The 70,112-nt window shown below is 40.7% G+C and overlaps 4 protein-coding genes across 11 annotated transcripts; 2 read left to right on the top strand and 2 right to left on the bottom strand.

The window, feature by feature from the left end:
- Positions 1-12,315: 12,315 nt before the first annotated feature.
- Positions 12,316-20,372, bottom strand: taf1a (TATA box binding protein (TBP)-associated factor, RNA polymerase I, A). 4 transcript variants are annotated; one of them, XM_030721599.1, is made up of 11 exons: positions 20,290-20,372; positions 17,939-18,113; positions 17,555-17,718; positions 17,183-17,296; positions 16,896-17,094; positions 16,547-16,668; positions 15,149-15,307; positions 14,802-14,868; positions 14,381-14,504; positions 14,143-14,297; positions 12,316-13,173 (listed from the first exon to the last, which is right to left on the bottom strand). In XM_030721599.1, the coding sequence occupies exons 2-11, from the start codon at positions 18,066-18,068 to the stop codon at positions 13,049-13,051; spliced, it is 1,359 nt and encodes a 452-aa protein (XP_030577459.1). In that variant the 5' UTR covers positions 18,069-18,113; positions 20,290-20,372; the 3' UTR covers positions 12,316-13,048. The 4 variants fall into 4 exon arrangements, with proteins under 4 accessions (XP_030577459.1, XP_030577462.1, XP_030577460.1 ...); XM_030721602.1 differs by having other exon boundaries at positions 17,615-17,718; XM_030721600.1 differs by having other exon boundaries at positions 20,179-20,315.
- A 2,169-nt stretch (positions 20,373-22,541) lies between these two features.
- mia3 (MIA SH3 domain ER export factor 3) lies at positions 22,542-44,622 on the top strand. 2 transcript variants are annotated; one of them, XM_030721180.1, is made up of 28 exons: positions 22,542-22,696; positions 24,566-24,699; positions 24,783-24,869; positions 24,967-28,183; positions 30,530-30,850; positions 31,325-31,455; positions 36,961-37,092; positions 37,337-37,358; positions 37,448-37,536; positions 37,624-37,701; positions 37,807-37,917; positions 38,009-38,080; positions 38,192-38,296; positions 38,422-38,544; positions 38,680-38,767; positions 38,932-38,996; positions 39,108-39,198; positions 39,276-39,414; positions 39,583-39,745; positions 39,844-39,879; positions 39,987-40,054; positions 40,365-40,450; positions 40,738-40,851; positions 41,421-41,480; positions 41,568-41,614; positions 41,726-41,794; positions 42,192-42,579; positions 43,884-44,622. In XM_030721180.1, exons 1-28 carry the CDS (start codon positions 22,576-22,578, stop codon positions 44,111-44,113), a joined length of 6,387 nt encoding a protein of 2,128 aa, XP_030577040.1. In that variant the 5' UTR covers positions 22,542-22,575; the 3' UTR covers positions 44,114-44,622. The 2 variants fall into 2 exon arrangements, with proteins under 2 accessions (XP_030577040.1, XP_030577041.1); XM_030721181.1 differs by lacking the exon at positions 41,726-41,794.
- Positions 44,623-49,113: 4,491 nt separating this feature from the next.
- On the bottom strand, positions 49,114-58,010 carry aida (axin interactor, dorsalization associated). Of its 2 annotated transcripts, XM_030721807.1 has the most exons (11): positions 57,695-58,010; positions 56,918-56,984; positions 56,774-56,827; positions 55,275-55,329; positions 54,831-54,894; positions 54,378-54,481; positions 54,222-54,230; positions 53,064-53,186; positions 52,788-52,910; positions 50,384-50,501; positions 49,114-50,274 (listed from the first exon to the last, which is right to left on the bottom strand). In XM_030721807.1, the coding sequence occupies exons 1-11, from the start codon at positions 57,799-57,801 to the stop codon at positions 50,175-50,177; spliced, it is 924 nt and encodes a 307-aa protein (XP_030577667.1). In that variant the 5' UTR covers positions 57,802-58,010; the 3' UTR covers positions 49,114-50,174. The 2 variants fall into 2 exon arrangements, with proteins under 2 accessions (XP_030577667.1, XP_030577669.1); XM_030721809.1 differs by lacking the exon at positions 54,222-54,230.
- An 802-nt stretch (positions 58,011-58,812) lies between these two features.
- Positions 58,813-68,437, top strand: rnf8 (ring finger protein 8, E3 ubiquitin protein ligase). 3 transcript variants are annotated; one of them, XM_030721804.1, is made up of 11 exons: positions 58,814-58,924; positions 59,269-59,479; positions 59,674-59,802; positions 63,148-63,596; positions 64,125-64,332; positions 65,172-65,234; positions 65,381-65,470; positions 65,548-65,655; positions 65,870-66,074; positions 66,188-66,223; positions 68,041-68,437. In XM_030721804.1, exons 2-11 carry the CDS (start codon positions 59,354-59,356, stop codon positions 68,241-68,243), a joined length of 1,617 nt encoding a protein of 538 aa, XP_030577664.1. In that variant the 5' UTR covers positions 58,814-58,924; positions 59,269-59,353; the 3' UTR covers positions 68,244-68,437. The 3 variants fall into 3 exon arrangements, with proteins under 3 accessions (XP_030577665.1, XP_030577664.1, XP_030577666.1); XM_030721806.1 differs by having other exon boundaries at positions 65,870-66,081; positions 68,041-68,145; XM_030721805.1 differs by lacking the exon at positions 66,188-66,223 and having other exon boundaries at positions 58,813-58,924.
- Positions 68,438-70,112: the final 1,675 nt, after the last annotated feature.

The raw sequence follows: 70,112 nt of genomic DNA, 5'->3' as shown, positions 1-70,112 counted from the left end.
GGGGAAGCATGCCTCAGCTGCAAGCTCAGTCTTGATAAGCCGCGTGTTGGCTGTGTCGTGCGGTGGATGACATCACCAACAGGACATCACTTGCTGAAGTATATAATTATCCATATGTTTTCTTCATACTTGGGGGGGGGGGGGGGGGGGGGGGGGGGGGGGGGGGGGGGGGGGGGGGGGGGGGGGGGGGGGGGGGGGGGGGGGGGGGGGGGGGGGGGGGGGGGGGGGGGGGGGGGGGTGGGGGGGGGGGGGGGGGGGGGGGGGTGGAGGGGGGGGGGGGGGGGGGGGTGGGGGGGGGGGGGGGGGGGGGGGGGGGGGGGGGGGGGGGGGGGGGGGGGGGGTGGGGGGGGGGGGGGGGGGGGGGGGGGGGGGGGGGGGGGGGGGGGGGGGGGGGGGGGGGGGGGGGGGGGGGGGGGGGGGGGGGGGGTGGGGGGGGGGGGGGGGGGGGGGGGGGGGGGGGGGTGGGGGGGGGGGGGGGGTAAAATCTAAGATTACATGTTTACTGAATCCAGTCATTATCCTTCTCAGTTAAGCCACAACATCACAGAATGACAAAAAGGGGCATAAATTAAAAGATTATGTCATGCGAAGACTCACAAAGATGCGTAAGGGGAATCATTTTGTTTGGTCCTTCAGACATTACTCACATTTTTCGATTCTGCCATCTGAGTCCTTTCAATAAAAATATTTGAAGGCAAACTTTGAAACAACAGTTAAAGGATCAAACATGTGTTACAAGTAGATGGAAGGGACCTCCAAGCAGGATGAATTAAGTCACGCTAGTAGAAAACCTAGTTTGAGTATGTTTGACTTTTCTAAAATTAAATGGTTTAAAATGAATTCAGTTATGATAACAATGCCATAGAAATCAATAAAGGAAAACATGAAATAAAAACTGGCATTAATAATGTTAAAGCATGAACAATACTGGGACCTTGAAAACTGTGGCTGCTAAATGAATATTATCCTTTTAATATATGTACTTCTCCCACTGTGATGGGTCCACATGCTGCTGTCAGAATGCTGTGTTATAAGGTAACGTTTTGTCTCCACATTATGAGTAGTACTACTTGGAGTATTCAGAGAAAACACAGTTCCATGAAGTCATCTGTGGCTCTGGAGAGACCTTGTAGTTCGTCACAGTGTATATGTCAGACTTTACATTTTTAGGCACAACAGCAGCCAGGCCTATGGTGCTTTTTTTATTTACCACAAATCCTGCCATGCTGCCACTTTTAAATAAAATGCAAAACATTGGTATGTTAACATTGTGTTTGTGGTCAGTGCATTAGCATTTACGTCAGAGCATGGCTGTACCACACAGAGTTGATAGCATAGCAGAAATTCACAACCGGGTTTGATCACAAACCCATCAGATAGAGCAGTAATATCTCTTAACATGTACACATGAGACATTAAACATAAGCTATCAAACATGCGGCTTGCTGACAGAACAGGCCCTATGATCCTATTCAAGTCTGGCAATTCTTGTTCAAACTCCATCCGTCCATCCGTCCTCTACCACTTATCCAGGTCCAGGTCATTGAGGGAGCAGTCTAAACAGAGACACCCATCAGACTTCCCTCTCCCCTGCCACCTCCTCCAGCTCTTCTGGAGGCATCCAAGGCATTCCCAGGACACCTGAGAGACGTCATCTTTCTAGCAGGTATGCCCCGGGGCCTCCTCCCAGTAAGACATGTCTGGAACACCTTATCTAGGAAGCACCCAGAAGGCAACTTAGTCAAATGCCTGAACTACATAAACTGGCTCCTTAGTGTCCCTCCTGAATGACCGAGCTCCTCACCTTATCACTAAGAGCGAGCCCAGACACCCTACAGAGAAAGCTCATTTCTTCCGCTTATATATGTGATCTCATCTGTGGGAATGTAGATTGACCAGTAAAACTGATAATTTAATCTAAACCAGGTGGTCTCAATTATTATCAGCATTAAAGCCTTCTTTCTTACATGCCATAGCAAATCAAAGAAAGATGGTTAAACCAAGGACCCACGCTGACGCATTTCATTGAGTTACGATGGTAGATTGATTACATTTGTAAAAACTGAGGCATTTTTCTGAAAACATCTTAAGCTGATTGTCATCTGTTTTGTAGATGGAAGGTGCATTAAATTTGAAGGGTTTCAGAATGTACCTTTATTCTTTTAAAAGAAAGGGCATCTTCATTGAAGGTCTTTTTTTTAAATCGGTCATCATGTAATAGTTTTTCTGGTTCAGCCCACTTGAGATCAAATTGGGTTTTATATGGCTCATAAACTAAAACTGGTTTGACACCCTAGTTTAGATTTATGGTATTTATGGTAGATTCATAGCGGTGCGTTATAATATTCCCTTCCTTCTAGATGCAATAAAGATATATTGTCACAGCTGTCTTCCATGTCTTAATAATTGATGCCCGCCTGGAATTCAGTTGTGCTCTCTTCTTCACATTTCTGATCACTCAGGAACTCCCCCCCCCCTCTTTGTGCTCCAGTTGGCCAGCCTCCACAGAGCTTGAAGGAAAGTCACAACATTTGGACTTCCACTTATCACATTGAGGCACACAAGAAATTAAACCTTCATAGCCTCAGGTGAATGCTCTGCTGGTCAAGGCACTTTGCATTTTGGAGTCATTACGTTGCTGTTCTGCTCAGATGGGAAAACAGCAGTTGTCCACACAACTCTGTGCTCACAAAATTTCAGGAAAAAGCTCTGACGATTTATCCCGTTTTAGTAATTGTTCAGTGAGATCACATGTTAATATATGTATAGGAATAAGCTGTTTATTCCAAGGCCAAGATTTTATTCCCTGCTGGATAAGTAGAGCAATCTTAGAAGTCAAGAGGATCAGTTTGTGTTCACCAGCCTGATCTTTTCTCACAGTCGGTGCACAGCAGAGAAAGCTCTTGGTCTTGGCACATACATAGAGCTGAGCGCCTTCTCCCCAGAAATCAGCTCACAGTCTTTATTCTCCTAATACATTATTGAAAGCTATTTTTGCAGCTGCACTCCGAGAACAAAGGTATTGCAGTTGTCACTTTCAACTTCACAGACAGAACAGGGAGGATATTTTAGGAATCTTTTTTTTTTTTCTTGCCTTTTTCCCTCTCCCTGAAGTTCCATAAGACTTGCCTCCCCTCAAGCAGTTTTTGTCTAAGCATCTGAATGTATGGCGAGCATGTCAAAAGCCTTTTGATATCATGCCGTTCAAACAGGCCATCGCAGGTCTGGAATACACCCATTGGAGGCTGGCTATTCTGCTCCAAAGCCATTAATTATGATAAGATTTAAAGTCAGTGCAGCACTGACTCTGTAGCAGTGTAGCTAGGGCATATACTGCAAGGGTACAGAGGCTCTCAACAGCTCCATCTACAGATATAAACATATATAAATATATATATATATAAGGATGGATGCAGCATCTTTTGAAGCCTCAGTTTTAGCATTACAGCAGGAAATTACCAACGCTAACGAGCTTTGTTAGGCCCCTGTCACACGAGCCTAGAGATCGCTCAGCAACCATCTAGCAACTGCCAGTCACTAGGAAAAAAATGTGTATTCCCCAACTAGTTGGCAAGTGGTTGCTGCCAGCCACTGTGAGTTTGTTTGCTAAAGCCCCATTCACTCAAACCTAGAGGCAGACTTTGGAAAGTATCTCTCATATGGCTCTTTGGAACTTCAAGGTCATCTTTCATCAGCTTGTGAGGCTAGCTTTAAAGCATGAACTCACTCAAAAATTGCAAAACAAATGTAAATATCTTGGGAATATTCTGCACTCACAGTCCATGATCCCACTGCACTTGAGTAAATGTCTCTCATCTTTTGTATTCTGTGCAGTCTAAGACAGATATTTCTGCACTTTCACAACAGGTTCTTGATGTGGTTTAATCAGAATCAGAATCAGAATCAGAAGGTTTTTATTGCCATATGGGTGAACAGGTTCACAGCATTAGGAAATTGCTGCGGTACTTCGTGCTTACAGAAAAAAAAACAAATAAGTATAAAAACTATAAGACAATATACAAGTATACAAATTGCAAATATACAGAGATATTAGAGCTATAACTATAGCACAATATTACAAAATTACAAAATATACAGTGTAGAGACTAATTAAAAGATAAAAGAATGTAAACTATATTCCACTAATATGTACATCAGTGCAATCAGACAGGTGCATAGACATAGGGTCATCAGCGTTTGTGGAGGGTGGTGGTAACAGTCTTAGGGTAATTGTTCATGAGTCCAACAGCAGAGGGGAAGAAACTGTTCTTATGGCGGGAGGTTCTGGTCCGTATGGACCGTAGCCTCCTGCCTGAGGGGAGAGGGTCAAAAAGTCTGTGCCCAGGGTGAGAGTGGTCGGCTGTGATCCGACCTGCACGCCCCAGTGTCCTGGAGGTGTACAGGTCCTGGAGAGATGGGAGGTTACAGCCAATCACCTTCTCAGCAGAGTGCACAACGCGCTGTAGTCTCTGTTTGTCCCTAGTGGTGGCTCCAGCGTACCACACAGTGATGGAGGAGGTGAGGATGGACTCATGATGGCAGTATAGAACTGCACCATGGTCCTTGCTGGCAAGTTGAATTTCTTCAACTGCCGCAGGAAGTACATCCTCTGCTGGGCCTTTTTGACGACAGAGGTGATGGTGGGCTCCCACTTGAGGTCCTGGGTGATGGTAGTTCCCAGGAAGCGAAAAGAGTCCACTGTGGTGATGGGGGTGTCAGTCAGGATGATGGAGGGTAGAGGGGCTGTGTGCTTCCTAAAGTCCACTATAATCTCCACTGTCTTCTGGGCGTTCAGTACCAGGTTATTGTGGCTGCACCAGGACGCCAGACGTTTGACCTCCATCCTGTAGGCCGACTCGTCCCCGTCTGAGATGAGTCCGATGAGAGTCATGTCGTCTGCAAACTTAATAAGCTTGACAGACTGGTGGTCAGAGGTGCAGCAGTTGGTATACAGGGAGAAGAGCAGAGGAGAGAGGACACAGCCCTGAGGAGTGCCAGTGCTGATGGTCCGGGAGTCCGAGACATTCTTCCCCAGCCTCACGTGCTGCTTCCTGTTCATCAGGAAGTCAATGATCCACCTGCAGATGGGATCTGGCACGTTCATCTGGGACAGCTTGTCTTGGAGGAGATCAGGGATGATGGTGTTGAAGGCAGAGCTGAAGTCCACAAACAGGATCCTGGCGTAGGTTCCCTGGGAGTCCAGATGCTGTAGGATGAAGTGCAGAGTCAGGTTGATGGCGTCGTCCACAGACCTGTTGGCTCTGTAGGCAAACTGCAGGGGGTCCAGAAGGGGGGCTGTGAGGGACTTGAGGTGGGACAGCACCAGACGCTCAAATGACTTCATGACCACAGAAGTCAGTGCCACAGGTCTGTAGTCATTTAGTCCAGTGATCCTTGGCTTCTTGGGGACAGGAACAATGGTAGCGGTTTTAAAGCAGACAGGCACGTGGCAAGCCTCCAGTGAGGAGTTGAAGATGTTCGTGAACAATGGGGCAAGCTCGTTAGCACAGTGTCTCAGTGTGGCAGGTGAGACACCATCTGGACCTGGAGCTTTGCGAGCTTTGACACTCCTGAACTGCTTTAGCACCTGGTCCTCCTGAATACAAAAGACTGTGGGGGTGGGGGAGGAGGGGGACTCTGGGGTGGGAGTCCTTGATGATGTGGGCTTCTCTGAGGTGTGGGGAGTGGGGGAGGTTGGGGGGTGAATATTTGTGTTGGTTGTATTGTAGTTGGGACTGGTGGAGGTGTGAAGGCTGCTGAACTGACCATCAAAACGACAATAGAACTCGTTCAGTCTATTTGCAGTTTGTAGGTCGTCTGTGGAGTGGGGGGTTTTAGGCTTGTAGTTGGTAATCTGCCTAAAACTTTCCCATACAGAGGCCGCGTCGTTCTCTGAGATCTGCTGCTGTATATTCTCAGAGTGATGTGATCTAGCAGTGGCCACTTCCTTGCTAAACCTGTACTTGGCCTCTTTGTAGCAGTCTTTGTCCCCACTTTAAAAGCCTCCCTCTTCTCTATCCACAGCTGCTTCAGTTTGGGAGTAAACCAGGGTTTGTCACTGTTATAACTCACCCTGGTGCGTGATGGCACAATGCTGTCCTCGCAGAAGTGGATATACGAGGTTACAGTGTCCGTGTAGTCATCCAGACTGTCACAGGCAGCCCTCATTGAGTCCCAGTCTGTAGTTTAGGCAAGTAGGCTGTTCATGCTTGAATTGGCTGTGTAGCCTATAAAGGTGGCACAGTACACCTTTATAGGCTACAGATCTTGCATACTGTAGGTTGCTTTGCATCTTGCAGGACTGTTTTAAATGTACATTTAACAGGTTATTTTACTGTGGATCTGAGTTTGCATCCTCTGTTTTGTTGCCTAACCAGTACAAATGCTCTGATGCCAAACCCATGTACAAGATTAAAAACATTTCTAGTGCCAAGTTGAGTATTTTACCATGTTCTTTATGGGCTATTTGAGGCTTCACAGTCCCAGAGGTTCCTGCTTGGGGCTACATGTCATTCTTTTACTTTCTTTTTTCTCTTCCCTCACTGTCATCATCCAATAAAGGCATAGAAAGCACAAACAATCTTTAAATCTTCATATTCATGACCTGATTTGTATTCCCCTTTAATTTCTTAGTTTGATATTCTGTTGTATTTTGAACCGCTGCATTTACTTCATTTTATCTCCTTCCTGCTTGTAGCATGCAGCACTGGTGAACACATCAGTATGTTAAGTCCAAATTGCATGGCCGAATTATCGAGCTTTCTCCCTCCATCTCCCTCTTTTCCTCCACTTCCAAGCCCTTTCCATACTTGAAATGTTTTGAAGAGTTAGTGAGATGTTATACTGTCACTGTGCAAGCCTGGCTTTTAGGTTACAAATCCTCAGAGCCCTGAAGACCAACCAAGCGAGACCCTGAGTCACCGGCTGCAGACTGTCTGTCTGTGTGTGTGTGTGTGTGTGTGTGTGTGTGTGTGTGTGTGTGTGTGTGTGTGTGTTGTGTGTGTGTGTGTGTGTGGCTATGTGGCTTTTGTATGTGACGAGAGAAGGGAATGAGTCTCTATGAAATGGGACAACTCGGTGTCAACTACACACAACAACACAACATCCAAGACCTTTAGATGTCAAGCACAAAATTAAAACATCGCTCCCTGCACTGTTTGTGTGTATTTGTCTAAGAAGCAAATAGATTCAGCCTGCAACCTGCGTGGATAATTAATTACACAAACAGTTATTATGCCTGTCAGTTCACAGTGGGGTTAGGCCAAAGACGTCAGTAAATTTCTCTCAGGGCTAGATGAGGTTTTAACAGGTCTGTTAGAGTCATCAGAAGAACCTATGGAAGCGGGATTTTTTTTTTTTTAACCTGATAGATGTTACAGTACAGTATATCTCAGCAGCCTTGAGGTGCACTCCCAGATGAATATACATCATTGCTTCATGTAGGCTGAGAACTGATCAGGCTGGTAGAACCAATGAAGTTGCTCAGTGGCCAGCAGCGGTGGATGTACTCCCTCCACCTGCTATTATTCTCCCAGACTGTAGCAGTAAATGTGATCTCATTTACTTGAGCTACCAGTAAGCCAGTGTGTACTGAATGATTGTGTTTGCATTAAGCTAAATTCTCTTAATTAAAGCTGAAGTCTACACTGACTCCAATACCTGAAGAGTTAAAGGATCTACCAGAACAAGCAGAGTCGCCAGTGAGATCTTGAAGAAGTGATGCAGGAGAATGTTCTGTTATCCCGATGTTGGACTTCACTTCTGCCTTTGATACTGTTGACCATCACATTATGCTTGATAGGCGGAGATACCAACATGTCCTCCAATCCAAATGGCAATATCAGTACCCAACATCAATATCCATGAGCGTTTCCAAAATGAGTGCTCCTACACGTGAATTCACGAGTCACGGCAGGGTGTAATGTGGCTGTAGCTCAGGTTGAGCAGGTTGCCTACTGGTGGTTCAATCCCTGGCTGCTCCAGTCTGCATGCCAAAGTATCCTTGAGCAAGATACTGAAGTACTTGTATGAACGGGTGTGAATGAGGCATGTTGTATAAGGCGCTTTGAGTGCTTGAGTAGAAAAATGCTACATAAGAAACAGTCTATTAATTTAATGTTTTAAGGTTTTCCTGTGGCATATAATGCCATTTAGTCCCCATAAACTTTTCATAAATCTGAAAAAAAAATCCATATTTACATATTTCTTTGGAATTTGCTGGAGAAAAACAAAAATGTTATTCACAGGCTCGTCCGTGTTCGAGTACTAGAGGTTGCTTAATTTTAAAACATGGGTATTGGTCATAAAACGTGCCTGCACAAACAATCTATGAGGTTGACTTTAAAGGAGGATAGACTCTGAGATTCTGGGTGGGTGTATCAGGGTTTACCTTACAGTTGTTCTTGTCATATCTGTTTCAACAATCTTTTTCTGTGGCTCCTAACTCCAGGTCCTCTTCAACTTCTCTTGCCTACAGTGTGCCACAAGGTTCTTTTTTGGGGCCTTTTCTGTTATATTTGCTCCCTCTTTGGCACGTTTTGGACACTTTTAAGGACTGTCCAAAATTTGCTTAGCCTCTTTAAAGTTGGACAAAAGCTGACAATTTTCTACAACTTAAGAGAAAACAGAAGTCCTTGTTTGTGTCTAAAGTAACGGGAGCTCTAGGTCCCATTTTCTATCAGGAACCTAGGGGTAACTTTTGACTCAGCTTTCACTTTCGATGCTCGTGTTAAACCTCTGATTCGCGCTTGCTTTTATCACTTAAGAAATATTGAGTTCTATTGTGTCCCACTCTGATTTTGAAATTGTTATTCATGCTTTTCTTTCATCACATTTGGATTACTGTAATTCATTTTTTTTCTTAACAAAGCTTCTTTGGAGCATCTGCAGGTTGTTCAGAACGCCGCTGTGAGGTTTATGACTAAGTACCCACGTCACACTGTTCGGTTGCATTGAGTCCCTATTAATGTCAGTGTCCACTTCTGGTTTTGACTTTTAGAGCTTTTTGTTGTAATGTTTTAGCATTTTTGTTATGAAGCACTTTGTGATATTTACCTTGAATGGCACTATTTACATAAAATTTTACTTTACAAACTCCTCAGATGACCAACAGATTCAAATCCAGACCCGTCTCATTGTAAAGTGGCATTCCTTACCACTGCACCATCGTGCAACCATATCGTGTGGGAGCAATACAAAGCTCACTATGCAATGCTCATAAGACATAACCTCCAAGAAACATAATTTACATAGAAGCTGCATTGTTTGAAGCAACAGCTAAGAGCGTCTGTACCATTTAGACATCTGTTAGGCCTCCAACAGAAAATGCTCAGTGGCTAAAGGTCAACTAGTGATTGCTTGAAATTACATTAAATTCAAGTCTTTGTAAAAACCAGAAAACATTATTTTTCAACCAAATTCCAAAATAAAGGGACGTGTTTTTGAAGCTACAACTGGCCAAACAGATTTATCCTAGAAATTCTCCAAACGTCTGGTGCTCGAGGGAGATATTTCTGGGATGTTTCACCCTAATATTTTTCACATGAATGTAGCTACTGTTGCTTGATGGATCACTCTAACTTTGTTGAAAAGATTGGGGAAATAAAGAGTTGCCAAAAAACCATAAACCCACCCCCCTCCAGCATTTCAAAAAATAAGAATGTGTTTGTTTTCAGGCCTGATTAAAAGAAAAGACTGAAATCAGCCACCTATTACAACCATTTGAATGTTTTAGAAATCTCAGTCTAGAGCTACTTGCTGCCTTGACCTCATCACCCTGCAAATTCATCACTGTACAATCAGGACTGCATTCTTGGAAATATGTGTGATTTTTGCAAGTACTAGAGATGCACAGATATTCAATTCAATTTTATTTATATAGCGCTAAATCACAACAGTCACCTCAAGGCGCTTTATATTGTAAGGTAAAAACCCTACAATAATTACAGAGAAACCCCAACACTCATAACAACCCCCTATGAGCAAGCACTTGGTGACAGTGGGAAGGAAAAACTCCCTTTTAGCTGCCATTTAATTGCCATATCTCAGTCAATTCTTGGAATTTTTTAATAATTCAAAAAGTTTAATGCTTCTGAATCTCAAGGGCTTCCATAAAAGCAAAAGATTTGATGAACAGAGGACTTTGCTTTTTTTGGTGGGTACCTAGCAGTGTGCTGCTCAACTTAAGTCAAAACATTAGGTGTAGGTATTGCTTGGGAGAAGCTAGCAGAAATAGGCCAACCACTGAATACGCAGTATTCCTTATCACAACCATGTGTAAACAAAAAACAACTCAGGAAAATCAAGTAACATCAGCCTCCATGTGGATATATGCAGCAAGCATGCTGATTGGCTGTTTCTGACTTAATGTGTATACTGCAACCAATTAAATAATCTAACCCAGATTGGCACTGGACGATCATCGGTCCCCTTGTACATGTTATAGTATGTATTCACAGATATGAAAGGCTGTAGATGACATTTTGCTGTGATTTTGTGCCTGAATGGGACCACCGTTAGATTTTTGTTCAAATAATAAACATTTTTTCTGAATAATGAAATATTCTGGCAGAAGCAATTTAGATATGCAGGCAATGAGCTAATACTTTAATTCCCATGGCCTTAGCTTGGATGTTTGACAGACATTGAGTTCAGATGCCGGCAGCGTGTTCTCTCCGTTTACCCCGGTACTGGCAGTAAGAGGACTGTTAGCTCACCTCTGAACCACAGTAATGTCACTCAGCGATATCAGTATATTACACTTTAGATGACACAAAACCGGAGTCATCCTCAGTATCTTCATGCTGACTTCATGCTAAAATTATACCAAGCTGGTCTCATGCAGCACATTAGGCTTTTTTCCTAATGTATAATTGATCTATTTTACATAAATATTTAAAATGAATAAACACCAAAATAAGTCATTAAGGTTTTTTCTCCCGTAGCTTCTCATTAATATGATTTTAAATCCATGCCAGATACATTCACGATACTCAACAAACAAAGAAGCTCTGCTTTTATTATGTTTTACTGTTTGCTGTCTCAGCTCCTTGTATATTTCTCGAAATATCAGTCTACACACTTGTGAATATTTTTTCTGTAACTTCTGTAATATGTGTAAAACAATTTCAGAATACAACATCATTTTTTCCCCCCCCCTACACATTCTCATATCTCGCAACACTTGCCTTCATACTTATTTGCTGATACTGGCACATCTCCAAATATGCCGTTTACTGAAGGTGGTGGCCAGTGTTTATCTGTTACATAAATTCAAAAAATAGCTTAAATTCTGTTTTATAATAAAGACTCATTTGTTTCCATGCAACAAAAGGAGGAGGGAGATAAATAAGAACAAAAAATAGAAAAATTCTGCATTGCATCAGCCAAATTATTATTTTGTACATCACTGTTGGCCCAGTGCATCCTTATTAAGGATCAGGTGTGGGATTTAAGTAGTTGATTTAGCCTTAAACAGGAATCCCCCCCCCCCCCTGGTTATTTCATTCATAAAACTCTCACCCACACTATTTATATCACGGTGTAATAAATCACAATAAAACGGCATATATTGTGATGATGGTTTTATCCATACTGAGCTCTCCTGTTTGAAAGTCTTGGCAAAGCACAGAGACAGTGAAGGGAGCAAACCTGCAGATTTCATTAACGGTGTTTTGAACAGTCAGGATGCCCTGCCCCAGACTCCTGCAACTGTTACAGAACGGGGTCATAAGGACCCTTTCTGTTTGTTCGTTTGTCACTCTAGATGACCCCTAAGTTGGGGCCGCTCCAGCTGCTAAGATTTAAGGAGAAATTAAAATGTATGAGAACAGATGAGAAAATTGATTTGTTGAAGAACAAGTCAATCCCTGGACAACACACACACAAAAAAAAACCCTGCCCTTTTAACCTTCAACCAAAGTCCCAGCAGAGCTTCTCCACAGCAGAGCAATGACTGTTTCAACTGTGAACATCTGTCTAGGTGATTAAAAAATTCAAAAGCCCCGAGAAAAAAGAAAAAGCTTTAAAAAGGTCACAAACAGGACAGAGACCAAAGCAGCGACCTGTTCCTGACTTGATCCTCCTCGCTGCTACCCGAGTTTTGAATTTTCAAACGACATGTCTTCCGTATTCCCAGATCCGTTCTGCAGCTGCTGCTGTGGTTGGGCAAGTGCTTTGGGCTCTGGTTTATGTAATGACTGCAAAGCAACACACATATACAGTACGGCTGACTGAGCTGCTGCTGCATGGCCAACACTGTGGCAAGCCGAAACAGAATCATTACAAACACTTTCACTTATTAAATTGGCATGCAGCTGAATGCAAGAGTTTATTTCATGGTTCACTGCAAAAGAGTCGGGAGAGCAAGGCCAGCATTTGAAGGCCACAATGCCCTGCTATTACATTCAAAGGAATACATATTTTTATAGACAAAGAAGAAAACAAAATGGAGCCATATTAGTGGAGTGGAGTCTTATGATATAAAAGAACATGGATGAATCCGTTGTACAGGTGTCAATATAAAGACAAGTCAGTTATGACCTAACTGAATTCATTAAAGAGAAAATGACTGAAAAGCTGAATCTGCTAACAGCAAGCAGCTGCCAATGAGTCTGTCCCACTTAAACATCCTCACAAAATGCTGTTCGAAGGTCTGTGATGATGGGTCTCCCGACATGTCAACAGGGCTGTCAGCGAGAAACTCCTTCAGGCTTTGTGTGGCATACACTGACTACTGATGCTTAAGAATTTAACATTCTATACAGCAGTCAGTATAAGAAAAGGTTAACAGAAACCATGAATCAGACACAAACACTAACAGTCAGAGGTACAATTTTCAAAATTAGGTGATCCAGATACTCGCTGCAAAAATGCAGAACAAGAGCGCCACACAGTGGAGAAACTAGATCAAGGCACATTTTGCTTCAGAGTTTGGGAACACCACTCTCTGCAGGTGGACCTTGAATTAACATTTTTATAAAATAAGGAATAATCTCACGAAAAAAAAAAACAAACAAACAACATGTAAAAACGGGCATATTAAGAGTCTTTATCGTGATTTCTTGCCTGGAGTCTTCACTTGCTTCCCGACTGCATATCGTCTTCTTTTTCTTTTCTCTTTCTCAGCTTGACGTTTCACCGGTGAGCCAGTCACACTGTACTTAAGTGGTCTGTCTGTGAAAAGAAAAGTACACAAATTACAAGAAGACAGAGTAAATGCGAAGCCTTTTCTTGGAGCTTTTCCATATTTTAGCAAACTCCTACATTCTTCATTTGCCTTTAACAAAACAAAATAGTACAAGAATATCAAAGTAAGTAAAGAAAAAATAAACAAACCCTTACGCTGCTGGAAATATCACGCTGCCAAGTAAGTCCTGATACACCAGGACAAAGGGTTTATTTTGCAGCAAAACACAAAATTGTTTTGTTCAACAAAATAAACATTTAATTGAGCAAAATATAATGTCCCCATGAGGACACTGACTCAGGAGGTCAAGCTATTTATTGCCTTCACTGCCAGTCAACCATAAGTTATACACAACACCCTCCACCAATGGAGCTCATCATCCATCAGTAGTTTCACAGACTAAGCTGTTAAGGTGACCCATGGTGGCTCAATAAGTTATTGAGACACTTTATGTGGCTTTTTCCTTTTATTTGTCCATTCTCAAACAACTAAATTCTTAAGTAAACTAGAAGGGCACTCAGCAGAGCACGTACCTTGCTGTCATACTCCATAATAAATTACTGAATTGACCTTAAAAAAATGAAATTATGTTCTTGGGCCCCTGAGGAATAGTTCCACAAAGTTTCATCAATGTTGGTTCAAAACTTTTCAAGTTATATTGCTAACAGACAAACAAACAGGAGCGAAAACATAACCTCTCTGCACCTATCGGTGGGCGAGGTAATAAACATGTTAAAACCCATTTACAAGACAGTGTTTATCAGTGTGCAATATTGTTAAAAAGAATATTATACGAAGTTATTCTACGAAGACACAACTATTACAACTAAAGCATTATAGACGGTTATAAATGTAACGCGTATAAACTCAAAGTATAAGTTGAAGTATGAGTTTTTTGCGGGATCATTTCTGTGTCATATTCGGAAATTGTTCTACAAAAATGAACACAAACGTACCTGGGCAAAGGATTTTTGTCAGCGAAGCTTTCACTTCCAAAAGCTCCGGGTTCTCCTCCGAATCTTTCTTGGCGTGGAAGCTCGTGAAGTGCAGCGCAGGCCACCAGTCTTTTCTTTCCGCCATCTTTTCACAGACGATGTTCTCCCAGTCTACCCTGTCAAAAATAATAACATTAAGTACAAGAAGAAAATTATGGTCCATTTCAGGGTGAATTAAAAAAAAAAAAAAAATACATACTGTTTCTGCAGTTTTTGTATCACTGCCTTTAAACACATCCACACATCCAGGTTGCTCCTCCAGCAGGCGAAGTCCAGCATTTCCAGAACAACAGCTAAAGCTTTCTGGGTGTTGCTTTGTTTCTCTTAAAGGAACATTCATAAGAAACATTACAGCAGAGAAAACATGATTTGGAGACATGGCTGTAACCTTGAAGAAATCAAATAAATAATTTTTCAAAAACCTATAGGGAAAAAAAAATTTTTTACATAAAAACCACAGGCCTTAATGTTGCCTCTTTAGTATTGTCAAAACAGACAAAACAATGGCTGTAAATAACTTTTCCATACATTTATTTTGATGGATTTTAATTCTGCACATCAAGACTGAATTTTATTTGGCAAATGGTAGGCATTTAAATCCATATTTAATCCTCTTTTACCTGAGTGAAGCAGGAGGGAGCTGTACTCCAACATCAACTCATGGCTGGGGACCAATGTATGGAGGATCTACGGCATAAAGAAGTGAAGATTTAAGCTTTTTAAGAGTGCACTCGATACAGCGAATTTTTCTTTTGTGTGTGCTTAGCTTTAGTCAATTTAAAACTATATTCAGTGTGAAGTTTAACAGGGATCATTCCAGTTTTCTCTTTTCCAACCTCCAAATACACAAACTTAAAATAATACATAAATAAAAACATTAATATCATTTAAACACCTAAATTCTACTTAGTGTCGCAGCACTGAGTCAAGACTGAATTCCTACAGTGCTTCTAACATGCTGCTTTACCGTCAACACTTTAATCAGTCTCTTTTCCGAAGCATCGTGTCGCTTTAAGTACTGGTACAGGTACACATGTGCATTAGGATTTGGTGGGAAATTGTTGTTATATGCGTAGTCATTCAGGACTTGCAGAGCTTCCTTGTGATTCTCATAGAACTCCAGCATCTGCCAAAAATAAAACAACAGTTATCTAATCAGTATTGATGTTTTCCCTACACCAAACAATGCCAAGTCTATAAACAGGGCTACATCTGACAACTAGAAAAACAAAGAGGTTTTTTCTTCCTGCAGCTGCATGAACCAAATACTGGTAATATCTAAATATACCAGGGGTGGGCAATTTATTTTCCCAGGGGGCCCACATGAGAAACTCAGTGCTGTTCAATATTAATTTTATCTCTTTGTAAACTGCTACTGGTAAGAGTAGACCTTACACTTGAAAGTGTGAAATAAGCACAGTAAAAATACCAGAATTTTAATCACCATTTAATCTAAGATTCACAAAAAAAAAAACTGTGAGCAAATGTGCACAGTTTTGCTAAATTTCAGACTTTAAACTTTATACAAAGCGCTGTTGCTATTTTGCTTGTGGCTAAATTATTTCATCTGCAGTTTTTCTTTTTATCCTTTCTCATTGAGAAAAATCTAGTCCGTTTTGGGGCTTAAACAAGTGCATTAAAGTCAGGTTCAGTGTTTGAGGTGGAAATGCAATGGGAAGTCACATCAACCTCAAATGCAAGATCTGCCATCCAGCTCTCATTGCATCTGAAAGCTGTGGAATGTCCTTGCCTTTCTTCTCACAAACTCTTGAATTTCTGTTCTCAGCTCTCACACTCTTTAACATTTTGCAGAGGCCGAGCCACCTGGCAGTTGTGTGGTAAATCATGTCACCATGTTTAGTCTCATGCGTTTCCAAAAAGTGCACAAAACTCTGATTCAGTGCTCTGATGAAGGTAACTATTTTAGCTATTCTTTTAACTTCACCTCTCAGTCAACTAGCAGATTAATAAGATGTTGCCATTTTAATCTGTTCTGTACAGTGCTGTAGTGGTTAACACTGTTGCCTCACAGCAAGAGGGTCCTGGGTTCAAATCCAGCGCCCAGCTGTGTGGAGTTTCCATGTTCTTCGTGCCTGTTTGGGTTCCATCCGGCTACTCCGGCTTCCTCCCACATGCATGTTAGGTTTATTGGTGTTTCTAAATTACCTATAGGTGTGAATGTGAGTGTGAATTATTGCCTGTCTCTATGTCAGTCTGTGATATACTCCATGGCTTTAACCTCTTGCCCTAAGACAGCTGGGATGGGCTACAGCACCCCTGCAATCCTGAACTGGATAAGTGGAAAAACTAAATAAGTAAATAAATAGATGGATGGATGGAATGAATGAATGAATGGAGTGTTTACCTCAACATAACTCAATATGAAGGGATCCCAGACACCAGGATCTTTCAAAATCACCTCAAGATTCACTGAGGCTTGTCTGAAGTAGTTCTGCATGGTTTGATTGGAATCAGAATCAAAATAATCTGAAAAGAGACAGTCAAACATCAGACACGATCCCACATAAAGAAGTTTTCACACGCAAACACATTTTTCCCCAACATGATGAACTTGAGTTGCTCTGTCACACGCGCAGTTCACAAGTCTGACCTGTAGGTGGCAGTGTGATGTCACGCGAGCCCCCAACGTGCCTGCATTACTAAGATACCTAAATAATGGATGTTCTGGGCTGTTATGCTGTGTGTCGCCTTACTGCTGCTGGAGTATGTCGACTTTTTTTCACACCAGATGATATAATCCAGCAGGCTCCTGTAGCCCTGAATCAGTTTAATCCTCTGAAACTGAGCTGCTGTCTCCTTCCCGTGCCTCCAGCTCTCGGCTACAGCAAGGTGCCGCTTTGCATCTTCAATCTGACCGTGGAGCAGGAGGTGGAAGGAATGTTCCAGAGAAATCTAGAAACACACAAACACAACTTCTTATTAAAATAAATAAGTAAATGAATAGATTCTACACTGCAGCCACTTTTATTAGCTTAAGTACCATCAGGTAATGTCTAAACCCTGAATGCTTCATTCGTTCATAGATGATGTTGTAGTCTTCCATTGTTGAGTTGGGATGATGGTGAAGGATTTCAATGGCAACTCTCCAAATAACCTGTAATTACACAAGAGAATGGGGATTAAAGAAAGTACTCCAATTAAGTGTTTGCACAAGTCATTAATTCTAGATCTTGTACTTCTGCATTTTGACTAAACAACTGTAAACCAATTAGATTCTCAGCTTTTATGGCAGCAATTCCTCTTTTACAGCCTGCAAGGGAAACCAAATATTTTATTCATGCTGTGGTGTATAACTGCGTACAGTCATGCACGCCATGTGAGTGGATATGACCAAAGGAATTATAAAATTTACCTCCTTAAACTGCTGTGTGTTGGCTTGACTTATGGCTTCTAAAATTTGGGGGTAACACACCATATATTCTGCTGCCTCCTCCCATCTGTGGTGCAGCATGGCTTCTCTGATGTGCTCCAAACAGATGTTGGTACTCTTGTGAAACCCAGACTGCTGAGGATTCACTGAAGACAAAAGATATTATTTGATGACAATAATGATTTTTTTTTTTTTTTAAAGTATAATGAGTTCCAAAGCTCAGAAAGCATTTTGGCAAACTTGTCATTTGTAGATTTGTTTTACTAACAGCTGTATTTCATGTTAAAGTGAAGTACATATTGACCTCTAATATGTCATCTACTATATAACAGAACAATGTATGTATGTAAATGGGGTACAACTCACCTGCACACATGGGTTTAACCAGAGGGAGCTTTAATTTCTTCTCTCCTTTTGAAGAGTTGTCCTCTGAGAAGTCAGACTCTAAATCCTCTAAGTCACCAAGAGGCTGCAGCTCTATTTCCAAGTCATCCATAATCAGCACAGCAGTTAAACTCAGTCAGGATTCTTTAGCACGTGTCTGCAGGAAGAAAAATGTTTGTGCTGAGAATGGAAAAGTATTTCTTCAATCATGCCTCTACTATGCTGGAAACTAAATGGCAATCTCAACTGTAATTTGGTGTACAGGCAGCATGACTGCCTCACAGCAAGAAGGTCCTAGGTTTGATTCCACCTTGGCCGGAATCTTTTTGTGTGGAGTTTGCATGTTCTCCCTGTGTTTGCGTGGGTTTTCTCCGGGTACTCCGGTTTCCTTCCACAGTCCAAAGACATGCAGTTACTGGGGTTAGGTTAATTGGTGAGTCTAAATTGCCCATAGGTGTGAATGGTTATCTGGCCCCAGCTAGCTGGTGGATTTGAACCAGGATCCTCTTGCTGTGAGGCAACAATGCTAACCACTGCTCCACTGTGCCATCATGAGAGCAGCTGCCCCCACAACCATAAACCAAACCACAGCATTCAAAATTTTTAGATCCTTTAGGTTCTCATCCACATACAGGGAGGCATCCCATTGGTCCCAGTTCATTCTGTAGTATGACAGTGACTTCAAACATACAGTGCTTAACAAATTTATTAGACCACCTGTCATAAAAACAAGAAAATAAATATTTTAGAAATCTGTCAAAATGGGTTTAAAACTAAAGATATTATTGTTATTTATTAAGTATACTATACAACAATCTGAATTCACATTTTTATACCTGAATTTGAGCCAGCACACTGGACTTCTCTGAGAAGTCAGACATTAATCAATCATAACATTCAAAGCTAATTTTTCTGTTCAGGAGTTTAAGTAAATAATGTATTTTGGCATTTTAATAAAAAAAACAGTAATGTGCTTTAATATTTTTTTTTGTAAAACAGAAACATTGAAAATTATATTTTTGCATTAAAAACATTATTTAAATTAAAGAGCTTGCCCATACTGGTGGATTAACCATTACAGAAACATAAAAAAATTATTTTGGTAATTACCAATACTGTTAATTTAGGACAGCTGAGAAAGAAACCTTACATTGGGTGGTGGTCCAATTAATTTGTTAAGCACTGTATGGCCAAAAATTAAAAAAAATAAATAAAAAAATACCAGTCAGTCTGAGATTACACAGACACAAGAATAAGTAAGGCAGCTCAAATCCACTGAAGAAATATTTGGAACAACCAACCAAGTAACTTAAAAACTTTGGGTAAGGGAACCTAGAAGCATTTCTGCTGTTTTAAGAACAAAAAACAAACATTCGGCTGTGTCTGTGTACTGCACTTCATGAGAAGTTAACTGATAGAAGAACACTATTCAAATGTTTGTAGAAACTTAAGTATTTGCATGGTACTGCGTTTATACAGGTGTGCACGCCAACAGTGCAAGATGCATATTGGTGCAAAAGTGCTGGAAAAGCTTACATAATACAATAAGCTACTTTACACCATAGCTGATAATGTACAATATATATAATTTGAACATCTACACATGGGATGTACCAGTTATTACAGTTTTGTATTTTTCACTATTTCTTTTTTTTTTTTAACTATTACTAAATCACATAACCATATTACCATATTAAGTTAGCCTCAGTGTACCCTGCTTCTGTGATAATTGTTGTAACAAAGCAGCTTTACTTTCTACCACCACTTCAAAATATTAATGTAGGAAACACTGAAATTTGTACTCCAAGACATGTATCCTTAAACTTTAATTACTTATGATTTTTCATATTTTAAAATATAAATCGACTCAAAATCTCCAGCTGCAGTGATAGAGGCCACACAATAATAAATAAACTATAATCAGATAACGGATACGATTCTGCACAATAAGTAATTTACTTATTGTAATTTTATTCCATGGCATCTAAGCTCGCTTTACATTTTAAAATCTGACAGAAAATCTTGCCAGCGTGAAAAGAGGGACAATTCAACTCAGGTTATTTTTTGCAGCTGTATTTTTGATGCTAACTCGCTAGCTAATTAGCTTTTTTCACACAGCTTTTTATAAAGCCCAAAAACAAAGAACAGCATTACTATTAAGTATATCAAGGGGCAACATTTTTACTTAAAAGAGGCAGTCTGTCTTCTTCTGACTCACCTACCAGTTTTAAGTTTGCCCAGACGTTTCTGGAGGAATTAGTTTATCCTCCGTACTGATGCTAGCAGCTAGCCCGCACTAGAGAGCTTGTGTTGGATGCAACGAGCAGCCTCACCTTTGAGTTCCTAATAATGCACCGGGTTGTTGTGCTTTCGACTATCGTTACGTCCACGCGTTTTGACTGCCATACTTTTGGTGCCGCAGCTAAGGAAGTAGAGGAGGAAGCTACACTGCCATTGGCTGCTGTCCCCGGAAAAGGCGGAGCAAAGAGTTTTCTCCTTCCTCCTCTACAGTGAAGCGAAAATTCTCCTGAAATTCTCTGTTTACAGATATTTCCGCTGTTGTGTTGTGTTTAACGTGTTGCGTTCAGTTAAAAGAGGAGAAAACGAAACAATCCAAAGACGTAGCAGAATTGTTCAGTTCATCATCTGCTTCAATATGGGCTGTGTATAAAATACATCATTATATAAATTTATTTATAGTTTATAGTATTCACGTGATGTTTATACAGACATCGTACACATACAGATTTTATTGGAAAATATTTTTTTTTATCTCGTTTGCAATTTCATGTCCAGCCTGTGTGCTTGTGCTGTTTGTTTTATTTCTTTATGTGTGACACTTTACACACCTGGTGCTGCTGTGCTATTATACTGTTAATCTTACAGTGCCCCGTACCACTGAATGGAAGCAAAGCCAGGAGCAGCAGCAGAACCAGCACTACATTTACTCAAGTACTTTAACCAAGTATAGTTTTAATGTGCTGGAACTTTATTTACGTATTTCTATATGCTACTTTCTACCACCACTCCAAAACATTTAGGTAGGAAATATTGAACTTACTATTTACTTTAAAGCTTTAGACAGAAGGATATCAACAAGAGTTCTAGGGAAGGTCCACAACATGGTAGTGAGACCTGCTATGATGTATGGTTTGGAAACTGTGGCACTGACAAAAAGACAGGGGGCTGAGCTAGAGCTGTAGATGCTCAGATTTTCATTGGGAGTGACCAGAAAGGAGATTAGAAATGAGTGCATCAGAGAGGCAGCTCAGGTTGAGCGGTTTGGAGACAAAGTAAGAGAGCCACGGCTGAGATGGTTTGGACATGTGCAGAGAAGGGATAGTGGATATAATTGGACGAAGGAGGAGGACATGAAGCACCTGGGTTGGTGTGACAGAAGAGAATCCTAGCAATAGAGTGAGATGGAGGCAGGTGATCTGCTGTGGTGACCCCTATGGGAGCAGTTACTTAAGAAGGATTATAACGTTTACTCAAGTAAGGGGTCTAAATTCACCACTTTGCAAAATAGTGCAAAACAATTATCAGGCTTTTGAGTAGTGCCACTTTTAATCAGCACAGTGACTCGGTTGTTGGTGCTGTTGCCTGGGTTGAAAACCTGGCAGGGATCTTCTGTGTGGAGTTTATCTTTTCCCTGTGTTGCACAGGTTTTCTGCGGTAGCTCTGGTTTATCCTGCCAATAAGAAACATGCTAGATTAATGCTCCCTCAACCCAGAACATGCTTGCAAAAGAGACCTCAGTAGTTTCCCTTCCTGGATAAATAAACGCTATTGATAAAAGTATAATACAATCAGTATGACGGAATACAGAGGGGATGCACAGGACCCTGATAATCATGCCCAGTGTTTTCTACACCAATTTTCTCACTGTATTTATTTCTGTTCAAATATTTGATTTCCTTTAGATATATTTATATATATAAAAAAACAACTACATTCCCAATTAGCAGCAGGATACAGAACAGCGGTGTACATGATTTCCAAAGCTGGTAATAAAATGTAGAGCACACTGGTAGACAGTATCTAAACGCTTTAGGTGCTGCATGTGCATTAATTTGTCAGTGATTCTCTTTGCAAGCCAGCATCAGCCTCATCAGTTACATCACAATTACTGCTGCTAAACACACATATGCAAAAGTAACTGATGCACAGAGTAGGCAGTTTATCTTGAAAGTCCTGGTATAATGGACATTCACTGCTAAGAGAGAAGTTACAAGCATTTGGTTATTGCTTATTCTTTTGTTTTGTTTTGGGGTTTTTTTTGGGGGGGGGGGGGGTGTCTTTCCACGGTATCAGTTTGCAGAGGGCTCCGTGGGCATGCACAGCACAACTATGCAAATAGTCAAATATGCATGATAAGAAAACCCTGGTTTTCAATCCGGGGTAGAATCTGTACATGATAAGTCTCTTTTATGGCTGCTTCAGATTTTTACCCGACAGTCACCTGAAGCAGCCACATCCAACCCTGCATCCTGTGAAAAGCAATCCGGAGCCTACACCCAGCCGGATCTGATGTGCTGACGTGTCGGCTCCTGCTGCCTAGTGCTCATGCTCCAGCAGCAGCAGCAGCGGAGTCAGCCCAGTCAACAGAAACTGCCAGCATGGCAGCAAAGCACCTTTACCGACGGGGCTTTTTATTACTTTTATTTAACTTTATGTCAGCCGCAGCCCTGGAGAGAAGGTTCTCCGACTTCAAGAGATGTGCCGATAATGAGTGCAGCAGTAAGTCCACCGGCTTTGCAACTGTTATCTCAGGGGGGGGCTTCGGGGATGCGTCTTCGCCCCATCCCGATACTACCTCCATAACCTGCCTTTATCTCTTGACCTGTTGCCGGTCGATATTTGCGACCTTGATCTCCTCTTGCAGTTCTGATGCTGTTTACCTGTGCGATGCTCAGTGAAAACAGGGGCGAGCTAACATTAACATTAATCAATAGCTGGGTCGGTTTACTGGTTCAGACGCAGCCCGTGTTGGCCGGCTGCCCGTCAGTTTCGGCCTCGCTTCTGGATAGTGGAAGCTAATGTTAGCAGCTAATTAGCCACCGGCCGGCTTGCTCTGCAAATGTTCCGACAAAAGGTGATAGGTGACGTTAAAGCCACGGTGTCTGTAGTGTTGAGCCACATTAGCTTTATTGTTCACGGTCATTTTAACTTATGGGCAACGGTTGCATTGCCGCAAATTTAACGTGCTACTTTAATGCTTCTAGCTAGCAAAGTTTACAGTTTTGCCCTTTCCCCTTACTGTTAACCTTAATTTTCAGTGCAAGAGTTAAAGGAAACTCAGGAGTTTCACTTACGATACAGCGTATTCATCAAAAATACGTTAAAAAAAGTGTTAACCATAACCCAAAAGTCTTCTATAGGTGATAAGAAGGCATTTTATTGTTGACTTATCATCAGGGGCAGCTAATTTTGACTCATAAAACAGTAAAGATCACACACTGTAACCCATAAAACAAAAGCCAGAGCTGAAACTCAGCCAGTTAGACAGGCAAAATTGTTTAATTAGAAAGGAATTTAAATAAAAAAAATCTAAGACAGTGGCGCATACCTCATACTTCAATCACACTTAAATCATAGTTAAAGCTTCACCTTTTCTCCTTTATCTTCATCACTTTTGAGCTTATTTTCTGCTGCATGTGTTGTTAAAGTGGCAGTATACCTGTATACCTATCAGTTATTTAGCTTTACAATCAGTTAAGTATGTTGTAATAAATATATATTTTTCCAATGAGATGTGTGGAATAAAATGCCTAACAACATAACAGCAAAAATAGCTGACAGATAAGTAAAATAATTACTGACGCCTCAGTATATCTGCTTTATGTTATCATCACCCTTGTTGACTTGGTTAACACGTTCAGCAGTGATTATCAGTTATTGTTTATGATAAAGATGTCATTATTTCTCTAACACAAAAGGGGTAGTAAATGACAACAAAACCAAAGTTATTAGTTTCACCTCAGGGTCAAACTCTTAGTACAAACATCAGCTTTGGCCCAGTATTTAACCCATCCATCCAGTTTTTACTGCTTATCCAATTCAGGGTTGTATTTGGGGTGGAGTGTAATGCAGCTGTCAGCTGGGTGAGACTAGGGATATCGTCTATTAGAGGGCTAAAGCAGAGAGACAGACAACCATTCATGCTTACAGCCAATTTAGAATGACCAAGTGGTTTACACGTTTGCTTGCCAAGCAGAAGGTCGCTGGTTCAGTTCTAGCTAGAGACACAAATCATCTTTGGGGTTGCCTCAGGAAGGGCATCCAGCGTAAAGATCTACCAGATCAAACATGCCGAGCTACCCGCTGTGGCAACCCCTTGTGACACGGGAAGAGCCAAAAGTAGCTTTTAATTAACCTGGATGTTAAAAACATCCATGTCTCCACACAGCAGTCCTAGCCGGCTGGTCAAACCCAGGACCTTCTTGCTGTCAGGTGACTGCAATCCAGCATGCTTCTGAGAGCAAACTAAACAAATCGTTGGACACGTTGTCTATAAATGAATGTATTAGGAAAAAATGCTCGAATTAAGCCAAAAAGAACAAAACTTTTAATAAAATCATTCTTATGCTTTATGTTGTGCTTTTTCAGTGCTTCTGTGTCGGGGAAAAGCTGTGAACGATTTCTCGGGACCTGATTGTCGGTTCCTGTCTTTCAAGAAATCTGAAACTATCTATGTATACTACAAACTGTCAGGAAGGAGGCTTGACTTATGGGCGGGAAGTGTAAGTATACTGTAGTGCATATTTATTCAGTTCTAGATTTTATTTGTGTAGTTAAAATCCTGAACATGTTCTTTTGTCAACAGGTTGGAAGCCAGTTTGGCTATTTCCCAAAGGACCTTCTTGCAGTAAACCACATTTATACTGATAAAGAACATGAAGTTCCAGCAGAGGTATGGAAACATATATGAAAGTAATGCAAACTTGACTACCAAAGATGTTTTAGTAATTCTTTTTTTTTTTTTTTTTTTTTTTTTAATCTCTTCTCAGGAAACAGATTTTGTCTGTTTTGACACTGGATTTGACAAGTTTAACACTTATGATGTAGATTTGCTCCTTGGCTTGTCAACAGAGATTGATAGCGAAAATAACACATCTGTCCAAATCCAAGCAGCAGAGGGAATACAGGAAGAATCGGGAAAAGAAGTAGCTGAGATTGAAAAACAAACTGATCATCATGAGAACTCAGAGGAGCTTCATAAAGTCCCCGATGATCAAAGTGCCTCTTCACCTGAACTTGAACAGTCAGCTGAACCACCTTTAACAAATGTAATGGAGTCACCTGATGCTACAGAAAGAGCAACCGAAGCTGAAGAGGTTAAACAAAAACATGCACCGGAGTCTGTCCCTGAAAACTTGTCAGAAAGGAGTGAAACCCAAGATACACCCTCAAAATCTGACGTGGACTCTGTGCCCAAAGATGATTTTGTTTCAGAAAGCGAACCGGTCTCGTCTTCTGAAGGAGTTCAGATCCCCGAGTTGAAAACTACCATCGGTTCCACCTTTGATGCCGTCATCACCGATGAAGAAATCACCAAGAAAGTTACTCCGTATGCAGACGAGGAGGGCGGTGTAGATGTGGAAAACCATCCAGAACATGCCACAGATGTTAAAGAGGAAACCCCACTGCTGTCGTTTTCAAAAGAATCCATGAGCACTCTGGCGTCTGACTCTCTTAAACAGCCTGAAAGTCCACCAGTGACACCCAAGGATAAACAAAAGACACCAGAAGAAAAGGACATGGGGACATCACTTGGAGATACTATATTTTCAGCTGTCACCGAAGTAGACATGGCAGGACAAGAAGTGGCTACAGAGGAAGAGGAGGATGAGCGAGTGCAAATTCCTAAATTAGAAACTACCTTCGGGACAACTTTCGATGCTGTCGTCACTGATGAAGAAATCACCAAGAAAGTTAGTCCATATGTAGACGAGGAGGGTGGTGTAGATGTGGAAAACCATCCAGAACATGCCACTGATCTTAAAGAGGAAACCCCACTGCTGTCGTTTTCAAAAGAATCCATGAGCACTCTGGCGTCTGACTCTCTTAAACAGCCTGAAAGTCCACCAGTGACACCCAAGGATAAACAAAAGACACCAGAAGAAAAGGACATGGGGACATCACTTGGAGATACTATATTTTCAGCTGTCACCGAAGTAGACATGGCAGGACAAGAAGTGGCTACAGAGGAAGAGGAGGATGAGCGAGTGCAAATTCCTAAATTAGAAACTACCTTCGGGACAACTTTCGATGCTGTCGTCACTGATGAAGAAATCACCAAGAAAGTTAGTCCATATGTAGACGAGGAGGGTGGTGTAGATGTGGAAAACCATCCAGAACATGCCACTGATCTTAAAGAGGAAACGCCACTGCTGTCGTTTCCAAAAGAATCCGTGAGCACTCCGGTGTCTGACTCTCTTAAACAGCCTGAAAGTCCACCAGTGACACCCGAGGATCAACAAAAGACACCAGAAGAGAAGGACATGGGGACATCACTTGGAGATACTATATTTTCAGCTGTCACTGGAGTAAACATGACAGAACAAGAAGTGACTTCAGAGGAAGAGGAAGATGATGATGAGTTAGTGCAAATCCCTAAGTTAAAAACTACCCTCGGGGCAACTTTTGATGCTGTCGTCACTGATGATGAAATCACCAAGAAAGTTAGTCCATATTCAGAGGAGGACAGTGAAGATGTGGAAGATCATCCCAAAGAGAATACTAATATTAAAGAGGAAACTCCACTACTACCTTTTTCAGAAGAATTTGTCACCACTACAGTGTCTGACTCTCTTAAACAGCCTGAAAGTCCACCAGCAGTACCTGAGGCTAAACCAGTGACAGCAGAGGAGAAGAACATGTGGACATCAATTGGGGATGCTGTGTTTTCAGCTGTCACTGGAGTAGACATGGCAGCACAAGAAGTGAATTCAGAAGAAGATGAGGAGGAGGAGGAAGAGGAAGAGGAGGATGAGGATCAAGAAGAGGAGGATCAACAAGAAGAGGCTGCAGAAACCCATGATGAATCACCCTCAGTAGAATCCCCAAAGGACCTAAAGAACATAGAGCCAGTTCTTCAAGATCCTCCTAATTTGACTTCTGATCATGTGAAAGAAAACACCAGTGACTCAGAGAAACTTTTGTTTGATAATAATGAGAATGATGGAGTAGTGATTGGGCATAATGAAGCTCAGGATGAAACCAAAAACACAGCAGATGATCCAATACAGCATCAAACGGAGGAGACTGTAATGTCCACGGATCCAGTGTCCCAAGATAATAATTTAGACAACCGTGATGCTGAACTAACACATATAAAACACACATATGAAGCCACTGAGGACAAAGATGAGCAGGAGCTTCCCAAGGATTCAGAGGTCACTGAGGATACGGCAGCTGTACCAGACAGTATTGTTGCAGTAGAGCAGGATTTAGATGATGCATTGGATGAAAAGGAACATGTGACAGAAAGTGAAAAACACCTCAACCTTTCCACTGAAGAGAAGAAATCCAATGATTCAGACCTCAAAGATGATGAAAATGTAGTAAACGACAGCCCGCCTGGTCAGATATCTGACCATTTAATCACAGATTTAGGAAATAATAACAGTCAAGCAGAATTACCTGCTGAGGAGACAGAGACTCATGAGGAACCAGATACAGGGGAGGAAGAGAGCAATGAAGAAGAGTTGCTCGAAGATGAAAATGCGTTTTTGTTCTCGCAGTCAGACAAACCCTTCCCTGAAACAAGTCCACCCACCGTTTCACCTCCAGAGCCAGAATACAGCGACAGCATAATGAGACTGACTCTGCTGAGGGATCACTTCACAGAGGAGAAGATGGTGCAGGCCCAGAAGCTTCTGGGTCTAAATAATCTTTTCAAGCTGGAGACCATGTTCACTGATCTGGATACAGAGTTTCAGGCTACCCGTCAGTCACATATAGGCAGTACACAGGAAATTGAAAATGCACTCGAGGGCATCCTGGAAACCTCTGAGAACACTATCTTGGATGAGATTGAGAAGATGCTTGAGAGCCATAACACTAATCAAGACTACAATCAGCATATGGGCACGAGTAATTTGGACGAGGAAACTGAAATACTGGATGACTTTCAGGAGCTGGCTTTCAGCCTACGACAAAAATATTCAACAGCCAGTGACAGCACGCTTTTAACACCAAAAATACCATCAGACACTGACAAAGGTGGGTTTGATTTCTATTATTTGAAGTATCTTGAGCACGTAAAGGCTCATACATGATTGGCCTCTCTGTGGTTGCTTATTTTGCTTTCAACATTGACAGTAGAGCCTTTAAACATATGTTCATTGCATCGGTTTGCATTCAAAGTGAATGCATAATTTGATACTGTAGCGCAGCAGATATCCAGCGTCTTGTTTCCAGATGAATCCAGATAGTGTCTTCATCAAGTTAAAAGGAAGTTTGGTTCACACCCAGCAGTAATGGACTCATGGTGATAGAATTTCCTGCCTTTCCTACCTTCCTGCCAACAATTAATTGTGGTCACAAAGGTCTTTTAAAATGAACTGCTCATTGGTTTCCATTTTAGAAATTGCAGTGTTTTTAACACTTTAACTGCATACAACATCTGTCAGAAAAAAAATAAACCTTTCATTGTATTTACATGGCATATTAAAATAATATTTTTTAAAGAAAACATTTTTTTAAATGCAGAAATATTCACAAGTGCAGTAATGTCAAATGCAATAAAGTATACAGACAACCTAAAGTAATGCATAAATGTCAAATAGTCTTTACAATTTTTTTCTTATATTAGTAGGAAGCAAAATAAGAGTACTGACAGTGTTGTATCTCCTGTGTGAGATAAATTTGTTTATGCTTATGTGTGTGTGTCTGTACTAGTGAATGAGTCAGTATGTGCATCTTTAAGCTTTTAAAGGAGCATTAAGAAAAGCAAGATTATCAACATTCTCAGAACTGGGGTTTTCCCTGTGCTTTGATGCAACGTTTCCTGCTGCAGAAAACTGGTATTCTGATGGTGTACATTTTTAAAAATGAATGTTAATCATCCATCCATCCTCTTCTGCTTATCCGGGGCTGGATCGCGGGGGTAGCAGCCTTAGCAGAGAAACCCAGACCTCCCCCTCCCCAGCCACCTCCTCCAGCTTATCTGCGGGGGTACTTAAGCATTCCAGGCCAGCCAAGAGATATAATCTCTCCAGCATGTCATGGATCTGCCCCAGAGCCTCCTCTCAGTAGGGCGTGCCCAGAACACCTCATCCAGGAGGCACACAGGGTTAATTAATGTTAATAATAATTCAGTGTCCAACCTAACAGCCCTCAGTGGCTCTGAGGTTTAGTGGGGCATTGGATATTTTTACTAGCCTTTTTATTTTTTTAAAATATTAATATTTATATTTTTCTGAATCTAAACCTACAAAATAATGTTTCTAAAGCCTTGAAATAAATATGGTCTAGTACATTCCATGCCCCCCTTTAGACTCACCCCCGCTTGCTGCAGGTATTACTGTGACAGTAAGCAGCTGCCAACAGTCTTCAGCAAGCTGCCTGATTTAAGCATTGTATCAGACTAAGTTAACAGTTTATCTGTATATTTTATTTTAACTTCTGTAGCTTTACTGTAGATTTTTCACTGTGTAAATCAAACAGCGGTGGATGGGAGCAGCTAAAAGGTGTGCTTTTCTTCACATTAGCACTTGTTGAACAGGTGGTTTGATGAAGGACTCCTCCAGCTTTTTCCCAGTAAAGGTTTGAATGGTGATTACAGGAACAAGCACAGCTGTTTTGGATGCTAGAAAAACGACTCCGGCTCCATGTTAAACTGTGACAGCACCATCTTCACTATCCTCTACTTTGTAAAAGGCCAGAAAATAACAATAAGGCTGGACTTTTCCCCCCCTTCAGTCACCAAACTGACCAGTGGTTTCACTGACTATACCAATTTCTTTATAGTTTCAGCATTAAGCAGAGGGTGACTGTAGTGGATTTTCTGGGCTATTTTAGTGATGTCCTTCTATTTAGAGAAGTCTGATAACAGATTAGTCAAAGTTAAGCTTTCAGCAGACTGGTAACCTGACTGTCCAGTGATAGTGCTATGTGTTTTGGCTCTTCAATGGGCCACAAGGACAGCCTAGCTGCTGACTGATATTGAAGAGACATACCGTGTTTCGTTATCTGGAGAGTTGACATAGGAGAGGGCTTTTGAAACGCCATAAGAGATTAGAACATCCGAATAGCTCTAACGTGTTCACCCTTTCTCATAATGTTAAAAAAGATGCATTTCATACTATTCATGTATTATTTATAATTATTTCTCCACAAAGCCAAAACTGGTTTCTTCATAACCAACTTGATCCCACATTAGCTGATATCACACCAGCACTGCAGCTGGATAATGCAATATATTAAAGAGGAAAGTCCACTACTCTTTCTCAGAAGAACCCATGAACACTCCAGTATCTGACTCTGCCAAAAAACAGTTCCAGATTTAAAGTTGTTAATCTTAAAAGTTAAGCATGTGTTTTTTTTCTTCCTATGTCTGCATCGTAGATGAACATGAATTAAATGTTAAAGAAGATGCACCACACACTGTTGAATTTGACAAAATCCCCGAGGCCGAGAGCAATGACAACCCGACAGTAACGGATCCTGAAGAAAAGCCAGCTGAGGTTGAAGAGGAGCAGCTGGTTTTGGATGAGGCGCCGAGTAGACCGGATGTTAGCGTGGAGGAAGATGGTGGACACTTTAATAAAAACAAAGACAGTCCGCAGAGCTTCAGCACAGCTGATGAGATGCAGAAGGTGCCTCAAGCCACACACGAAAATGGCTTTGATGTGGGCCTTGGTGTTGAGGTTGAGAATTCACCCTCAGGTTGGTAATCTAAAGAACACAATTGATTTTTTTTTTTTTTTTAATTCATTGATAATTTGTCCCTGTTTAATTAAATGTTCTCAGCATGCATCAAGAGCTGCTCAGCTGGTCATTCTTTAGAGCAGTGGTTCGGACATGGTGAGGCTGTCTTGTGTAAATAGGTGTCTCTTGAAATTTTGTGGTCACAAAAAGTTTAAAAAACACTGCTTTAGAGCAACATAAATGCTTGATTCCTGATTAAAAAAAACTCATTTTTGTGCCATAATCAGAAACGTAAATGTATTCTGAGAATTTTGGACTTTGGCTACAGTAGAATGGATTCAAGTATTAATTCTTTGGATCAGCATATCAGTCGTAATAATGGGCTATTTAGTTCTGCCTGTATATATTGATATTTTAACTATATACTGTAATAGAAGAGCTTTACATAATCCAAAATACAGGCTGACTAACTGGTAAATTTTGTTTGATAAGGGTCTATGGACTCAGTGGAACCCGTGTCTGAAATGCAAGAAGAAGAAATGGGATTATTCTCAACAGGATTTGTTTACACGGGCTGCATCCTTGCAATGATGACGAGTAAAACTGCAGAGTGGACCACTGTGGTAAGTGCACTTTGCCGTATACCCACAGCCTGCATACACTAGATTCACCAATCTAATTGTTTTTGTTACCAGCATTTTGCATGTTACTTGTATTTATGAAATATTTCAGTTTATAAAAATCAATAAAAGCAACATCCAAATGAATCTGAATTAGCAATCAGGCTTGATGACTTGGCAAAAAAAAAAAAGGTGGAAAATAATGTCAGGTTTTCATCTCTTTGTCATGTGATTGGCTGATGTGATTGCTGATTGGCCGGGAGAAATTCATGTGGTTCTACAACCTTTTGATGTCCATTTAAGTTAGCAAATGTGGTTTCTCACTCAATAAAGGCTTAAGACTGTAAATACAGAAACATGTTATTTATCATGCAATATATGATGACAGATGTCCAAAATTTTCTGTTTTGTTTGAACGTATAGTGGGTTAGAAATACTACTTGTAACTTAACTGCACACAGTCCAGAGAAGTACGAGACTAGCCTCTGATATCCCAGATCCCAGCAAACTAAATGTGGGGAAAGGGGTTTGTTTGTGAGGGACTCTGTGGGATGCATACACGGGATGAATACATGCATACTCTACAAGTTACAGGTTTGACATCAGTCATGTCAAGGAAAAATATACTTTAATTTATTGTAATTTAAATGCAATGTATATATAATAGGCATACATTGAATATTGGTTAACAAAGTCAAAAGATCATTGGTTCAAGACTGGGAGGAGACGCAAATCCAGCCTCAGGGGTCACAAGCCAGTGGGAAGGGCATCCGGTGTAAAATCTGTGACAAATCAGCATGCGGTTCTCTTCACTGTGGCGACCCTTTGGGAGACAAGGGAGCAGCTGAAAGTACCCTTAGCAGGGAAACATTCATGGTTCAGCCCATCAGTTTTTAAACCACAACGTTTCCTTGTGAGACTAGTGTCACTATTTTGTGGGAGACTGCACAGCATTTTGTCCCTCAATCCCATATTTTGAGACAGTGTCCCGCATTTTGATTGGCTCTAGTTTACAAAAGTGGACACGTGTCAGAACAAAACAGTTCAAACAGATCTTGGATGTATCCCTACTATAACCCAGAAATGATTAGCAGACCAAACAGCAACTGAAATGACAGCGGTTGCAACCATTATTGCTTTTGAAGAGTGTACAGAAAACTATGCCATAGGACTTCGTACAGTTTTCTGTACACTCTTTTAGAAGTGTTTCCATTTATACTTATCAGAAACATGAAGACGGGAAGCCGAGCTGGAGGTGGAGGAGTTGAAGATGCTCAGATTTTCATTAGGAGTGACCAGGATGGACAGGAGTAGAAAGGAGTATATAAGAGAGACAGCTCAGGTTGAGAACTTTAGAGACAAAGTTAGAGAGCCAAGGTAGCGCTACCACACATTGTCCCATACAAGCAACATCTTTGCCTCACATAGACTTTATTGGGATGTGGACACTGGATGTGAAACCCACATGTGAGTACTTCTGTAGAGCCAATCAAAATGTGGGCCATTGTCGCAATAGGTGAGACAGAGGATTAAAATTGAGTTGATGGGGGGCATCTGGTCACAGAGGATTGTCTTGTTGCTCCGAAAAGCACAGTTGACTCGCTGTGTGAGAACTCAAATTTCCAGTTTCCCCTGAACGTCCCCCGGCCCTCCCCCTGCTTTGTTGACTGTCGCGGTCAGGCTGAAGTTCAACACAGCCGGTGCTGAGCTGGCTGCTGGAGCAAACGGCCTTATTTTGGCATGTACAGGCAGATTAGATGAACACCGCACTATAGACTCTATGCTGTTAAGTTAGTGTAGCCTTTTTTTTTTTTTTTTTTTGTCGCTACAGTCGTTATCCATAATTTGAATCCCCTGCTAAGCTGACGTGACAACGGCTGTGAATGGATTCGACGGGTCATCTGTAATTACCGTTAGCAAGCTGTTGTTACCAACGCCTGTCTCGACTATTTTTACGTTTCCGTTTGTTTAACGGAGTTTTTTTTTTTTACTTTCGTGCGCGGGAGACTGTAACGCTCCCGGATAGCGAGCGTTAGCCTAACGGAACAGTTACGTTGTGGATAGCTAACGTGCTAGGCAGCTAGCTGATACCTGTCAAACTAGCATCTAGCTAGTTCCGTTCTTCTTTGGGCATGGAGAGTGAGACATTATCCCGACCTGTCATGGAAGCGGAACACCTATATACCATTTTTGTAAAGGGACTTCAACGTGTAAGTATTAAAAAAACAAAAACAAAGCCCGACTGACACCAATGTGAAGTATTATTTACGCTTTTGTGGCCTTTGGGGTTAACCATGACGTGTTAATTAGTAGATGGCTGATGTATAATCATGACTTGGACGTTTCTTACTCCTGAATTTACTCACTATGCTTTAAATTAGACTCATTTGGCCTGGTCTCGTATATGTTGACGGTTTCCACTGTCCTCTTCCTTCTTAATAGCTATCCAACTGTACAGTTCTGCCTTTTTTAAATGGCATATTGTATTTGAAATGGAGTAAAGTGAAGACAGGCTTTTAATATTTACCATCAGTATTAAATGCAGCTATAATCCCGGGATTTTATTAGAGCTATGAAGTGTGTGTGTGTGTGTGTGTGTGTGTGTGTGTGTGTGTGTGTGTGTGTGTGAGTGAGTGAGTAAGTGAGAGTTTGGGCCTGTCAACTCACGGGGAGTTCAAAGGTTTCTTTCAGATTGGACTAATATGCTCTGTTTGGTATGACTGGGCATAAATAAAGGCAGTTTAGCTATAAAGTGAATCATGTTTGGCTTGTAAAGGTAAAACACAGTGCTTCATAATCAGTCAAGTACTATATGAAATACTTAATACATCAAATTGTATGTATAGAACAACTTGTGGTATTATTTTATGTTAACACTTAGGCAGCAAAACTATTTCAGTGACTAAAATGACAGTGTGGACACATCTATTTGTCTTTGTTATATCTACACAGTTTCCTTTATTCATCACATACACTAACTGGTCACTTTATTAGGTACACATTGCAAATACTAGGTTGGACTCAGAGATTTTGGTCTATATTGACATGATGGCATTGCACAGTTGCTGCATATTCATGTGAATCCCATTCAACCACATCCCAGAGGCGCTCTATTGGATTGAGATCTGTTGACAATGGAAGCCATACAGTGAACTCATTGACATGGTTAGGAAACCAGTTTGAGATGGTTTGAGCTTTGTAACATGGTGCATAATCCTTGCTTGAAGTAAATGGACTAGTTCTTATACATTACTTTTCTACTCTATTTGAGCACTCAAAGCGCTTATACAACAGGTTTACATTCACCCATTCACACCAATTCATACAAGCACTTCCATGTGTAACTAAGCTACGTGCCTTTACTGTCTATCATTCACACACATTCATACTCCAACACTTGCGTCGGAGAGCAACTTGGGGTTCAGTATCTTGCCCAAGGATACTTTGACATGCAGCCAGGAATCAAACCACCAACCTTCCGATTAGTAGGTGACCTGCTCTACCTCCTGAGCCACAGCCAAAAGAAGATGGGTACACTGTAGTTATAAAGGGATGGACATGGTCCGCAACAGTACTCAGGTAGGCAGTGGTATTTAAATGATTCTCAGTTGGTACTAAGGGGCCCAAAGTGGGCCAAGAAAATATTACCCACACCATTACACCACCACTCTGGACCATTGATACAGGACAGGATGGATCCATGCCTTCGTGTTCTTTGCACCAAGTTCTGACCCTACCATCTGAATGTCATAGAAGACTCATGACACCAGTGTGAATTGTAGCTTTCAGTTTTCTGTTACTAGCTGGCAGTAGTGGCACGCAGTGTGGTCTTCTGCTGTTGTAGCCAATCTGCTTCAAGGCTTGACATGTTGTGTGCTCTTCTTATTACACTCCATTTGAGTTACTGTTGCCTTCTTATCAACTCAGAACTGTCTGGGTGAAAAATTCCTTACTGATGCCAGAGATCAGAGGAGAATGGCCAGAGAACTGTCATTCACTGGCTATTTTTCTCCTTTTCGGACCATTCTCTGTGAACCCTAAATATGGATGTGTGGGAAAATACCAGTAGATCAGCAGTTTCTGAAATACTCAGGCCAGCCCATCTGGCACCAACAACTATCCCACATTCAAGGTCACTTGAATCACCTTTCTTCCCCATTCTGATGCTCGGTTTAAACTTCAGCAGGTTTTCATGACCTTGACTACATGCCTAAATGCATTGAGTTGCTGCCATGTGATTGGATAATTAGATAGTTGCATTAAAGAGAAGTGGCCAGTGAGTGTATTTCCACACAACCATTATTTTTGTCTCACCACCAGGGGACCAGTTCCTGTAAAACTTTGACAAATTCATAGTAGGAAACATAGTTATAATTAAAAACATCACAACAGTGCATCCACTCAACTCTGTCACTTAAAGATCCAATAACCATTCTTGGCATTGATGTAAAGACCAACAACAAATCACTCTCTGCTGAAGTGTCAGATTTTGGTAAATGAATGCACAGTATCTTGGTCAAAGGTAAATTTAATTTGAGGCTTAATCAGAGCTTCTGCAGTTTTTTTTTATTGCATATTTTTGTCTTTGAGCTTTTTTATAATCTTGTTGCTTTAGTTCACATACAGCTGCTTCTTGCATTTATATTTAAACTAGGGCTGCTCAATTACAGCAAAAATCTAAATCTCAATAATTTTGATAACTATTGAATGCTCTTATTTAAGATAAATTGATTTTTGAAACACTGCATTTGTGGACTGTTTAACAAAAACATTACTATGTAGTTTGTATGTTAGTTTGTATTTGTTGCCACTCTACACCTTGTATAACCTGCTAAATTGGTTTTACTTTCTTTATGCTGCTTGAATATCAAAAATCATGATCGCAAATATTTAGGTCAATATTTAGATGATGGTTGTTGAACAAGATTACTCACAGATTTAGGGAAAATGGTGGAAATTTCTTTTTTAATTGAGTGGATTTCTTTGAGCTAAATAAAATAAATCACTGTGAACTGACGTATTCGTGCCACGGCCTGTCAGGGACTGAGCTCAGGCTTTTATGTGGCAAAAGTAAGGGAATGTGACATAGTGACAAGCAAAACTATTCCTATACAGAGCATGACACAATCCTTTTATCTTAGTTATCTTGTCTGGAAGCCAAAATTGTAATTGAACTGAAAATTTAATTAATTGCTCAGCTCTTCCTTTCTTCTTGGTGAAAATCTCTTTCCGTCATCTTTGCTAGAGCTGAAGAAAATCTACCACAGCCTGTCAGGGAGTGTGCCTGGATTTTTAGAAATGAGGAAAAGTGCAGTGCTGTTCTAGCACAAGACAAATTAAGAGCACTGCTGTGAAAGTGGTTTTATCTCGATATTCTTGTTTTCATCACTGTTGGAAGCTGCATTTGTAATTGGAAATAGACTTAATTTAATTGCATAGCGTTAGTTTAACCATCTGTTTCCAGTTTAATTTTGTTCTACGGAGTGAACGCTGTGGTTGTGTTTTCAGATCATTTCATTGCTGCCTGAAGAGTGGAAGCCAGGAGAAACTTTGTTGGGCTGTCCTTGGCAAGCTGTTGTCATCACTGCTTTGGTTGGAGTAATGACCTTCACCCTCTTCTTCTGGAGGACTGTGCTGGCGGTAAGTGTTGGGATATTGCTGCTCTGTTTATTTGGCAACATGAAATGCTAATAGTATTTATATGAGCTTTGATTATATAAGGCTTTGGATCCCCCTGGCTTAAACTCCCAATGGATTGAGTTACACATAATAATATTTTCCGTGTTTAGGACTTTGCTGGATGATATTATATACTGTCTGACACTAAAGCTAATTATACACTGCAATATCAAATTGATAACTATATTTTGGGATTTTTGTTTAGGTAAAGAAGAGAGAATACCTTGGTAAGCATTTACTTTATTTTTCACACAACATGACAAAAATGCAGATGTGTAGCTCCTCACTGATTGTGTGCTTTATGTTGTGGGAAAAGTGGATGAAAAAAAGCTCACAGAACAAATCCAGGCACACAAAAAGGAAAAAGACGAAGCTCTCGCCAAAATGGCTGAACTCCAAAAACAGGTGAGCCGCAGATAGAAAAATGTAATCAAATGTCTCTGAGCTTCTCCAGAAGAACTTCTGATTTATGTTTTCTTCATTTTTTTAAAGGCTGAACAACTGAAACAAAATCAAAAACAGTCAACAGAAAGCGTTAGCTGTGCAATGAAAAGGATGCAAGAGTTAGAGGTAAGCAGTAAGAGTCTTTACTCTTATGTAACTCTATTGAATCTTTGTTGCCGCTCAGTTATTTGTTCAAGGGCTGTCAGTAAATTATTCTCTTGCTGTTTGCAGAGTAAAGTTTTGGAGGCAGAAACATTGAATAAACAGATGTGCGAGGAAAAGGACAAATATGCACAGCTACTGGGGGAAGAACGGGCAAACACTTTCCAAAATGAAACCAGGGTATCTGTTTAATTTGCTTTTTTCATTGTTGTTGTTTGTATACTGTTCTCTGATTTCATGCTCCTATTTTTATTTTTATTTCTTTTAACAGATTGAGAAATTAGAGAAGTTAAACGAGAAGCTACTGCTCAACAGGAAAAAGATTCAGGAAGCGCTCACTAAAGTAAGAATCCTTTGAGAATATTTTTATATTGCAAACTTTGTACTATTAGTGTAACCTTTGTTTTTTTTTTTTTTTTTAATCTTATAAACACTTTTTTTCTGCGTACCATAGACTACTATTCTCCTCGATGAGGCCAAGATTCGTGAAGATGCCCGAAACGTTCAACACAAATGTCTAGAGAAAGAGTTTGCTGCATTAAAGGAAGAGAACAAAACAGTAAGGCAATATGTAGTCTTCAATGAAGCCTGTCTGAATTGATGCATATTTCTTTCTTATATCCTTGTCAATCAGAATATTTCATGAGATTTAATTGATCCTTTTTACCTCGTCTCTACTAACAGCTCAAAGCCACCATTAAAGGCTGGGAGGAAAAACACACGGAGCTCAACGAGAAGATTAAAGTCTATCAAAAGTCCCAGAAAGAGCTGGAGGACTCTGTAGTGCTCAAAGATCACAATGTTGAGGTAATTTTCCCCTCTAACTACTGTCATAACTCTTCTTCTTTTCTTTTCTTCTTTTTTTTTTTTTTTTTTTTTTTTTTTTTTTTTCGACCTGTATTAAATAATTGGTTCACTCTCACACAAAAATGTCCACTTCAGGTGCTGTCTGAACTTCTGTCTGACCTGGAAGCTTGTGATTTACAAAAAAGTGACACCAAAGTTTTAGCCAATGGGGAAGTAGCACCTGGTAAGTGTAACCCTGTCACTACTTTTGGGAAATAAACTATACGTTTTTAGGTTATCAAAAATACTAATCAATATCATAAATGTGTAGTCCACAGCATGAAGTGAAATGTGATGAGCTGTTCTGTAAACCCTGTTTAATAATGCAGTGCTTTGTTGGTCTTTCAGTGGCTCTTACGGACAAGAAGACAGTCATAAAGAACAGAATCAAACAGATGATGGATATTTCTAGGGTAACAAATCAACAGATGTTTATTATACTTTATACCAGATATTAAGATTTTTTACATGTTTGTTTGCTTTTTAAATGTTATTTTAATTTTTTTAATATATCCCCCCCACAGGTTCAGACCACTCTTACTGTCGTTGAAGAAGAGCGGGATCGCTTCATGACAAAACTACTGAATGAAGAAAAGTCTAGGAAGGCACTGGAAGGTATGTTTTATTCAGAAAAATGTATAATCCAGTTGAGCATGCGTCACTAATGTTCTTTTGGTCTATTTTTGAAACAGAGCAACACCAGGAGCTTGAACATGCAATCTCAACCCTGAAAAGCGAGAAGAGCCATGTTGAAAACCAGTTCAAGATCCTCCAGCAGAAAAATGAAATCATGGTCGAAATGTATCAGCAGAAGGAAAACGCTCTGCAGCAGTAAGTGAAGCCTGCAGCAGTCATTCAGCAGTGAGCAGAATGTTGTTACTTCCTGTCCTTACGCTATGATGATGATGATGATTAAGTGAAACCTCTCATAAGTCGATGTGTGTGTGAGGACTTGGGGGTTACTGTTGTTTGAAGCGGTGTGTTTCTGTGCCCACACAGGAGATTAACGAAAGAGGAGCTGGAGCGACGCAGCAAAGAGAATCTGCTCTCTGAGGTTGGAGGGAAAGCTCTTGAAGCTGAAGAGCAGGTTAAAATCTTAAGGCAGCGCATTAATGAAATGGAGGAGCAGATGAAGAAGACTGAGGAAGTCTACAAAGAACAGGTAGACTGTTTTTTAACCTTAATATTTACAGATGAGCCATTGCAGCAGAAACATTCCTCTAACCTGAATCTTGGCTGAATGTGTTTTTCTTTCTTTAGATCAAAGAGCAGGAAAACAAAACTCACTCAAACTGGGTAAGTTTGCACAGAATTTATTTACATATGCTATAAATAGTTATTCAGCCCGTGCAAGATTAATAATAAAGCCAAAGCATGGAACTGATTCTCGGCACTGTCCCCAGGTGAACGCTCGTAATGCAGAGCGAGCTCTAAATCAAGAGAAGCTCGAATCATCGAAGCTTCGTGAAAAGTGAGTTTTGGTGGAGTTATTAAAGCGTGCTTGTTTTTATACACCTGTTCCGAAATATTAGAATTTTAGTTTGATGCATGTAATAAGGTGGCTTGTACACAGAAAGTTGTAAAAAATGTAAAAATACTTAGTTACTTCAGATGTGAAGATTTTAGCTGCTTTATGTGACAATCTTTTGAGATTTTTGATTGTTATTTGGACAGACTGTATAGTGATTTGAATACATCGCCTCTTGCTCTTTCATTTTTATCAGATTATTAAAATTACGGCCCAGCTTAGCTGCATGTGAATGGTTTATCTCTGTTCACAGATTGGCTGTACTTACCTCTCAGCTCAATGAGCGCCGTGCTCCTCTCTTCAGGCCAAACTCTGGTCAGCCTGCAGGCCCTCGCCAAGGTAAGCAGATACAACTTGCCCTACATTTTATTTTCATCCTGCAGAACTACAGAAGTCAATGCTGTTTTCGATGAAAAAGAGGACTCCAGTTTTGTCACGTTTGTTGTGGTTGTATATTTGTCTTGTTAATTTGCTTGATTTTCTTGGAGAGCCTGGAATGAGGACCTCTTCGTTGCATGAATTTGTAGTGTTTTTTCAGCTGCAGGTTTTTGTGTGTGGTGGTGGGGTTGTTGGGTTTGTGTTTTGTTTTTTCCCCTTTTGGTAAATTGACGGTTCAATCATAACAGGTGACTCATACGGGCCCTCTCCCGTGAGTGGGGGTGCACCATCCCCACCTATAATGATTGAGGGTCCCAGGCGTCCTCCTTCTGCACCAATTGCACGAAGAATTGATCCGTATGGTGAGTCCAAATGGATTGCTTCACCCACTTCCTTTTTACCAAGTGGAACATCACTTTTCCGTTCCAACCTCATACCCTAAAATCTCTCTTCTCTTTCCCTCCTGACTTTATTTTTCTTTTCAGCTCTCTCACCTTCAATTTTCCTTTTATTTCTTCCTAGTGTGTATTGCATCTCTATTGCATTGCATTTCTTTGCCCCTCACACCCCTTCAGTTGGACCATTTGCTTCTTGTTGAAGATTCTACTTGTTTTTGTTGAAATGTGCTTTATTTTTTGTGTCACTTAAAACCCTGAAAATGGATGAGCAGCAGCTTTGCTGAAGCAGATTAGCTGAATTTATGTGTTCATTTTTATGAATAAGATTTTTTTTTTTTTTTTTTTTTGCTAATTTTAAGTTACTGTAAGACACCAAAGAGAATATAATTTAAATGTGAGTTTGTTTTGTACCTCTGACTTCTTTCCTACTGTGTTTTCTCTTTGTTTCATCTTGCTCTGTTTTCCCTGGAGAGGTGCTCTGTGGAGTCCTGAGAGTTTTGATTATTCATAGTCTTGCCTTCTTCTACCCTCAGGTCCTCGACCTCCATCAGATCCTCATGGTCGTTACGTTGAAAAACACATCTCTGGGATAGGTATGTCCTCAGTTGTCCGTGTATTTCAAAGAGTTCATGTTTGTTTTTAATCTTTTAAGTAATACAATGGTGATTCCCCTGTTTCAGACCTGATGGGCCCACGCAGCTCATCTCCAGCCAACTTGGATGCATCTGTAAGTTCTTTTTTAATCCAACCCATTTTTATGTGATGCCATCTCTCCTTCATTGTGTAGACTTAGAGCTCCTGCCTACATTTCCACTGTGTTTGTCCTACTCTGAAACAGACACAAGCAATAGATCCACAGATAAAAACAGAGACTCAGGCTGAGGTCTCCACAGAGAGTCCAGAGGCAGTGAGTACAGATGCTGTCAGTCCAGGTGTTGGTGTGACGGTGTGTGCAGTCATGGGAAAGGATTAAAGGCTTTTGTTTCTCCTGGGCTGACTAAACATGTTTTAGGCTTGGTGTGTTTTTTATCTCACAGCACTGATAGAAGCAGCAATTGTTGGAAATACTGGGATTTTGAAAAATCTCAAAGTATGTGTCAGATATCAAGATGCTATGAAAATGGCTTTTTTTTTTTTTCTCATCCAAATAATCATGGTATGTGGTTACTGGTCATGTGATTAAATCCTGGCTAAATGCACTGTGTGGTTTCGGGATCACTTCACTGCATGACAAAGTATTAACCTATGTGTACTCATCATGAAAATTGTCATTTCTCATTTTCATATCCATTTTCTTTTTACAGGGCCCAGGATCCTTCATAGCATCACCAATCAGGGATTCACCTGGACCCATGGTCCATGGACTTCCACCTGGTCCTGGACCCCACGACCCAGTGCTCCCTCCTGGACCCCCTGTTCGTCTGCCGCCACCCATACCCTACAGACAGCCACGACCTGGCCCTTACCACCTCCCACCTGGTCCCCCTCCTCTTCAAGGTCCTCCCCTACCAGCTAATGGACACCCAGGTATGCCCCTGCCTGGACAAATGGGAGGAGAGTTTGGACCCGCCAATGGACTTGCAATTCCCCCCAGGCCAGGCCCCGGCCCAGTTATTGATCCTCGGGGTCTACCCCCACCACACTTCCGTCCCCCTCCGCCTCATCACTTTGGACCAATGCCTCCTCCACAGGGTATGTTGAGCATTTTGTTTCATTTTCCACACTTCATATTTTTATGCCCTGTATAAACCTGATCTGGATTTCTTTGTGTCCAACTTTCTAATTTTTTTGGCTGTTGAGTTTTAACCAAACTGGAAAAAGTTCATATAAAGTTGTTAGTGTTGAGTGTTAAGTGCACTGGCACATACTTGGAGTAGTTGACCTGCCAGTTAAAATGCAGCAGTTCATCCCTCCAAAGGTGACCGGCAGACAGAAATGGCTGCTTGTTAACTGTGTCTTCAGTCGTCTTCAGTTCAGGTTCCAGTTCAGCATGTAGACAAAGAGCTGAGGCCAGCGAGCTGTTAGATGTGAATCACAGCTGAGTTTAAGCAGGCTGAATAGCTCAAAGTGTACAGAGTGCTACGGCAAAGCCCAGAGAGAGAGAGACTGTACAATAGTCACTACCTGCAATGCTTCAAGTGAGATGTTTATAAATTTTGATGAAGAACAGCTAGATAAACAAAAAAGGGCAATTATAGCATAATGGTAAATGAGGGGGAAAAAAGTGCGGTAGTTAAAAAAAAAAAAAAAAAAAAAACATCTAAAATCTATTGAGATTAGCCACCATAAGCTTTTGGTCATACCAGACCGGCCTTACTTGGTCTTCAACATGTGTATTAAACTGAGCAAGGAAGTGATTTATATAGTTCATCTTATCAGCTCTTCATTTTTAACTAGTATGTGGTTGCATTCCAGCTTTCATTGTTTTTGGCAGATTTAGATTTGGCTTGTAGCAGGAGAGGGACTCTATGCACAGTGTATGTGCATCTCCTATTTATTTTTAAATAATACCATCTATAAGTTTCTCCTCTTCAGATATTTTTGGTCAAATACTCTGGAGTAGTTTTCCTCCTGGCTGACTAATGTGAAATAGGAAGGGCCAGGGCTAGCTGGTTAGCAGCAGCTGAACTTTCAGAATATGAGGGAGGGGATTGTCCACTAGTAAATCAAATGCAGATGTTGGTGTGGTGCTGAATTAAAACGAAAAATGCTGAAATGAGTTGCCTAACATACTCGGGTGGCCGTTCATATACGTGGGCAAGTAAAGTCTGTGTAGGAAGGGACTGATGCAGAAGGAGGCGAAGGCTTTTGTTTAGATCGCAGGGCTGTTTATTTCCTGAAAGCAGTACAAACCACTGCAGATGCACTGAAAAAATAATAAATATTTGTCACTCTCTGTGTGTCATTAATTTTTTATCCAACTACTGAGTACTTGGGAAGTCTTTGGTGCTTTTCTCTCCTCATGACCTTCATTTTCCTCTGATTGTCCTGTTTAGGTGTCCGCGGCCCCATGGGACCACGTCCACCCGTCCCTCCTGACATGCGCTTCCCAGGACCACGTGACTTCCCCCTAGGTGCCCCATCTCACCCTGGTAATGCTTATGGCCAGCCTGCACCTGATGCCCTCCAGAACTCAGTAGGCGCTCAGAGCGTCCCCAGACAGGACCTGCACGTGAAGCAGGAGGCCCCTCAGGACTCAGCCAGGCCAACGATGGTCAAGCCTTAAAAATGCCACCAGCTACGGCAGAGGACTCGGGCACCCCATTACCTAAACCTATCACAATAACAACCCAGATCCAGTCCAAACAAAGATCCTGATTATTTTCATATTTCTGTTCAGATGAAGATGTTTTCTTACAGCTAGGCCCGTAGATTAAAGAATGATGAATTATGTCTGAAATGTGAGTTGAAAGGGTTGCCACTTTTCTAAACAGCCTCTTGTGCAATAACACTTCATTTTATGCCAGATTTTCATTTGTGTTGATCTTTAAGGAAACTATATAGCTATAATTTTTAAAGTGGCAGATTTTTTTAATGTCATTTCCTGTGGAAATTATTTTTTAAATGGAGAAACAGGAGGTAGGTTTAGCTTCTAGCATTTCAGGAATACCATGATTTTTCCCAAAGCTCTTGCTTTAATACAAACTTCAAAGCAAATGTGTAATTTGACGGCCAGATGTATAACTTATTTTACTATGTTGGTAGAACTTTTATTAATAAAGAATATAAAAGCTGTCTGTGGTATGTTAATATTGGGGATGTTTTTGCATACTCCATGAGCTTTGGAGCATGTGTGAGGAGGAATATATGTGAGGTAGTAAGGCATTCATCTGTGCTGTTGCAGAAACATGTTGGCCTGAAAGCTGCTGTTCCATATTTACTGTCTGCTACTCAGTGATTGTACTGTTGGTGGGACGGGGACAGAAAAGCTCCTCAGATAATCAGATTTCCTGGCCCGGAAAGTTATTCCACCAACACGTTCATGTGCTTGTAAGTCAGAATGGACGTTACAAAGACCGTGTGTTGTGTTTTATTACTCAGTGTTTAAGCGATGTGTTGATGGCTGTTTCTGGTATTTAATTGCCTGAGTTTTTGTCTTGATTTAAGCTCACAAGTGACTTTTGTAACTAATCCAGGTCCTTCCATGTGGAAGGAAACAGTTACAACATAATGCTGTATTTCAAATTAAATATGATGGAAAAAATGATTTGAAATACACGAATTTGCACCATTAATCAAAAATCTCTTTCAGTTAACCAAATATTTAGTTTGACCTGCTATGTGTCTGAGTATGACGTGAGTAACTTGGCCACTTGTGTACCAAAAGTTTCTCAGACTTTCCAAGTTATTTTTTTGGCTTGAGTGGGAGTTCATGTGAATTTTCACAGTGGTTTTCCACTTACTCCACTACCAAGTAGAGTGTGTCTTCACTCATGATGAATGAGTGAAGACACTCTGCTTCTCACTGTCACAAAAGAAATTTTAATTTGTGCTTCAGCTCTGATTCAGAGCCATCCTTGGACCATTTCTCCCTTTGTGCTTTTTGAGGATTGAACGTTATGTAATACAAACTGGGGTAGTTTTGTGGGCTGCATCTGGGACTCAGTAATTTCCTGACCGTAGCTGCTCCTATAGCCATTGATGTCAGTGGTACTAACTTTGTGGTGCCAGCTTTTTGGTGAAAATACTTGGATCAGTTTCTTGATAGGGTTCCAGCACCACGTCAGTGCCTGAGTATTTTTCTAGTGTTCCTGACCACCTTCTTTAAACTACAAGCTACATTTAGCCAAACATTCAGGAAGCTGAACTACCCAGAGGTAACCTGCACAGAAAGGCCCTGACAAACCAGGAACCTTCTTGCTTTCTTTTTTAACCAAAATCTGACATATCAGCTGATGTAAAAGAAGCATAAAGTGACAGCTACATAAAGTATCCTACCATTCATGTGTCCATGCTGATGTTTTCATTTTCTGTCTGTCATTTTCAGGGTAACTAGTTTTATTTGTAGGGTTGATACCAATCCACACCTTGATATCAACTGAATTATTTGAATGCAATGTTCAGTATATTAATCTATAAACTTATGGTTATCCACTAAAGCTGACTGCAGAATAACAAAAAAAGAAAAAAAACCAAGACAACTATGTCCCAATATTAGAAATTTGCAAGATAACAGAATTATTAATTTAATCCTGTTTGGGATCTCCAGTAAAGCCCAATATGTCTAGAACATAGCTGCCAGGCTTCTAACACACACCAAGCTCTGGCACCAGATCACACGTCACTTACAAGATCCTCCTCACTTATAAAGCCCGTAATGTCCCTGCCCCTCGTTACACATCTGAACTTCTTCAGATGTGTAATGAGGGACGCTTCAGACGCTGCGATCCTCAGCTATGGGTCTCCATACCTTTGGGAACAGAGCCGTCAGTGTGGCAGCCTCACCCTCTGGAACTCTCCTCCATCTGAGTTCTGCAACACCCCCATCACTGGCCTTGTAAGAAATTCCTCAAAAGTCACCTCTTCAACAAGACCTTCAACCTATAGCTTTTTTGTAAATCATCCTTGGGTCTCTGGAAAGGCGCTGCACAAATCTAAGTTATTATTATTAGTTATTAAAGCTTAATGTCAGCCTGCTTTATCCATTCCAAAATCTGTTTTGTTGTGTGTTTGGGATCACTGTCCTGTTGGAACACTCGATTATGTCCAGGTCCAGGTTTTAGCTGTTGATTTGATGCTACCACCACCATGCTTGACAGCTGGAAGTGTTCTTAGGTTTGAAAGCCTCACCATTACTCCTTCAAACATACCTCTTGTCATTGTGGCCAAATAGCTCAATGTTGGTCTTGTCTGACCATAAATTCTTTTCTCCAGAAGGCATTTAGCTCGTCCATCTGGGCAGCTGCAAATTCAGTCAAGTTTGAAGGTGTCAGCTTTGGAGCAGGAGCTTTTTTCTTAGTCGGCACCCTCAGTCCATGGTGATGTAAAACTGGCTTTGCTGTGGACAGTGACGCTGGTGTTCCAGCAGTTACCAGTTCATGGCAGGCTTGAGCCTTGGTTGTTCCGAAACATTCTAACCAATTTCCTCTCATTTGAGGGTGACAGTTTGGGTCTTCTTCCAAACTTTGGCAAAGTGGTTACATGTCAAATAATTTGTACCTACATACAACTGTTTGAACTGATGATCTTGGAATCTGCAGTTGTTTAGAAATGGCTCCAAGAGCGCTTCCCAACTTGTGTGAAACTACAGTTCTCCTTGTTAGATCTTCACTTGCTTCAGAGTTCCTTGGACTTTAGCATTGTTCTGAGTATTGGTCAATCCAATGAGTGCCGGCAAAAAGATGCTACCAATTGTAGTCAATGATGGCTATCAAAAAGTTAATAGTCCTTATCAAGTTCAAAAAACATTTTAGAAGCTTCAGCACCACTTATTAAAAGATTGTAGTGTTTGTATATATTTCAGCCTGTATGTATACTTTTTTTTTTTTTAATGTATGTATACTTTTCAGCTGAGAGCCTGTAAACTTCTGACCACCACTGTAGGAAAGACTTGGATCACAGAGGGTTTCAGGATCAGAGGATGATCACAGAATAAACCAGCAGATGAAGACACTACACTGAACTGAAGCATCTCAGCAACTGGATTTTCCCCCTCTAAAGTTTAGTCAAGTGAGTAAAAAGGCGCACGCCGTCTAATGCCAAAAGAAATCTGTCACAAGCTGAATCAGCAACGAAGCTCTGGAAGAAATGATCCAACACGCTGCCTCGTTTGTAGTTTATTAGAAATTAAACACGCTGTAAATGTTTGATACAATTTCCTTCAGTCTGTCGAAACTAAAACACTCCACAGCTCTCAGTCCTGCCACATCAGAGCACTTCATACATACACACAGTTACTGTATATTCATCAGTTAGTGTATTTTACAGTTAATTTACAGTCCAGATTTTTTTTTTTGTGACATTACAAAAATAAAATCTAAAAATCAAAAATTACAGGATGTTTTAGTGAAGAACATCTGTAGAGTCAAAAGGGAAACAAAAGATGTAAGATGCAAAGAGTTAGAGAAGAGAGATTTCTTTTTTTTTTTTGGACCAAAAAGAAAACAAGCACGTGAGAACAGTTCTGTCCTTTAACAGGCAATAAAGATGCATCCTCTGAACATAATCCTCTTCACACACAGCCGCCGTTTAAGCTGCAAAATAACACTGGGTTAAAACCCTCTTTCTGGGTCTGGCAGCACGTGATCCATCACTGCATATCTGTTTGATAAGACACAAAAACTGGTGCTATATATCTGGCTCATAAGGAGGCACGTCCACAGTATGCAAGTCATGCTGCATCCGTTTTACTCTGCATTTCTAAAACCCTAATCCATACTGACACATCATCACTGACATGCGGCCACTGTCAGATTTATGGAGGCGTTTTGAAATTTTTTTTTTTTTAAATCAGAAATGTGAACTTTTCTGACAAACCCAACCAAATTTTTAACATGCATCACTTTACACGTGTTACAACGTTACACATGTTATATGTAACCTATGATGGCACATTTAAAATAATTAAAACTGAATGTGACTACACTCTAAACCACTATGGAGTCTGCGGTGCAGCACATGGCTGAGTTTAGTGTTTAATAATAAAGAAAAATGTATTTTTCAAAGGATATGCTGTGACTTCATATGGCACAATGCTTGCATGGCTCGCATTCACTGGCCACTTCATTAGGTACATCTACTCAATCGCTCATGTCAAGTCAATCACATGGCAGACGGGCTGGTCTGAGTACTTCACAAACTGCTGATCTACTAGGATGTTCCTGCACAACCACCTCTAGGGTTTACACAGAATGGTCAGAAATGTCTTGTTGATCCCAAAGGTCAGAGGAGCCAGACTGCTACAAGCCTTCAGGAAGGCAACAGTAACTCTACTTGTTATAACCGAGGTATGCAGGAAAGCAACTCTCAGCAGGATAACACACCATGTCACAAAGATCACATCATCTGAGACTTGTTTCTTGAACATGCCAGCAAGTTCACTGTATGGCCTCCACAGTCACCAGATCTCAATCCAGTAGAGCACCTTTGGGATGTGGTGGGACGGGAGATTTGCATCATGGATGTGCAGCTGACAAATCTGCAGCTGCTCTGTGATGCCATCATGTCAGTATGGCTCAGATTCTCAGAGGAATGTTTCCAGCACCTTGTTGAACCTCTGCTATGAAGAATTAAGACAGGTCTGAAGCAAACAGGGATCCAACCCAGTACTACCAAGCTGTATCTAATAAAGTGCCCAGTGAGTGTATATTTAAAGAAATATAGTTTGACTTTTTTCTTTTTTTCCCTTGTGGGTGAAGCGGGGCAAACTTACAACATGTTACTTAGTGAGCTGGTGGTAGCTTCAGATTTATTTTACAGGGATAAAAGTTGCATCTGAATCTCTGCAAGAAAGCATATAAAGGAATTTCCCAAAACGTCAAACTACACTTAAATAAGAATGAGATTCGTCTTTAAAATTAAAGCTGCTAAAAATTAGTAACTGTAAATGTTAAAGCTGGAAATAAAACAGTGAGACAGAGTCTGCTGCAGGCAGTAAACAGATTCTTTTTCAGGTTAATTCCTCGTTAAATTTCTGCTGTTAATTCACTAGTTTTAAGACAAATTGAGGAAACATCAGGAATCATCGTCATCGTTACCTGTTATACCTGTTTTTAGATGCAGGATTATAACCTGTTTATAACTTAAAAAAAAAAGATAAAAGTTTATCATTTTAATGCACCCCGGACTCCACAGACCATCCTGGACTATCAGAATTAAAGAAAGCACTTTTTGCAGCTCAATGGAGCAGACAAGCTGTCGCCATTTTGCCTTTAAATTTACCCAATATCTTCCTTGTTCTGCTGAATTTTACTTAAAAGTCTAAACTGAACTCTGAACACTTCAGCTCGAGTTAGGCACCTGCAGATGCTCACGGCGTGTCCCCATTTTCCCAAAGATCAGTGAGCTAAGGAAGACTGAAGGTGAGGTGGTTTGAACATGCTACTGCTGGATTTTTATGGAAATGTGGCATTTCCTGCACGTCAGAGCAAAATCAAAAACTTCAAAATCTGAGTGTGAGCTGATGCGACAGGAATCTGGCTCAGTTCACTTTCCTTTCTTCAAATACTCATGGAAAAAAAAACAAACAAAAAACAGCTTTGTTTTTAGTATTGCTAGATGTGATGAGGGGGAACACCACGTTTTGCTGGACGCGGACGTGAGAGAGGCGGTTCAAGGCGTGGTCCGACTTAGCTGTCTTTGTGTAACGTCTGATGGAGATGGAGATAAAGTGGTTTCTTTGTGAGAAGCTGCAGTTTCTTCCTCTTAAAGTCTGTGGGCTTCTTGTACCTGAAAATAAACACAGGAGCTGCTTTTACTTCACAATCGAAAGAAGAATGGCCTCAAGAGTTATCGCTGGAAACGCTCATCGGGTGGTCGGGGTGGGGGGTGGACTCACAGCTCAATTACAATCGGCCCGGGTTTGATCTCGTCCATCTCCATGAAGGCAAAACATTTTGTGCTGGTGAACCTCTTTTTGGGTTTGTAGTGCTTGAATTCAAAGAAGATAGCTGCTCCTGGAAAAAGTTTAAATGTAGCACAGATGTTAAGAGGAGAATATGAGAGAATGTGTTTGAACACACAATCCCACTCACATTAAATCAAAAAGTGTCTCATTTTAAAAATAAAAGCAGATCTGTGTGCACAGAAGGTATATTACCCTAAGCTGCAAGCTTAAATGTCTTTATTATGATAATTATTATTATGAGCAACAGTATTAACAAGCAGATTAAGGAGCTCTAATCATTTTTACATTCAGTTAGTTGCGTGGGATGAATTTTCTTGTTTGAGTTTAGTTTCTATTGTTTAAAAAAAAACAAACAAAAAAAAACGTTATTTCTCCTTATATCATGATTTAAGAGTGACTTTATTTTTAAGTAAAGCACAAGTAAGAAAAAAAAAATGTTGATTAACAAATTTAAATGTTCGACTTACTCAAACTTCAGAGTAAACTGAAATTTCAAGTTATTAAGTAGACGTTTCGAGATACTAACCCAAAATTTTGACTTACGGAGAGCATTTTTCTCTCCAGTGGTTGGAACAAGCTTCTATAGAGCCAAAAATACTGCAGTTCCTCTAGCAGCCACTTGTGGCTGGCTCCAAAAGTGAGTCAATCCTCATAGACTTGTGTTTAAAAAAAAACATTAAAATTGCTCTCTGTGGATAATTTCCCCACTTCATAACAACTGTGAGTGGGCGGAGTGGGGATTCCCATCGGATACTGGAGTTTAGCTGACGTGTGCTCCTACACAGGCAACTGTAGCCAGTCACCGTTTGCGAGGTTTCACCTGCGCTAACTGGAATGACCGGACTGGACCTCCCGTCTGTGTTCGTGTTGTTGAGGCATTTTTAAATTGAATTATCTGACCGTTAACATTGCTTCCTGTGTGTTACACGCAAACTGTGCTTCAGTTCTGGTGAGTGAAATTCTAGTATTTTATTAGTGGGTTACTTAGTACTAATTAGCCAATATGTGTGTCCGTGCATCTTGCTAGCACAGTTTATGTTAGCCGCTTGATGACAAAGCTTTCTGCGTTAGCACTCCATCCCCTCATCCAAAACAATATCCACTGGCTTAAAAAAAAATATATATAATAATAATAATAATAATAATAACATGGCAGCATCCATAAAGATTCATAAGCAGGTCGTGGTGGCGACGTGTTATGTTTCGCCTATGTGAGAATAGTGCATTAATAATTAATCATAAGTTAATAGTAGTCTGGAGAATTCAAAGCTAGCCAGTGGGCCTCTGTCCTGTCTCCTGCAGAGTCGGCTATTCGTTCTGGGGTCAACCCAACTTACACAGACCTTATATGTGCTACATGTAAGAAGGACAACAGTCTTTCTTCCCACAGTCTGGAGTTTGTGTAAAAAAACAGCTTTTTTTTTTTTTTTTTCTCCACTGCAGGTTTATTTTCTGGTCATCCACTCCCACCAGCAGCGACTCCATACCAGTGACATGCAGTCAGGGGAGGCAGGTGAGGCACTGCCTCACCTGTCATCATGACAAGTAAAATACTAACGATGATAAGAGAAAATACATTTGACCACTTGACTGTTCTATAAAACTGTTTTATAAAATTGTTTTCTGAATTATTTCAACACTTTAATGGTCAAAATCAGGGAATTTAGCAGTTCCTGTTCAAACACATGGCAGAAATACGGGGTGAGGCAGTGCAGTGCTGTGTCTCACCTCTGGTGGCGCTGTGTCACATACAATAAATGAAGTAGGTAGGCGGTTGGCGCATGCCCATTGCTCTCTCTCTTTATATCGCCAATATAAATGTTTGATTACACATGTGCTACACATGCTGATGTTCCAGAGTCTAATATATTGAATGAATTTGTGTGACCATGTTTATTCTTTGTGAGTCGTCATAAATGCGCGGTGAAAATACACAGGGGGGAGGCAGAAAGTACTGTACCGCACCGATAGGGGGCTGTGCTGCCCCATAAAGAGGTAATACATATTTTTAAAATTTATTTAAAAAGAGACCCCCCCCCCCCCCCCCAAAAAAAATAGTTTGACCTTAAATTAAATATTTTGTTTTTCTTGCCATCATTGTTGAACAGTATGGAGTTGATTAAAGCATAATTAATCATTAGCATAATTAAAATTGAAATACAAGCTTCTATTTTGGGTTCATATATGTGAACATCTGACTCCAGACCAGTCAGTGCCTCACGCGTCACAAAACTCACTGCACGTCACTGCTCCGTACCTTTTACTTGGAGAACCACTGAGCCAATCACACTAATTATTTAGCATGCTGTGAACCTGGTGGGTGTCGGGAGACTACCTTTTGGTAATTTCTCCACGTGTCTCTGGATCTCCACATCCACACTGAAGTGAATGTATGTGTCTTCCTTTCTGGTGGCCACGGGGGTATCCTGCACTGGGTTCAGGTCGACACCATTTAAATCTGCAGGCACAGGAAAAAGGTTTTCATGTGTAGGACAGAGTGTGTGGGAGTATAGCTCAAATGAGGGTGTGCCTAATCTGAAAGTAGCAGCTGCAAAGGTCTTAAACCACCTCCCGGCCAGCCTGTTGAAAACACACGCTGTGGAATCTGTACCTTTGACGCTGATGGTCATGTAAGGATCAATGCACTGCCCGGCATCCTTCAACCCAATTTTTTCAATCCTTATTGTAAGCAGTGTCATCCCAGGCTCTGAGGGTAACCGTGGCAACAAGGTACCTGTAAAAAGGACAAAGGTCAGAAGATGTTATGCTGCTGATTAAATATTAAAGCTGCATTTATTGATTAACTGATTTTGGAAAATTACCATTTTTTAAAAAGGTTTCATGTTGGAAAACCAGTTTTACACATTTCTAATCAATCATTTGAAGTGATCTTTTTGTCCACTCCTTTTAGCTGTGTTTTGGTCCCGATCATCTGTTGATGAATATCTGGCTTCGTTCATGAGCTTGTTGGTAACTTTGTTTACGAGCAGACTGGCATTCAGCAGTTAGTTTACAGTGGTTTAAATCTCTTTTACTGAATAAATATTGAGCTGCAGCTTTCTATAAGGGTGATACAGTTGTTGTCAGAGGTTTATAGGCACTCATCATGGGCATGAATGTCATGGCAATTTGGGGTTTCTTGTTCCAGAGTAGGATGATTGTACATCATACATCTTTAATGGCTTTGACAAACAAGAATTGGGTGCACAACTTTGAATTTATTTTGGATTTTCTCTAATCCACACAGGGTCAAAAGTACACATACAGGCTCAAATATATATTTACACTCACTTCAGTCTTTTAATAAGTGGTGCTGAAGGTTCTAAAATGTCTTAACTTGACAAGGCCTATTAAATTATCGTTAGTGATCATTATTGACTACAGCTGGTAGCGTCTCTTTGCCAGCACCAAAATTATTTGTTTGACAGCACTCGTTGGATTGACCAATACTCAGAACAATGGGGAAGTCCAAGTAACTTGGTAAAGATCTAAAACTGCAGATTCCAAGATAAGTGCATGTAAACTTCTGACCACAACTGTATATTTTCAGAAAGATCAGTGTAATAAATGAGCTCTGGAAAAAAAAAAAAAAGATCGTTTGGCCAAAGTCAGTGGAAAACTGTTCTGTTGGTCAAAGAGTAAATCATTAACTTTACCCTCCAGTCACAAATATGCATCTAGTTCTAAAATGAACTCTGAATGAGGCAGGATTATTCACAGTCATGCAATAAAGGGCAGATTCAGACGGTGTTCACTCATGAAGCCGTACCTTGCAAAGCTGCAAATGAAGCAGGCAGGCAGGAATGAAGGCATGCACATCACCGAGAGAAAGGACAAAAAACACACACAGTCAAATGGTCCTCCAAAACACGACATGTCACAGTGACAGGTGAACTCGAGCAGGTGATTAACAGGTGTAACCTACCAGGAGCTCGTGGTGGAAAAGCTTCTGTTGAACCTGCTCCTGCGGCAGCATCCTCCTCCTCCTCCAGCTCGAGGTTCTCCTCTTCACCTGGAGCAAAGATTTTCCTGATGGCAAAAAAAAAGAAAAAAAGATCACCTGATTTAAAGAACTGATACGACTTCACAGATCCCTGCGAGGAAAATAGTTAAAGCTTGTGACCACCTTCATAGACTGTAGCCAGTTTGTTCCTTGTCTTATTTTTAGAGACTTAAAGGTAAAATTTTCCAAGCTCGTGTGGATCACATGACTGATGTTGATTTATTCATTATTCTTTTATTGTTTTACTTCAGAATAGCTTGAAGTTGAGGAGAAACAAATAACGTTGAGACACAATGACACATGAACTCTGTATATCCAGGACATACAGTAAAATATGAGCTCAAAGCAGTAATAATACCAGTGATGAATTTTTACCTTAACGGCACTGGCTGGACATCAAAGGGAAACTCTTTGTTGTAGGTGAGTACATTCTTAATTACTGTTGAAATAAAAAGAGTAAAATTGGATTATGTCACTATTAAAAAATGCCAGAATATCCAGTAAATTGTCCACTAGTGTTTTTCCTACATAGAGAAACTGTTTCAATCACTTATAAAGGATTTGGCCAGAACCAAAGGAAAAAAAAAAAAAAAAAAAAAAACACCAGATCAACATTTTTAAACCCATTTTGTTATTTGGGGTTTCATTTACTCAAGCGTAGTTTGTAAAATGCTCAGAAATGAGAGAAACATGGAAATTTCTGTCAAATAAGGTAACACAGTCTCACTACCTTAACTGTACACAGACCAATCATGCTTTTGTGCAGTCACCCCTCAGAGGCCCATTTGGAGCCAGGAAAAACCCCAGTCATACACTTACTGGTTTCCAGTTTCTTCAGGTCTTCTAACTTGAACTCTTCCTTTGCCTGCGTGCACTGCGGAAAAGCAGACAAAGGAGTGAATGTAAAAGAAATTACAGCACTGTGCAAAAGTCTTGAGCTACCCTGACCACTTTTATTCTTCAACACAGCCTGAACTTTCTTAGGCAGCTTTCTTGTAATTTCTTTCAGTAGTCTTCAGGAATAGATCTCCAGGCTTCTTGAAAGACATTCAAAGCTCTTCTTTGGATGTTTCTGCCTTTTGTTCCATTCTCTGTATCTGTACCCCACACTGCGTCAGCAATGTTGAGGTCTGGAGAGGCCAGTCCATAACTGATAGCGTATCCAGGTATGTTTTTACTGTATTAGCAGTGTGTTTGGGGAAAATGACACTTTCCAGACAGTACTGCAGGATGGATCAAAATCTGACGGTACTTTTCTGTGTTCATAATTCCAGCAGTTTTGACAAGAGCTCCAACACCATCGACTGAAATGCAGCCCCAAACCATTACAGACCCTCCCCCCTGTTTTACAGATGGCCATAGGCAATCACTGTTGCACCTCTCTCCTGACCCTCTCCATGCATATTGATTTGAACCAAAAAATGTCATCACATCATAGGACCTGTTACCACTGATTTTCAGTCCAGTTCTTGTGTAACTTGGCATACCTCAGTCTTTCCTTTTCTCCCGGTTCATGTTCCTTAAGAATGGCTTCTTGACAGCCACCCTTTCACTGAGACCATTTCTGATGAGGCTTCAGTGAACAGTAGATGGATCAACTGAAGGGCCAGATGCATCTCTCAGGACCTACGTGATTTTTTTTTTGCTATTTCTTAAGGACATGACTTTCAGATACTGTTTTGTGTTTAAGGCCTGTCATGTTTTTTGTCCTCTACCTGCCCGACTTTCCAACTTCATTTTTTAAGGACGCACTGCACACCATGCGGAAAAATGCCTAGTTTTCAGCTAATAGCTCCTTTGCAATCACCTTGTTGGTGCAAAAATCCTATTTTATGTTTGTCAAACTGTGTTATCTTTGGCATCTTTCATGAATTCAACAACAACAGAAAAAAAGGGAACAAATTGTGTTTTTGTGACAGGCTGCTAGCAACAAAGTGTCTAAAGATACAACATGAAGACTGTTTTGTTTTTTTGCTGTTTTTTTGTGTAAACTCAAAACTGGTTCATCCCTTAAGTTAGGTGCCTTTTCTGATGCTTGAATGATTCATTCACAAAAAACATTCTCTGAGAATGTCAGGTACAAAGACTGGACTGAAAATGAGTGAAAAAGCAGCCAATGTCTGGAGAAAAACTTTGAAAGAACTGACAAAAGCCTGGAGAACTATTGCTCAACAGCACTTAAAAAAAAAAAAAAGAAGTCTGGCTCTTTTGCACAGTATTATATGCATATTGCTCAAATTAGAATTTAATAAAGATGACCTCAGCATCTATAAAAACCTGGATGTGACCACCTTCTTCATGTGGACCCATATACAAACCTGCAAACTGGTACTTCTCATCTCCAGACATGTTGCGATCTTCCCCAGAGTTTTCTTTAAAAGAAAAAGAAAGCAAACACTCATTAGTCTAAGCTAAATGTCAGACACTCCTGTGCAGACGCTGCAGACGGACGTAATGATTACCTTCTGCTCTTCTGTGAAGTCTGATGAATTTGTTGACTGGACCTCTTTTTGCAGTTGTCTTGCTAGACTAAATGAACCCACATGAAACACAATTAGACGCGTTCATGATTCACTGCAATACTCTGGAAGACGCATGTGAGGTAAAGTGTGCGTCTCTGCGCCCCCCTGCGGTCAATAAACGCTGTTGCCGGGATCTAGATTTTGCATTGTTAGTGCAGTTTTAAATAAAACGTTAATTAGGTGAGAAGCTGGTCATATGTTAAAGAAATTCCAAATATAAAGATCTGGTCTAAAAAGCAGAAACTATTCCTCTCTCAGCAGATGAAACCCACCCAAAACAATAAGAGGGTGTGGCTGACTGTTTCCCAACACTCAGAGGAATACTGGCCCGTTTCTGCATTGCATGACACATAATGAAACAGACTGCTCGCAGCTCCGGCCGATTTTCCATGACAGGCTCACGGACGGACTCTCCCTTAAACTCCAAAGTGTTGCTGTGGATGGAGCTGGGATGCATCACATCTGCTCCCCACTGCAACAACTGCCACATCACGTCATGGATGGGTAGGGTTTATTTACTGCTCCGAGAGCTGACAGACAGCTCACAGGCTAACTTCTTGCACCTACTGTCTCCTACATGTCTCCCTGCAGATTTTAAGGACGGGCGGCTTTTAAAAACAGAGAGGGGAAAAAAAAAAAGAAGCACACCGCCCAGGCTACGTTCAGGATAAACCAGCGCTGTGGACACACAGGACACACATGTTGAATGCAACTTACATTTGGTACTCATCTATAGCCTCCACTAATTGTCCCCACGAGTCAAAGTCTGTGCCTTTCTTAAAACTGGCGTGCCATTTCTGAATAGTCTTGTTGACATCAGACATTTTGGCGGGGCGGATACTCGCGGCGCTCTCAGGGCAGCATAGCCGAGGAGGAGATTCATCTACGGGGCTTCAGCGGCAGCGGCGTCGTCGGCCAGGTCATCTGCTGTCCAGAGGCGCACGGATAGACCGGTGACACCCCGACCAAGCCCTTTCTGCCTGCTCACCCTAATATCAGCGCATCCGCAGAAGAAAGGAAGTCCCGCCTGGAGCTCGGGGGTGCGCGCGTTTCGGGACGCGGGGTCGCCCGAATGAAGCGCACCACGGCGCGTCTCAGGTTTGAGTGCTGCAGAGAGAAAAGAGCGCTTTTTAATTTAAAGGTCCAGTGATTTTAATACCGGTATACATTAGGAACAGCTGTACAACAGCCCCACAGTGTAAAAATACTGCAAACTGAAAAGTACAAATGTAAATATATGAGTGCACTTTTTCTGGGTATTTGTATTTTTCACTTTTTTTGAAGTATAGGCTCCTCCACTACACTTCTTTTTATTTTAGCACAACCTATAACAACAACAACAACAAAAAACTTAACTTAGTGTGTTAAATAAAATAAAACACAACACAATTAGGTTAAAAAAAAGTTGAAGAAGCCCATAAAATAATAGCTCAGTGAATTACAGTGACTGTATAATATCAGCGTCTATGTCAGCTTTATTCATGTAGCACATATAATTACATGTAAACTCAGTGTGCTTATCAAAAGAGATGAAAACAGAAAAACTATGTAAGTCTACAGTGTCTTAAGGCATTAAAAAAAATTATAAATACAAGTTAACATGCACGCACACACAGGCCTGCTTAAGTGGAGCAAAATGTGTCTTGTGAGGTGACAAGAACAGTATTTCCATGTTAATATAACTAAATGTATGTATTTATTTTAAACAACTTGTTTAGTGAAAAGTGTTTTTTAAATAATTTTTTAAACCATAGACCCTGCTTTAAAATAGCACAAGAGTTTTGAATATTTAAAAACAAACAATGCAATGTATTAAAATGAAATGATTTTTTTGTCATTATTAGAACTTCCCACTTATCTGACTACAAACATGATCAGGTCTTGCAATCTTCATGATCTCTCAGGAGTTCCATACAAAGTTTGTTCCTAGACTCAGAACAGAGCTGGGTAAGAAAGCATTGAAATATGCTGCAACTATATATATATATATATATATATGTGTGTGTGTGTGTGTGTGTGTGTGTGTGTGTGTGTGTGTGTGTGTGTGTGTGTGTGTGTGTGTGTGTGTGTGTGTGTGTGTGTTCTGCTTTTGGACTACAAAAGCTTTAAACCTCCCTTAAGTGAATACATTATTCCCTTAAACCTACCATAAGTAAATTATTAAAATATTAAAATAGTGAATTGATTTCGGGGGAACCTGAGTGATTCATAGACCCTCCACAGATGAGCTGTGAAACACATCTATCGCCTTTATTTTGAAAGTAAACTAAACGTTTTCCGGTTTCTCCCAGTCTGTAGGGATGGGGCCGAAACGCTGAAACAGCGCAGCCGGTGGTGTGTTTTCGGGGGAGTTGGTCGCTGACAGCATGAGATAAGATGGATAAAAAGACGGCGACGGATTGTTGTGAGGCTGAAGACGATGAATGTCCGGACTCGGAAGTTTTCTGTTTGATGAGAGTCGGGAAGAACTTAGACTGGCTTCGCCTGGTCGAAAACACAGAGGTGCAGTTTGCTAATGTTAGCTAACGAGCTATATTTATACTATCATGAAGCTCGTTCAAGTTTACGGTAGATTCCGATTCGCGTTATCGTTGATAATATAGAGTTTTTTTTCAGCTGAAGAGTGTCCGTGCGCTTTTATTTAACTGTGGGATGCAGAGTGGAACTAAGTGGTGTGTTTATTTTTGACTGTGCAGATCACCATTGGACGTGGTGTGGATGTAACCTACCAGCTGCTGTCTCCGACCTGTCCCCTGATGATTTCCAGACTGCACTGCACTTTCAGGCAAAGTGAAGACGGCCACTGGACGGTGACAGACAAGAAGGTGACAACGAGTTTTATTATGAATATTATATTATTAATATATTGTATATTAAAGGCTGTGCTGTGTAAACAAGTTGGGGGGGATTTCTTTGCTGTATGTTGTTCTGTGTTGTCCTAGGACAGGACATACTGAATTATGTCAAACTCCATTAATTTTGGTCGATCTAAAAGCTAAAAATGTGTCCCGATTTCAAAAAATATTATGCTGGCAAATGTTGACATTTTAGTATGGTGTACTGTGATATAAAGCCATAAATCCACTTATATGTTCCATCAACTTTTATTTATGTGTTTTGACACTTAAGGAAAAGGGTTGTAGTTCATCACATTAAAAGGACATTAGGGGCAGGATCAAGATGGTCCTCGGTCTGTGCTTTTACCTGTGTGTGTCCTGGATGGTGTCCCCTTATTTCTGTATCTTATTTCAGGGATTTTATCTTTTCATAATGGCAAAAAACAGTTAGCACTGCTGCCTCACAGCTAGAATGACATCTAAATGGTCTGGGTTCGATTCCACCCAGGCCTCTCGCTGTGTGGAGTTTGCATGTTCTCCCCGTGTCTGTGTGGGTTTCCTCCCACAGTCCAAAGACATGCAGTTACTGGGGTTAGGTTAATTGGTCACTCTAAATTGCCCATAGGTATGAGTGTGAGTGGTTGTCTGTCTCTCTGTGTTAGCCCTGCGACAGCCTGGCGACCTGTACAGGGTGTACCCTGCCTCTCACCCTGTGTCAGTGGGGATAGGCTCCAGTAGAGCCTATCCCACTTTATACAAAGTGCTATTGATACTTTGCTTGTAGTGTAATTACTTGATCTGCAGTATTTCAGATTTTTTTTCTTGCACAGTGAGAGAAATCTAGTCTGTTTTGGGGTTTGAACAAGTCAGGGTCAGTGTTGTCACTGAGAGAAGTATCTGGATCTGATAAACTTCACCACTGAGAAGGTAGATCCAAAGAGAATCAACATCTTCTGAGCATGTCTTCTTATGTGTGTAAAGTGCTCTGCCAGTTGTGAATCGAAAGTCCAAGAAACTGTATGTGATTCAATGCTCTTGCGCCGATTAAGTTAAATATTTTAGTTACAACATCAGCATCACGGTTCATTTTCAGCACTGATTTATGCCACACCTCCTGGTGTACAATACAGTGGAAAAAAAATACCAATTTCAGCTCTGAGATTTCATTTCAGTCTATTTATCTTGTACCTGCTTCAAAACTCCAACATTTCTCCCTGTCATATTTGTAACACCTGCAGGTTTGTCCCATTTCAGCCTCAGCCTATCCAAGCATGCAGTTGCTTCCAGGAACAAATGACTCCCTGTCATAGTCCCTTTCTATCAGCTCTTCCAACTCAACTTTCAGCTCTTGGGTTATCCCATGTACAAACATGAGTAACCAGGCTGTGTCACAGACATCACCGCTGTAGTCCAGAGCCAAGGAGGAAAAAGTCAAAATTGTCCGCTTTTTTTTTTTTTTTTCCCCTCTGCAACTGTTGCCCCAAATTTTCCACAATGTCCTCAGTCCGTCTTGTTATGGATTGCCAGGAAAGGGGCACATTCTCAAATTCTTTGTTTTTCTCGGGGCAGAGTAACATGGCAGAGTCTGCCAAACTCTCAAACAGGGTGAGAATGGATTACTGGTTTTTGTGATTTTGTGGGTAATCACAAAGCTGGTCTTGACTGCTCCATCCCTGCATATGTAAAGCTTGGTTTAAAAAAAAAAAAAAGTCCTTGTTGCTGTGTGTTTAGGCTTGTAATGGTGATTCAAACTGAAATCCCTAAACACAGCAATCTGCTATGCACAAACTAATTATGCAGCTTTACCTCTGACTTCAGTAAATAAATACTTAAAAGTCCATGACTAGTTAAGAATCATCTTTCAGGGCTAGCTAACACACATCTCATGAATGTTGGTTCCAGTGCATTTACCAATTACAGATTGGTGTGAAGTAATATTTTAGTAACTTTCACAGCAATCTGTAATCGGTGTGTAATTCACACTGATTACAGATTGAAATATCCATTAAATACCTTCTTTATCACAAGATGAGTAACAACTTTAATCTGGGTTTGAAAGAAGATTGACAGAAGCTAAAGCTGGTTCGTTGCCTCCACCTGTTTGTCTTTCCTTTGTGTTTAGATCCTGCAGCAGTCAGACCGCTGCAGGATCTACCCATGAGCCTCTCCAAAGAGCGCTTCAAACATTAATGAGTGTGGCACAACAGCAATAACTTAATAAATTACTTATCATAAAATATCCGAGCCCTGATGTAATCAGGATCTAACACAGACTCACACTGCGTAACTGTGTTTAGCTGTCACAGAGAATCAGTTTTATTTTTTTATTTTTTCACAGTTATTAAAGGTCTGATCCATTTACTTAAGCCTACTTCAGTTTATATGTATGTGTTTCCATACCCTAACAATAGGATGTGACCTCTATTAAAGTAGCTACTGGTACTGCAAGTTGTAGAAATCTCTGCATTTTACTGTCTAATCTAAGACACATGAATATCACATGCCTTCCATGGCTCTGTTTCTATCCCTTTTTTGGGTGTCTCTGAATGAAGCTGTGAGGACCTTTAATGTTGAAGTGACCTACAGTATGTCTGAATGGCAGAAAGGCATCAGTTCAAAATGTTTGTTGGATGTTTGAAAAGAGCTTCAGTATCTCAGTCCTGGCCCTGAAGGAGTGGACTCGCCTGTTTGAGGACAGCCACTGAAATAGTATGTGACTAGGGTGGGGAAATATTCTTAATGAGTTTAATCTAGACCTGCCTTGGAGGCAGGATGTTTGAGTAGTGCAGGCTTGTTGTGGGAACATCCTGTACAAGACATTTAGACTTAAAAACAGTCCAAGTTATCTTCGTGACACCAGTCGGCCACCTCTGTCAAGACACCAATGAAAAGGATTCCTGTCTCCCAGCCATCATACTGCTTTGGGTTACACTGGAAGCTCCACGGTCATGTAATATTTACATATGTGGCCTTTCAGCCAATAAGTTATGTATGTGTGTGATGAGTTTTATGTATTTTAAAGGCCCATCCAGGATAAATTAGTTGAGGCTATAAATGCTGCTGGTCTTGTTGTATACCTGGACAGCTGTATAACTAAACAGTAATAACATTATATCTACATAGTCAGTGTTCCTGACGCTTATACATAAGTAGCTTTTTATAGTCTTTACAATATTGATATTTCCTGCAACCTGCGTTATGGCTGAGCTTAAGTTTAAGCATTTTGGATTTTAAAATACATTTACATTTTGACTCTTGAATCAAGTCAGTTTAAAATAAACAGATATATCTTTCTGTACCAGTATATTGTATCAGTTCTGTTTTCTTTCTCAGAGTCTCAATGGTGTGTGGGTAAATGGAAATCGCCTGCCAGCCGATGAAGCCCATCAGCTCAGGCTTGGAGACTCCATACAGCTTGGAGTTCCTGTAATTGGAAACAAAGCGGAGTTTGACTACATCCTCGTCCAGCGGCCCCTCAGAGACATTAAACTGTACCTGGCAAAGAGACAGAGAGTGAGCTCTAAATCAGCCCACGTATCCAAGAAGCCCAAGAGGAAATTGACCGTGGAAGAAGTGGAGCCGTCTACCTCGAAGCCCAAGCTCTATCGCTGCTCTTCTGCAGACAAGTCCTTTGCAGCGCCCTGCCCTTTATCTCCACTGAAAGGTCAGCAGGAACTCAGTCGCGCACAGCCAGCGGGAACTGGACCTGGGAGAGAAGTCCAACAGGTAGAACAGCCCTCAGATTGCTCCAGCACGACATGTGACCTGGACAACTTGCAAATGTAAGCAACAGTTTTTCTGAATGGCAAAAGATATTCAGTTTACACTCATAAGTGACCAACAAAAACAGCAGAATCTTGCAATTTTAAAAGCTGGAAACTGCACTTTGTTAGACGTTTCTTGGAAAAAATATGTAAAAGAATTTTTATTTATAAAGTGTTGACTGTTTTCAGTGATTTGATTAACCAATGCCTCGAGGGTACCAGAATCCTTGAAAATAAAAATTCTTTGAGATTCTCACAGAAAAAATTGCAACCAGTCCTAATCTCAGTATAGTGGGTTAGTTCCAACCTGCAAATATGTGTGTTATAAGTGTGGAAAGTAACAGCAATATAATAAACAAATGTAACCACTAATAAAACTCTTCCATTTTGTGAAAATGACAAATTGATTTAGTCTTTTTCTGATTCCAGTAAAAATACAGAAAAGGCAGAAGCTGTTTCTAAGTGTCTTTAAAATCCTTGTTTTTGTTATAAAATGTCAGGATTGATCTCCCTGAAGTTTTGTTTTCCCCATTTTTTTGTCTGCAGGTACAGTCAGAACATTCTGCTCTTAAGGGAGCAGGTGGATGACACCCAGAGGCAGGTTGCTTCCCTGGAGGGGGAGCCCCAACAGGCTGACCCACTCAGAGGGGAGCAGGTCAGGGAGCTGCGGGGTCAGCTAGATGCACTCAGAGCTAAAATGCACAGGATGGAGACATTAGAGAAGTCTTTCAGTGAGAGCAAGAGGCAGCTAGAGGTGAGATTTATTATTTTTTTGCAGCATCTTTTGCAGACAGGATTTCCTTCATTAGCATCTGTTTTTAAAAATAGCCTCTGTTTGTTGTCTTGTTGTTGTACTTCCTTTTAAAAAGTCCCTTAAAGCGTTGAGTCATACTACATGATGAGCCATTTAAAAAAGAGTTGAATGCTGCTTTTTCCTGATTATTTAGAAGAATTTTTTAGAACTTGTTTTTTTTTTTTTGCACACTAGAACTACTAGTAAAAAACTGTAGATCTGTCAGACTTTGCTAACATGAAGGTTGCGTAATATTTACAAAAAAAGTTGAAATGCAAGAATTAACAGTAAAAGCCATGTTTTCCTTAAACTTAAGCATTTTTTTCTGTTTGTGGAATGAGCCAATTTGTCCAGAAAATAAATCCTGGTATACACTAGATGGACAAAAGTGCTGGACCACCTGCACATTAAACCTACAGGAGCTGCTCAGCTGTGGAAACACATGCCATGAAGCTCCTGGCACTCCTTGTGCTGATGTTTATGCCAGAAGAGGTTTGAAACTCTGCGGTTATTGAGTTAGCAGAGCAGTGGCGATTTTTACACACCATGTGCTTCAGCACTTGGCAAACCCGCTCTGTAACTTAATGTGGACACTTCATATCTGAGCTGCTGTGGCTTTTAAATACTTCCACTTTACAGTGATCCCACAGTTGAAATTTCTATTCGGGGAAAAAATAGTGTTACTGCTATATTAACATTGCTTTTACCAAGGTTGTAGCAGAAACAACCTGGATTCACAGTGACGAGCACGTAGACTACAACTCGAAACATTCTCCTTTTTATATTTTTTATGTTTTTAGGAACAGAAAACGCAGCAACAGGAGGAGCTTCTAAAAAAGCAGCTTGAAGAGGCCCTGCACGAAGTAAGTAGGACTAAACTAACATGTATTACAAAAACATGCACAGATAAATACATATTGCAGGATCTGTTATAATTTAAATAGAGTGCTCACATTTTTTGTAAAGTACAATATGTTTTAATATGTGAATGTGTTTTCAACATCCTCAGCAAAAGAAAGTGATAGACGAACTTGCGCTCTCCCGACAAGGCTTTGAAGAGATTCTCTTAGCCAAAAATAAAGAGCTGGAGGTGACAAAGGTATATTTAATTTTTCTTTCTTTGCATATTTCCACCTGCCTTTGCTTTCGAGGCTTCATTCTGTTTTCCTTTTGCAGGAGGAAAAGGAAAAGGCAAGGGCCCAGAAAGAGGAGGTAGTTACACAAGTGACTGAAGTGTTGGAGAACGAGCTTCAGTGCATCATCTGCTCAGAGCTCTTCATCGAGGTGGGGTTAAGAGTCCGATTAGAATGGAAATGAAACCTTTTTTTGCAGCTTTTTATTTCCCCATATGATCACAGTTTTATATGCAGCCTGTATAAAAATCTGAAAGCAATGATTGTGAATCTTTAAATTATAAGTTTAGTTGTGGCTTTGAGCTGATTTGTAGATAAAAAGAAAGCAGCTCTAAATGTCATTATTATTGATTTATCCCATGTAGGCGGTCATCCTGAACTGCGCTCATAGTTTCTGCTGTTACTGCATCAAGCAGTGGCGCAAAAAGAAAGATGAGTGTCCCATCTGCCGGCAAGCCATTCAGTCTCAGACCCGCTGTTTGGCGCTGGACAACTGCATCGACCGTATGGTGGAAAACCTGAGCCTGGACATGAAGGCGAGGCGGCAGACCCTCATCACTGAGAGGAAAGGTGAGAGGTGCGTTAAAAGTGGTGTCCTACAATAAATACAGTCAGAGGTGCATGTGTGTCATTAAGACGTCTTTTTCACGTACAAACATCTGAGTAAGTTTTCCTTGTTTCAGATAAGCAAGTTCTTGACCATCACGTCATCAGATCAGGTCAGTGGAAAGCGGTGAAATGTTTTCTGGATGTTTGTCAGTACGGTAACAGTCAGTCAGATCATTCAGCAGGGAGAAGCTCAATAGTGTGTCATCCTGTTAGTAGGTTGTGCTGCTCTGGTGGACTTACACACTGATGTCACGCTTTTTTTTCTTCCTGTTTTCTTTTACTTTTTTCTTTTTTTCAAGTTACAGAGTCATTAAAAAAACAACAACTGTGCAATCCCATGGAGAAACCAAGTGCACCCTATGATTCAGTTATTTGTAGAACCTCCTTTAGCAGCCGGAACTTAAAGTAATTTTTTTTTTATGACTTTATCAGTGTCTTACATTGTAGAGGAATTTTAGCCCATTCTTCTTTACAACGTTGCTTCAGTTCTTTGAGGTTTGTGGGCATTTGTTTATGTACAGCTCTCTTACGGTGGTACCACAGCATTTCACTTGCCTAGGTTTGGACTTTTGGCCATTGCAACACCTTGATTTTTTTTTTTTTTTTCTCTTTCTTTCTCCAGTCACTCTGTTGGAGATTTGCTGCCGTGCTTGATATCACTGTCCTGTTGAATGCCTCAGTTTCAACCAAGCTTTAGCTGTCAGACAGATGGCCTCACATTTGACTTTAGAATATGTTGGTGTACAGAGGAGTTCACGGTTGACTCGGTGACTAAAAGATGTCAATGTCCTGTGGCTGCAAAACAAGCCCAACTCCACCTCTGTGCTTGACAGTTGGCATGAGGTGTTTGTGCTGATATGGTGTAGGTGGTTTTCACCAAACGTGGTGCTTTGCATTAAGGCCAAGCATCTTCACTTTGGGTTCATCTGTCCAAATTACATTGTTCTAGAAGACTTGCAAAGCTGTTCAGATGCAGCTTTGCAAACCTAAGCCATATTGCCATGTTGTTTTTAGAGAGAAGTCTTTTTCCTGGCAACCCTTCTAAGCCGTACTTGTTCAGTCTTTTCCTAATCATTCTGTCATGAACTTAAACAGTTAACATGCTAACTGAGGCCTGTAGAGTCTGAGATGTAGCTCTTGTTTTTTTGGTTTATTGTTTTTGCAGTTTCTCTGAGCATTGCACGGTTTCTACTCCTGGTAAAATTGTGGCATTGTGCTAACACACACGTAAATACTGCTCTGGAGCATTTAGGTGTATGTTTGGACAATGCAGTCAAGTGCTGCATTTGATTAGCAGCACTTGACTGCTACTTACCCTCTTAGTTCCTGTGGAAGCAGTAAGGGTGTATTTAGTTTTTCACAGGTCTTGTGAAAACTTTTTTTTTTCTTTTTTTTTTTTTTCCAAAAGCAAAAGTGCAAATTAAACTGTAATTCATTATATTAATCTTTGATTTGCATTATACTTATTAACAGTAGTGTGCAATGCATTATTCATCATAGAAAATGACAAGAGTGCCTCAACAAGTTGAGATGAGTTCAGTGACTGATATTCTCTCCCTCACCTGTAACCTCGACCCTCAGATGGTGTGGCTTTCTACACAGTTATAAAATATCCATGAATCCTTAGAGTAAGGAGAATTTTGCTGGGGGGGGGGGGTTTGATGAGGAGAAGGAGATTTTTCAAACACAAGATGGCAGCACAATAAAGCATTTTTATGTCTATTAAATTTGCAAAACAAAATAGGCCTTCCTATAGAAAGAGCTATGCAGTTATGTAGTTCAATTAGTCTATTAATGTGAGGTTTGGTGGTGCTAAAATGAACAGTCCGTTGTTTTCTTTGTTTGTTTTTGTTTAGTTTTTTTTAAAGGGTTTGAGAGCACCTTGAAATGTTTGCAAAGATCAGCTCTGTTTTTTTGTGTTTTGCAGCAGCTGACTCTGTAGAGGTGATGGTGATCCACGATGACGACAGCAGCAGGAGCAGCGACAGCGGCAGCGACGGCAGCATGGTGTCCGTAGATAGCAACCTCAGCTCCGTGTTCTCTGTGGACACGGACAGCAGCATCCATTTGGAGTCGAGCTCTCTGTACAGCGGATACTCTGATGACAGTTCAGATGAAGATGAGGATTAGCCCCGTTTCTCCTCTGGGCTGTAATGTGAATTAGACTTTTTTTGCTGTTGAGTTTTGCCTTTCCGTGGAATGTTCTCGGGACATTTAGGATAGAGTATGCAAAGTTCAATCTCATCATGAGTCCAGTGAGGTTTATATTTGTCTCGCTCTCTTTTGTTTTTGTAAAATAATCATTTGTGGTGTTGTCTTTCCTTTCAACAAAATGAATAAAGTTTATTCATATGCATTTCCAGTCCAACCTCTGATTCCTTATGTTGCTAGTAAATCTCGTGAATTCTCAAATCTAAACCAAACTTGTCAACATGTATGACCTTCAAACTTTAATCATTGCCACAGAAATCCTGCTGGAATATTTGCTGGGACTTCTTAGTGTTTTTAGCCATGCTGAGGATAGCTGTGTTTGCCTGTTGGACCACAGCTGTGGTGTAGGAAAGTTCAACAACCATTAGATTTATTGAGGTAACTTTTTTTTGCAACCATTCATGTTGAGCCTAAGGTTATCCTATAGTTGTCTTTTGAGTGCCACCAGCAGTTTAAAGGCCTTTTTTTTTGTACCGAAAATCATACTTTAAACTAAACTCATTTTTCCTCAACTGCTCTAATTTGTCCAATATTAACCAAACACCTGCAAACAGTTTTAGGTTATGGCACTACTGTAGTAGTAGCGCTTCCCAGAGCTACTCTCATATATTGCACCCTCTTAACTATTTTCATGCCTGTCGTGATTTCTTGCTGTCAGGAGTAGATCCGCTAGCTGAACTTAACATTCCCAGTAAACTGAATTTTATATGGAAGTGTTTTGATCAAAAAAAGAAGCAAAAATACAAAAATTTACTGGTTAACTAGCATTAATCCACAAAATCTGTCCTTCTCCAGATGGAAACCATCTCCCTTCCTTGAATATGTTTACAAAACTAACAAGTCCAAGATATTTAAAAAAAAAAAAAGCCAACATGTTTTAAACAAACCAGACTGTCATTTGTTTTCTGTGGCACCCTGCCTTCCATTCATCCACTTGAGTCACCTGGGAGTCGCCCTGCTTTGCACACAGCCTGTGGTGCTGAAAGGCTGCAGAAAACCCTGGCAGCCCTCCACAGTTTACCTCAGCCCTCACTGCTTTGGCCTCATATAAACAAACAACTGAATGACTTCAAGTCTTAACATGGTGTGGGAAATTTTCAGTTACTTCACATGTTTCACAGTTGCTCAGCTTATGTTTCATGTTTTTTAATTAGGCTGTTTACTCGGGCTGTCGATGTGTACGAGGTAATATTTAAATTATGTGTTGAATACAGGAAGAGCACCACTTTCAAAAAGCTTTACTGTCATCATGTCACTGAACTATTAGAGCTGTCATTTAAAAAAAGAAAAGATCATGAGTTGCTTCACAACTTCTAAATCTGCTGGCGTGGGCGTCACATTTAAAAATAGATTTCCATCTTGGAAAGAAGCTCTTCATTTTGCTAAATCCTTCTATCTTTTTTAGTAATTAGACACACACTCTGTTGCCTGGCAACTAATGCAACAGCTCCTTGGGATCTGAAAGAAAATGGAAGTGAGATGGCACCGGCTGCTGCAGCGCTAATGCACACAGTCTTCAGACTGCAGACAGGCAGCTTTGATCCTGTGTTAACTCCATGGCCTGGCTTTGGTTGGGGTCTTAATTGCACTATAAATAATCACTGCATGTATCCAATGCCCCAGAATCAAATCAATTTTTATTCTTAAGAAACAGCAATTATTCAGTAAGCTGTATAAGTGAATATCCTGCTCCACTGCACCATCATTTGTTAGGAGAAATAGGCTGAGTTGTTGGTGTCACGGCAGTATGTTAATATTTACATGTTCTTATTGTATTCTTCTATCTTT

The sequence above is a fragment of the Archocentrus centrarchus genome, chromosome 24, assembly GCF_007364275.1.
Source record: "Archocentrus centrarchus isolate MPI-CPG fArcCen1 chromosome 24, fArcCen1, whole genome shotgun sequence".
NCBI lineage: Eukaryota > Metazoa > Chordata > Actinopteri > Cichliformes > Cichlidae > Archocentrus > Archocentrus centrarchus.
Note: the sequence above shows the minus strand (reverse complement) of the source record. Positions and strands in the feature narration are given on the sequence as shown.

Coding starts and splice junctions, on each gene's coding strand:
- taf1a (XM_030721599.1), bottom strand. CDS start 18,068: ATGGATGACTTGGAAATAGAGCTGCAGCCTCTTGGTGACTTAGAGGAT. Junction 17,095..17,182: donor GGTTTAGACATTACCTGATG/GTACTTAAGCTA, acceptor GTGTGTTTCTAG/ATTTCTCTGGAACATTCCTT. Junction 14,869..15,148: donor GACTGATTAAAGTGTTGACG/GTAAAGCAGCAT, acceptor TTTATGCCGTAG/ATCCTCCATACATTGGTCCC.
- mia3 (XM_030721180.1), top strand. CDS start 22,576: ATGGCAGCAAAGCACCTTTACCGACGGGGCTTTTTATTACTTTTATTT. Junction 38,081..38,191: donor TTCAGGAAGCGCTCACTAAA/GTAAGAATCCTT, acceptor TGCGTACCATAG/ACTACTATTCTCCTCGATGA. Junction 42,580..43,883: donor ACCAATGCCTCCTCCACAGG/GTATGTTGAGCA, acceptor TGTCCTGTTTAG/GTGTCCGCGGCCCCATGGGA.
- aida (XM_030721807.1), bottom strand. CDS start 57,801: ATGTCTGATGTCAACAAGACTATTCAGAAATGGCACGCCAGTTTTAAG. Junction 56,828..56,917: donor ACTTCACAGAAGAGCAGAAG/GTAATCATTACG, acceptor TTTCTTTTAAAG/AAAACTCTGGGGAAGATCGC. Junction 55,330..56,773: donor TGAGAAGTACCAGTTTGCAG/GTTTGTATATGG, acceptor GCTTTTCCGCAG/TGCACGCAGGCAAAGGAAGA.
- rnf8 (XM_030721804.1), top strand. CDS start 59,354: ATGGATAAAAAGACGGCGACGGATTGTTGTGAGGCTGAAGACGATGAA. Junction 65,471..65,547: donor AAGAGCTGGAGGTGACAAAG/GTATATTTAATT, acceptor TTCCTTTTGCAG/GAGGAAAAGGAAAAGGCAAG. Junction 66,075..66,187: donor CCTCATCACTGAGAGGAAAG/GTGAGAGGTGCG, acceptor TCCTTGTTTCAG/ATAAGCAAGTTCTTGACCAT.